The sequence below is a fragment of the Cololabis saira genome, chromosome 6 (assembly GCF_033807715.1).
Source record: "Cololabis saira isolate AMF1-May2022 chromosome 6, fColSai1.1, whole genome shotgun sequence".
Lineage (NCBI taxonomy): Eukaryota > Metazoa > Chordata > Actinopteri > Beloniformes > Belonidae > Cololabis > Cololabis saira.
In genome coordinates this window covers 4,617,630-4,689,718 of record NC_084592.1, presented here as the reverse complement: position 1 = coordinate 4,689,718, position 72,089 = coordinate 4,617,630, and the positions used below count along the sequence as shown (strand labels likewise).

Genomic DNA, 72,089 nt, shown 5'->3' with positions numbered 1-72,089 from the left:
GATTAGCTTGCACAGTTGTCATCCATGACGAAATGCATTTCAATATGTTGATCATTTGGCGGTGACACACGCATTCTGCATTCATTTGACACGTCGTTGTGCACGTACTTCAAAAGAAATGGGAGCCGTACGCGACCTGCAGTTCTAGCATTGGCTGCTAGTGGCGCTAATGCAGGTCAGGCCATCAGCTGACCACAAGTGACATAGGTTGGCTGAGCAGGAGAGCAGTTATCCTCACCGGTGTGGTGTGACATCGCCACCGCACAGTGACAAACATGCATGTCAGAGCAGCTGGTGGTAAATCACCACAGTCCTGGGTGCAGGACATGGAGGATATGGAGACATGCAAACAGAGGTGGAAACCACCCGCATGCTCGTATCCGTGCTTGTAGGAAGATGCAGGGCAACCACGGCGGTAATGGTGATGGCGGGGTGTTTGGTCCACCGATCATCAAACGTCCGAGCTGGATTCAGAGGTTCCTCAGTCATCGCTCGACCGACAAACTTTGCTCCAGATATTTCTGGAGCAAAGTTAATCTCCAGACCAGGGCCGGCCCAGGTCTCCATGGGGCCCTAAGCAAAATCTGATTTTGGGGCCCTCTATTACTGCCAATAATACTGATTATTGATCATTCACACACCCACTATAAACTTATTTCATGTTCTTCCCTGTCATTACAAATACACTTGTAAAACTAGATGTAAGAACTTTTTGTTGTAGTTAAATTGTAATCCACAGTGATTAAGACCATGGAAGCAGACAACCGATTAACAAACAACAACAATTTAATGCAACAACAAAGTACTACAAAAACTAGATCTATAATTAAAGGGGACCTTTTATGATAAACAGGTTTTCTCTTGCTTTAACATATATAAAGTGGTCTACCCTCAGCCTGCCAACTCAGAGAAGGAGGGAAATCAACCAAATTCTGCAGTGTCTGTACAGCCGCCCGGATGATCCATCCAGTGTGATGTGGATCTACGAGCCAATAACATTCTGCTCCCGTCGTTACGGAACCAAAATGCAATTTACATCGGTTGGCCTCCGATGCGTGAAACCACGCCCACAACTAACTCTGGCCGGAACAACAACTAACTCCGCCGGCCGGAGCTTCCTCAATTTTTTTGTAGCGGTGTATCGTGTCATTCAGGCAGCCAATCAGCAGATCAAATCAAATCAAATCAAATCAGATTTATTTATATAGCACATTTCATATGACAAGCATAAACTCAATGTGCTAACACACATAAAAACACATAAAAAGTACAATAAAACACATAAAACACAAAAACATAAAACATGATAAAAGAGATGATGGAAATTAAAAGATATCAAAATTAAAATTATAGTACTGATTCCAACAAACTAGCTAAAAGCTTGTGAAAAAAGATATGTTTTTAATTTACTTTTAAAAGAGGCCAGTGATGAAGCAGAGCGTAGTTCATGTGGTACAGAGTTCCAGAGTGTGGGACCGTAATGACTGAATGAACCATATGCTGATTGAGAATTTATCCTGGGTATGATTAGGAGATCTTTGTTCAGAGATCTAAGGGATCTTTTCGGTACATATAAACTGAGCATGTCAGAGACATAAGAGGGGGCCAGACCATTAAAACATTTATAAACTATAAGAAGAATTTTAAAATCAATTCTTTGTTTTATTGGGAGCCAGTGGAGTTTTGATAAAATAGGAGTGATATGGTCAGATTTCTTGGTTCTGGTCAGTACTCTAGCGGCCGCATTCTGGATGAGCTGTAGCTTATTGAGTGACTGCTTTGGCAGTCCAGCGAATAGCGCGTTACAATAGTCCAGTCTACTAGAAATAAAAGCATGCACTAGTTTCTCGGAATCAGACTGAGATAAAAAACATCTAACCTTTGCAATATTTCTCAAATGATAAAATGCAGTCTTAGAAATATTACAGATGTGTCTGTGGAAACTCAGGTCAGCATCTAAGTGCACACCCAAGTTTTTGACATTTTCACATGGGCAGATGCCTCATTATCATAGCCCCGCCCCCTCAGAATCCCGCATAGATAATGAGGTTAGAGAATGGGAAGATAAAGACATGGCTCAGAGGCTGAATTTCTAATTTATTTAGCAAAAACAATCAAAAGCTTGTTTTTAAGACATTCAAGGCCTGTTTAAAATAGGTATTAGATGCCATAATAGGTCCCCTTTAAAATCACTCAACTTACATAAACAGTACCTCATCAATATTTTCTCCATATAAGAATAAATTCAAATGTACAAAGACACACATTATTAAATAGAATAAACAAATAAAATCAAATGACTACTTAAATAATGATGTAAATGAACAGAGGTACCAGGAACAAGGTAACGAAAATTGTTTAAAAATCAAATATTAAATAATTAGTTCTGAAAACTATGGAAAAATGTGCAAAAGCTTTGGTAAAATTAGGGAGAAAAAATCTAAATAAACTACTATAATACAAACCTTGACTTTTTTATTTGTCCTCAATACTCCACCCTCTCCTTAGAAGCTGTGTTTCCTTGCTTTTCTGGAGGCAAAGTCATTTATGACATCATTATAAGAAATCTGATGGCCAACTTTGTTGGTAATACTAATAACTGCCAGTCCACTCAGTCTTTGGTCACGGGGCCCTAAGCAGCCGCTTAGTTTGCTTATGCCTTGGGCCAGCTCTGCTCCTGACGCAGAGCCGGATTAACGCAAAGGCAGACTAGGCACGTGCCTAGGGCCCGACAGGGGGGGGGCCCAGACAGAGGGACAAAAAATTTTTTTTTTTTTTTTTTTTTTTTTTTTTGTCTGCACACATATTAATGGTTGATAACATGCCGGTAAAAACCTAAGGCATATATATATGTGCATTATTACTATATTTAGTATACATACATATATATATACGCATACATACGCACAGGGCCGCCGCAAGGGATGTGCGAACGCAACCGCACGGGGCCTGGCGCCCCAAGGGGCCTGGCGCCCCAAGGGGCCTGGCGCCCCAAGGGGCCTGGCGCCCCAAGGGGCCTGGCGCTATGGGCCGTTTTTTTTTTTTCCCCAATTTTTTATTTTTTTTTCCTTATAAATATCAACAGTCACGTTCCATTACAGACCTAAATGTGTACTAGTCTGTGCATATCAATAAATATATGTGCAATGATGACGCGTGTCTGTTGTTCAATACAACTGATCAGACCAAGCGCAGACACAAGCTAGTCTGATCCAGACGGGCGGAGTTGGAACAAACTGTCACACAATGTCGAGAGAACGAGACAGATTCAGGAAATTTCCATCAGGGGATGAAAAAAGAAAAAAACAAAAGAAAATGGAAGAGTTTAATGCCTCTCTGAAAGGCACGTTTGATAAATTTGTTACAAAAATCACCGATCCGCCCGGGTCTCAAGCAGCCATGGGGCCCCGCGTCGAGGTAAGCCCAGATGATGATGAGGCAGGGGAAGGTATCCAGTATTTTGCTAATTGGAGAGTTAAAATTGCGCATATAGACACCCGATCCGACCCGAAAAACCCAAAAATTTCGCGCGCGTGAGCGTAGCGAGCGCGCGAGGGCCCCCCTGGCTATTTCACACAGGGCCTCGCAAATCTCTCAAACGGCTGTGCATACGCATACACATACATACATATACACATACAGACATACATACTACAGCACACTTTGTCTTACTGCAAATTGTATTGGTCTTTGTAGATTTGACTTCTTATTTAACTATTCAATTTAATCAACACATTTAATAAGATTTTCTGCAAAATGCTCACAATCGATAAGATAAGGATAATTTAATAGCATTTAATAGAGCATTGTAATAACGTATAAATAATAAAAATCTAAAAATAGTCTGATAGACTGTTTAATATACAACACATGACACTTATTTTGGAATACAAAGAACCAACTTGACTATGACTTTGCTATGTAAAATGTGAATTAAGTTTTATTAGTAACTTTGGTAAGTTTAAGATTTCATAAATAACATCGATGGAGGGGGGCCCAAAAATCACAGTCTGCCTAGTGTAGTCCATTTATTTAATCCGGCTCTGTCCTGACGACATGCACGTGCACGCTCCAAGCTTGTCACTGGCTGCTTAAGCTCTATGGCTCGTCCCTGTTATTTTGCCATATAACGCAGGATGTCACGGACTCACCGTGTTTGGTCTGCTGAATTAGCGGGACAATCCCATGTAACAAGTCGTCAAACGAGGCGGAGGACATGTGGAAACATTGCTGATGTTTCTCATCATCAGTTGCTGCATCGGCAAGACGAACGAGCTCTCCAGTCTCCCGACGGCTCAGGTTAAACCAACCTGATCTCAAAAAAATCTGTGAAATGCCCACGACCTCTCACCACTATTTTCCGTGGCACCAACACGGAAATGGTATAATTCCGTGTGAGCACCACGGATATTGTACTATGCAAAGTCAATGGGATTCGTTGTCGTGATATATACACGGATTATGACATTATTATTATTTATATATTATTCTTTATTATAGTGGCTAATTTATGAGTTTTTGACGCGCAAGTTACTGTTTGTTACTGTCAGTTGTAAAAGCATGTTTTTAACGCTGTTTTAACAGTGTTTTAATGGTGTTTTGACAGTAATACCAGTACCAGGTAATATTATGGAAACAACACACGCTTTCTTTTACAGTCCAGTTTCACTTCAATTAATGGGTAAATATCAGGTAATTATTTCTGTACTTAATGAGGAAGTACCAGGTAATATTATGGAAACAACACACGCTTTCTTTTACAGTCCAGTTTCACTTCAATTAATGGGTAAATATCAGGTAATTATTTCTGTACTTAATGAGGAAGTACCAGGTAATATTATGGAAACAACACACGGTTTCTTTTACAGTCTAGTTTCACTTCAATTACTGAGTAAAAACCAGGTAAAAATGTCTGTACTTATTGGGTAAATACTTAGGAAATAGAATTACTGGGCAAGTAACTACAAGGTAAGTACCTGCCAATTGCCAGGTAAAACATGGTAACTATCAGGTTAATTACAAGGTCAATAGAGTCATTTACACCCCTCTGGGGTACATGCACCAATCCATTGATAATACATAAATCAATAATGAATGGGTAAATACCCGGTAGTTATCCATGAAATGTATAGTAAATACAAGGTAACTACATGGTCATTGAAGTGTAATTAGCTGGTAACTACCTCAAATATAGGTTATAATTTCCTGGTAGTTTGCAGAAAAATACTTAGTAATTACCTGATACTTAGAAATAATTCATGTAATTTCAGAGTAATTACATGGTAAATTGACTGATAGTTACCAATATTAGTACATAGTTCCCATCTAATGTCTTTGTAATTACCTAGTAATGTTTAGTTTAAACAACCAGGTATTTACCATGTTATTACACGGTAAATACATAATTACATGGTACAAGAAAATAATAATTACCTAGTACTTACTGGGTAAATTACCCGGTAGTTACCATATAATTACCTTGTAAATACAAGGTACTACTAGGTAATTACAGTAATTACCATGGTATTACCTGGTTATTACTGTACTGTAAAAGAAAGGGTTACCAGTTTGGTTTAGTAACAATGTGGATACTGAGCATGCTCTATATTCTATTACATTAGAAAGTGAATGATGCAGGACTCAGAGAAAAGGGACCTACTCATAAGCTCCTGTCAACTGACAGCTAATTAAAACGATTTGAAATAATTAAACATTGCTCAAAATAATTAGTTTCCTGGTCTGATTTGTGAGTCCACAAAATTCCTTTTAGCATTTATCAGTGCCACTCGATGAACTCATGTTTCCCAGCTTGAATGATTTTATCTTTCTTTATTTTTCCATTCATCTTAAATTTTCAATGTGACTATAACCCCCTGTCATGTTTGAGTTACCTGTCTGAAATATGTTTTAGCCTCCTTCATGTTCAACCGTTTCAAGTTTTTTTATTTCTTTATTTTTGCCACTAGTATTGCATACGGAGTACTAGGGCCATGCAGGAGAAAAAAGTATTGGAGAGGGGAAGGGGAAGGGGATTTTTTTTTATTGTGCACTTCGAGAAAAAAGTCGAAATGTCGAGAAAAAGGTCAAAATGTCGAGAATAATGTTGAAATACAATTTCAAGAATAAAGTCTAAACATTTCAACTTTATTCACGAAATTTTGACTTTTTTCTCAACATTTCGACTTTTTTCTCGAATTTGTACTTCAACATTAATCTCAACATTTCGATCACCATTCTTTTACCATAGTTTGTCTTTATTTTTGGCAGTGAAAAATTACCTCTGAGAGCACGTCTTGTTCTGTAGCTGTGATTTTCTGAACTGTAACATAATTTTTTGTATAGAACTTGCAGGGTTTTTGATATGGATACATTTCTTACAAATATTAATAAAGAATAAAGTAGTTTTTCTCTTACCATTAACCAGCTTTCTATGCATTTTAAATACATTTGTTCTGAAATCACACCCCAGGACCAAGCGAGCTGCTCTATTTTGTACTCTGAAGTTTGATTATCACGTCTGCTGTGGCGTTTGAACAGACCAATAATCTGATTATGCTAGCAGTGTCCAAGCAGTCATTTGTTTCTTTCAATCATACCGTAATTCAACCAGAACTTAAAACCAGAGAGGCATTGAACTCACAAGTCTTTATACCTCCTTGCATGGAAAGTGCGTCTCGTTGAAGGTTGAAGGACTTTAAAACTTCAGTCATTTTGAAATCCACTCAGAGGTTGTTTTTGACAGCAGGAACCGGCAATCTACTGTATTGGTGTGTCCGAAATGCCGTACTAAACAGTATATACTCAAAAAGTATACTTCAGTTTGGCACACTTTTGAGTAAATATCAGTAGTGTGCATTAATTTGCACAGCACGAAAAGATGAGTTTATGGGAATATGCTGACATAGCATTTAACCGGTAATGTTTGTGTTTGCTGGGTGTATGTGGATGTTATTGGGAATTTACTGGTGAAAGAAGTTTACTGTGAAATACGGCCATTTCTGGGCTGTAATCGGGAGTTTACTGACCCCACTTTTTTGCCACGGGTAGAGGAACAGCAGGGGACCTTTAGGCCTTTGTTCAAAAAATGCAGCCATCGAGAGCCATCAAACGGCCATCAACACTTCTGTGAGTTACCATTCAAACTCCCCCAACCTGTTTATGCCCAATTGGCCAACGTGAATAGCAAATGGAGATAGGGCCTATCACTGGAATGTGTAGACCATCATGAACAGATCACAAACTTGACCTCATTTACTTCAGTGTTCTTTCTACAAAAACACTTTTGCAACACAATCACATTTTTACCAGAAAGCTACATTTGCTGTTCAGGAACACCACACAAAGTCTGACTGCTTAGTTTGAGCAGGCTATGTTTAGTTAATTGTTCAACTAAATGTTGTTTTTTGTTATTGGGAATTTACTGGTGAAAGAAGTTTACTGTGAAATACGGCCATTTCTGAGCTGTAATCGGGAGTTTACTGACCCCACTTTTTACTGTTACAGTCCTGACAGACCAATCACAGCGCATGTTATTGCGGGGGCGTGGCTAAGAATTGATTCAGCAATGTGATTGGTTCCTGTCTCACAGCGTTGAGAGTTGCGGGGGTCTTTAAAGTTTGTCCTAGTTAGTTACTGTTTGTTTTGCTCCCGCCCGGTAGAACTTTTTTTTGCTTTTGAGGAGATACTGCTGCGTTGTTGTAAAACATGTCGCATAAACGGTCCTTGTGCTTTTATCCAAATCAACCTGAAGCAGATGTTACTCCGACCAGACCTGCAGCAGAGCGACGAGGACGGCCAACTCCGTCTTCTTCCCCACGAGAAAGTCCCGGTTCAGGTGTATCTGTTGTTGTTAATGCTTTAAATTCTTTGTCGCGACAAATATTGAAATTCGAAGAAAAAGTGGACAGCAGATTTGAAAAGAGAGCGCAGACTACAGGACATCGACGGCAGATTTGAACTACTGGACGAGGAAGTGAAGAACCTCTGATTGTGTTGAAACTTTCAGCTTCGATTCCACACCCGCAAAACGGATTAAAAGAGCAAAGAACACATGTGTTGCTGTAAGTAAGTTTGCTTATGACTATAAGGACTGTGCACAATTCCTTTTACATTTAACTGCATGTCCACATGAGGCAATAATGCTTAAATACTTTTAGAATCACACTAACTTTGTATTATTAATCTATACAGGAGGCTGTAAGACGTTTACACAATTCTGAAAAAAACGCTATGAAGCTGGATCCAAAACAAAGGTAAATATATGTTTTTTGTTTGTAATCACTGTAATTTACCACAGCAAAATAAAAAATAAATGAATAAACGGCATTAGGAAAGAAATTGTTGAAAAGCCAAACTGATTTAGTAGTGATGGGTCGGTCCATAGACATATATAAACTTTATATATGTCTATGGACTTTATTAAAGGCTAGATGACTCGTCCGCGCTGCTGCCAATGCAGAGCGACGTCGTCACACGGCGGCCATCTTGCCACAGGAGAGCTCGCTCACTCTAACATTGTGTTTAATGGTGCATGTACTGCTTAAACAACCTTAACTTGCTCAATTCTCAAAAGATTTTCAAACAGTTTGGTTTTTTTATCAACGTCAGAGATGTAGTTATGACACTGCATACTTGTGAATAATTATAAACATTGAAAAACGTACTTTTATATGAAAATAACCAGAAACAGATAGCTATGACATGGTATTTATATTAAATCAATATTTCTATAGTATTCTTAGTAACGTGTCACGTGTGCTCAGTGTAGTCACGTGTGATCTAGATCTATTTTCTCCACACAAAAATAAATAAAAGGTTGCTTTGGGGTTTGAGTTTGTTTTTAATCAACTAAGTTGGCTCCTCTCTTTCCCAACAGTATCAATTCTCCACATAACCTTGCAGTTACGACATACATGTTGGAGCAGGTCGGCATTGCTTTTCCTGACACAGACAGCGACGTGATAACAGGTAAAAAGAAAGGCACATCCATCCTTGTTCTTTTAGAATTGCTTTGAATAGATATTGAAACTAATTAAATTCTAATTGTATTTTTGCTTGTGCTTTAGCTGCTTGCAAGACTTATTTTGAGTCTTTGAAAAGGAGCCATCGTCTCGATCAGCCAGAAAATGCTCCCCAGAAAAAGAAATTAAACAATGCAATGAAGACTAGACAACGGAAAACAAGGGTAAGTTACAGCAATATTTGGGTTAGTGAGTTACAGTATATGGAACTGAGATGTTTTTAATTTAGTGTTAATTGAATATTGGTAAAAATTATACACATTTTAATTGCTACTCTATATTTTGCAGTTGCTGGCCTCCAGGGCTAGATGTGTACAGACTCCCGCTGAAATGGCTGCGTGGGCGCGTGCAACCCTTGACCTGATGTCAGAAGAAGAAGATGGCGTCGTAGATGCTGTCTGACGAACTTTTTGGAATACTGTGTTTTAATTTTCTGCAATAAATACATTTACTTGTACTGAGGTGGTTGCTTATTTGATTTCTGAAATGTGCATGTATTTGTAGCCTGGTAAACTGCAGGTAGCTTGCAGTAATCCTCTCGGGTGCAATTTTCTTTTGCACCAGTAGAGGTTGCTGTGCTTGGGGGGGGGGGTTGGGGAGTGAGGCTTGGGGGGGTGGGGCTTGGGGGAGGTTGGGGGGGTGGGGGTTGGGGGAGGTTGGGGGGTGAGGGTTGGGGGGGTGGGGGGTGGGGCTTGGGGGTGGGGGGGGGTGAGGCTTGGGCGGGGTGAAGTTACCCCACCCCCCCACCCCCCTCAAGTCTGGAATGTCACACCTTTGTGTGACAATAGCCAGCATGGCACCCTGCTGAGCTGGCTACTCCAAACACAGCAGGAGGTCCCAGTACAATACGGGTGTTTCCGGACCGGGGAAATTTTTAGTTTTCGGCTGGTTTACCTTACATAAATTCCCGTGCTAGCACCTGAAATACCGGGGGTATACACAGCCGTAAACCCTGTTTTTTTTGCTGTGTTGGACGTACTACTCAGAGCCACACGGCACTTCCTGCCATTGGGAGGAAGTGACGTGTCACAGCAGCAGTAGCAGCTCTGCTCCGCTCTTTCCCGTTTATCCTGGCCCAAACAAGATGAAATAATATAATATTATTATATACAAATATTATAATATTAATATTATATAATAATATTATTATACTTAATATTATACTTATGACATATACGTATCTGCGCAGCACTTAGCAACCAAACACCGCTGCATTGCATTGTGGGAAGTTTCTGCTTAGCTAGTGTCCATCATGGATGTATTATAAAACTGGATGGGACGTCAAAAATGGCCGCCCATTCATTTCAATGCATTCTGCTCAGCCAGCGCATAAACCGAAAAAATCTCTGACTTCCGGGTTTACTTCCGCATACAGCGGCCCATAGAGCATGCGCAGTTGAGTCACCTCCCATGATGCTCTGGGGCCTCCCATCATGCCCCGGGGCAATGACGCGAGTATTAATATAATATGTATTAATATAATATCTTAATTAATGTATATTATTACATGTATAGTATTACATATATTATTAATGTATTAATATAATATAATTACATAATATATATTAATATAAACATCCGTGGAATGCACGGACACGGCTGTGACGTCATCCGTGACATCACGCCCAGAAAGAGACTTTTCTTTGACTTTTCTGGCCGTTATAAAACATTTTTGACAGATATAAAGTCCATGACTTAAAAATATAGAATACAAAGATTAGTAATAGCCGGTGATTACAGCTGGAGGTGTCCTGTGAACAGTTTTAGAGGCTTCTCTTTTACTATTGCAGTCTATGGGAAAAAAGCTTTCTGGGCCACATGGGATTTTCTGTTGCAGTACCGCGGCTGGCCACTGGGAAAAATCGGCGCGCCTTCTGAGTGCCAGACCCGGGGGCTGGTGTCCATCAATCCACACTAATACATTTCCCCAGAATGAGTATGGATAGTACATACTATTGAGTACGTACTAATGTTTCGGATGCACAAAAAAATCTCTCATACTGTTTTTGCTACTCATTAGGGTGGAAGTATGGGATTTCGGACACAGCTTATATGTTTATGTATCGAGCACCTCTTATACACATGAAGTTCTGCTGGATTTGTTTTGATGAGACGGAAAGTTGTCTGGATGTGGAAATAGTCTTATGTCGTAAATTGGGAAGTACCAGCCATTAATTTAAATTTGATTTCAGAAATACCTTTAGAAGGTGATAATGCTTATACAGACAAGTCCCTCATCAGGAAGCCCTTTTCACAATCCTGCTTTTTCATAATGAAAGTAGCGGCCCTCTCTGTTCTCCGTCAAACAGCGTTCCTCTCATTAGACACATTATCCACGTTTGATGCATGCATATGATTGGCCTGGCAGCCCCAGCGACTGAGCGTGGCATCATATGAGGACTGGTGAAGGGGCTCAGTGTTTCTGCTGCCATTGTCATGCAGCAACCAGTGGGTGAAGTAAGGGATTGTGTGATCCAGCGGAGCCTGCTGTTATTGGAGGCTTCAGCCACCGTCATGAAACTGACATCATCGCATTGCCTCATTTTAGAGCTGCACAATGCATTCCAGGTCAGGAAACCACAACTTCTCTGAATATTTCGGAGGCCAACAGTTAATGCTTATTAGACTTTGAATTGCTGAGAATCATATGAAATGACAAAATGAAAAAAACATTGTTTAAAATGTTGCCAAAAAAGCCTTGTTTACATTACAAGACACTGAAGTGAAACTATCCAGAGCAGATCTGACCCCATCTGCACATGAGAGTATTTGAATACCAGGCTGCAATGACATTGATCTAAACATTTTTAAATATAGTTTTCTCTTTTTTTTTTTTTTTTTTTTTTTTTTTTTTTTTTTCTTTTACCTTGTCTGCACACATATTATTGATTGATACCATGACGGTAGAAACCAAAAGTGTATATATGTGCATTATTACTATATGTAATATATACATATATATACGCACACATATGCATACACATACATAAATATACACATACAAACCCAGTGTTTTTTTTTTTTTTTTTTTTTTTTTTTTTTTTTTTTTTTTTTTTTTTTTTGGGGGGGGGGAGGGGGTGGGGGGGGGGGGGGTGACGACATCCACTGCCAATCCAGGAAGCAGGAACACACGGAGACACACGTCAAGCACTGGAAATCTGCAACAAAAAACCACAAACAAAGCACGAAACCGGCACGGAGCCAACCAAAACACGAACAGCAATCGACCTAAATCTTGAGATCTGATCGCAGTCTGAGCTAAGCTATCGCTACCGCTACCTAAGCCCAAAAACTAGAGAGCCAGCATGCAGGTGAACAAGCCAGTGTGTATGTCTATGTGTGTGTGTGTGTATGTATATGATCATGCGTGTGTGTGTGTGTGTGTGTGCATGTGACTAAATGACTATATGTGTGTATGTGTGTGTGTGTGTGTGTGTGTGTGTGTGTGTGTGTGTGTGTGTGTGTGTGTGTGTGTAATAAACCAAACAAAGCTCCACCTGAAGTGTATCTATAGTGGGGGAGGGGGGGGAGCGACCCCGCCACCCGCGAGACCAGAGGCCGACAAGGAAGAGCCCGGAACCCAGGCCACCGGCAAACCCCACAGAGGGGAGAAGCAGGAGGGAGGCAACCCACCGCCTGCGAGGCCCCCCCCCCCGCCCGGCGGCGGCCGAGGGGGCCCGCGGGCGGGGCCCCCACGGCGCGGAAAGAAGCAGCCAGGGATCCCGCGGCGGCGGACCGCGACCCAGGCAATCCCCGGCCACCCGGTCCGGGCCGGACACGCGGCCAGGAGGCCCTCACCCTTCAGGCCAACGACCCCCACCCGGCAGGGGGCCAGCCTGCCCGGAGAGACAGAGCCGCCCCGGCCGCCGACGCGGGCAGGCGCACCCGTCCCCCACGAAAGTGGCCCTCCAAGACCAGAGGGGCGCCCCGCCGTAGAGGCAGCGGGGGGGACCGGAGACGGGCCCGGAGAGAGGGAACCCCCCAACAAGGCGACACCCGCGCAGGCCCGACAACGGAGGGCCCCAGACCCAGGCATCCCATTCATTCATCCATTCACCTATCCGATACCTATACTAATAATAATATAATATACTATACATAATAATAATAATAATAATACTAATAATAATAATAATAATAATAATAATAATAATAACCATCTTTGTATAATATAATATTGATAAATTATTAAGTTTTTGATGTCCTGCCAATGGAGGCTCAAATCCTCCATGGCAGGATCCTTCCATACCGCATTCTCACCGACACAGACATACAATCACGCACCGTTTCCCCCTCCCCGGGGGGGTCCAGCACCGCCAGAAGGCACCCCAGGCTGCACGGCGGGCCCCGCCAGGCCCGGGTAACCCGACCCACCCGTCCGAGGCCCAGGCCGGTGAGGGAACGCGGGTGATGTGGGACCCCCTCCCGCCCCTTGTGTTGAGTGCATGTGATTAATGCCATAAAAACAGGGAGGAGGGAGGGCCAAGTATCGATTGACACCGACCCCCCCCCCTCCCGAACTACGTGTCCTTGTCAAGTGTATTTATAAAGTGTTGAATGTGCAGTGTCTAGTTTGCTGTTAAAACCGTGAGGCGGGGAGTGCCGGGCCACGCGGGACAGTGCCCCCCACGACCCGGACCCCCCGCCTTTCGCCTATGTGCGTATGAATCGTGTAGGGGGGGCAAGAGGGGGAGCGGAGGCCGAAGCCAGGAGGCAGGACCAGCAAAGCTGGCCCTGATAAGACACCCGCGTCCCCCCACCGGCCATCCAGTAGACGGGGGCCGGCCCCCCGAGCCGGGCCAGGGCCCCACCGTACCTCCACGGGCGCCCCCGGAGCCGCCGGAGCCCCCAGACGGAGGGGGAAACGGTCCAACATCCTCCCATTCATACTGACAACATAAGACATAGATACCTGGGAATGGCGCCACCCCCGCCGCCGCGCCCGCCCGTGCGCCCCCCGGTCAGGGGAGGCCCGATCTCCGGACCCGGCCCCACCCCCCCCCGAGGCCACCCCGGCGGACACCCCAAGTGTCGGAGTCCCCACATCCGCAGGGGCACTCGGCCCCCGCCCAGCGACGGAGGACCAAGGCAGCAATGCCCCCCCAGCGCAGACAGCCACCCCCCACCCAGGCAGGACCGAGCCCTCCGGGTGGGACCCCCACGTCCACGGCCCAGCCCCCCCCAGGAGGCCCGGAGACGCCCAAGCCACCGCCCCCCGCCCGAGCCCTCCCCAGCCACCCCCCCCCACCGCCATGAGGCACCCCCCCCCCACAGGCCCCCAAGGCCCCCACCGGCCAGGGACAGGACCCCGCGGCCCCACCCACCGCCCCCCAGGGGCCACCAGAGGCCCGCGCCCCAGACCCCCCAAGCCGACCCCCAACCCCAAGGGCTACGAGATCACCACCCCCCCGCCCCCACTAGGTAACGAAGCCAATAATCGGGGACCACAGAGAGTGCAATTCAGCCGAGTGTTGTTCAGTGGAGGCAGACATTATCTCACTACTAATATGATCTGATAAAAGATTCCTAAAATGGTTAATACATAAACTGGATTTTTGTTTCCAATTTACTAGAATGGTTTTCTTTGCGATACATAAGGCAGTGAGAACCCGGTGTGTCCAATTAGGATCTATTTGAGTGTCTCCCAGGTGACCTAATATACACACCGTGGGGCACACTGGGATTCTGTGGTCGATCCATGTGGATAAATCCTCACAAATCTCCTTCCAGAACCTCTGTACCGGTGTACAGAACCATAAAGCATGCATATAATTATCTGGGGTGTTCTCTGTGCATTGTGAACAGATATTAGAGGTGACAAAGCCCATCTGGAACATCCTTTGTCCAGTATAATGTATTCTATGAAGAACTTTATACTGTATAAGTTGTAAGTTTGGGTTTTTAGTCATAGTAAACGTATTTAAGCATATTTGTGACCAAGAAAGCTGGTCGGTATTCAGAGAGAGATCCGCCTCCCACTTGGAGATCGGGAGAGAGACTGACTCGTCCAGTTTAGACACTAACCTGTAAAGTTTTGATAACAACTTTAAATTGCTTAGATTTAATAAATCTATTATCTTAGCGGGAAGTTGTAAGTCTAATTGTCTAATTTTGTATGTTTTATTTATTATGGCCTTGAGTTGTTGATACTCTAAAAATTTACTCCTGCTAACTCCGTATTGAACCATAAGTGTATTGAAAGGTACAAACTGTCCTCCTACAATTACGTGCTGTAAATACCGTATTCCTTGATCTCTCCATTGAACGAAGTTAACCATCTTTTTATCATTTTTCACGATGTCTGGGTTGTTCCATATGGGTGTACGGTCACATGGAAAAAGTGAAATTTTAGCTACTTTAAGAAATTCCCACCAAGCTAATAAAGTTGTGCTAATATTAATGCTTTTGAAACATTGATGACGTTTGATACTTTGACTAATAAATGGTAACTCTGAGATTTCTAGTTCGTTGCAAAACACTTGCTCTGAGTCCAGCCATTGACTATCTAAAGGATGATCCTTTGACCATTTTACAATATACTGTAATTTATTGGCAAGGAAGTAATACTGAAAATTAGGTAGCTCTAAACCTCCATATTCTTTAGATTTCTGCAATGTCTTTAAACTAATGCGTGGAGTTTTATTTTTCCACAGAAATTTTGAAACACCTGAGTCCAGCGATTTAAACCAGGAAATAGGGGGTTTGAATGGTATCATTGAGAAAAAATAATTTACTTTTGGTAAAACCATCATTTTAATGGTGGCTATTCTACCCATGAGTGAAATGGGGAGAGAGCTCCATCTAGCAAGATCATCTTCTATTTTCTTTATAAGTTGAACATAATTTAATTTTATTAACTCTGACAGCCTAGGGGAGATGTTTATGCCTAAATATCTAATGTTCCCTGATTGTAATTGAGTATTGGATATATTCCTAAAATTGCAGTTCACGCACAAAACGGTGGATTTAGACCAATTAATAGAATAATCAGACAGAGATGAAAATCCCTCTATAAGTGCAATTGTCTGTGATAGTGAAGATCGTGAGTTCTGGAGGAAGAGGAGTACGTCATCCGCATAAAGACTTATTTTGTGCTCTACTATTTTGCATTGTATACCTTTAATATTTTGATTTTGTCTAATAGCTGCTGCTAAAGGTTCGATAAATATTGCAAATAATGAGGGAGATAGAGGGCAACCCTGTCTAGTGCCTCTTTGCAAGGTAAAACTTGTAGAGATTTGATCATTTGTCCTTACACGTGCCTTGGGAGAGCTGTATAATATTTTTACCCAGTCAATGAAAGATTCACCAAATCCAAATTTATGTAAGGTTGCCAATAGAAACTTCCAATTTACCTTATCGAATGCTTTTTCCGCGTCTAAGGATATAATAATAGTTTCCTGTTTATTGATACTGGAATAATCTATAATATTTAATAATCTGCGAATATTAGTAGAGGAATGTCTACCTTTAATAAAGCCTGTTTGATCCGGATGTATAATAGAAGGGGTGACTCTTTTCAGACGTTCAGTAAGGGCCTTGCTAATTATTTTAAGGTCTACATTTATTAATGAAATTGGGCGGTAGCTCGATGGGAGCAAGGGATCTTTATCCGGTTTTAATAAAAGACTAATATTAGCAGAGTTCATATTTAAGGGTAAGCTTTTATTTTCCCTAATATTTAGAATCATTTTATAAAATGTTGGTGCTAATATACTCCAGAATTCCTTATAAAATTCAGCTGGGAAACCGTCTGGGCCCGGAGCTTTATTATTGGGCATATGTTGAAGAGCTTCATGGAGTTCTCCTATTGAGAGTGGTGAATCTAAATTCGTAACCTGTTCCTGATGTAACTTTGGCAGGTTAATTTCTCCAAGAAACTCATTAATGGATTGATCAGATGGTTCAATTTGTGACGAGTATAATTTGTAGTAAAAGTCTCTAAAGATTGAATTTATTAAACAGGGATCATGTGTAACTTCCCCTAACTGGTCCTTAATAGATGTTATGGTTGTTTTTTCTTTGTTTATTTTTAATTGATTGGCTAAATATTTTCCTGATCTGTTAGCATGTGCAAAGTTTTCCAGGCGAAGCCTTTGTACTAGAAACTGCGTTTTTGCGTCAATTATTTTATTTAATTCTATTTTAGTTTTCCTTATTTTGCTAAGGATACGTTCATCTGCAGAAGTCTGGAAGGCCTCCTCTAGCGTCTTTATTTCACCTTCTAATTCTTTTGTTTTTAAGTTGTCTTTTCTTTTTTTATTTGACGAAAAGGAAATTATTTTGCCTCGCATTACTGCTTTCCCAGCTTCCCATAGAACGCTTGCTGATATTTCCGGCTGGTCGTTAATTTGCAAAAAAATGTAAATATAGTTTTCTCAACTGCAAAACATTTAGAACATTAAAGATTTCAATCTAAATCTCAAGCTTGAAAAATAAGTCTTTTGCCTGTTTGGAAAGGCATGTTTTTATACTGCAATAAATAGTTTTTCACCTTTTCAGGGTTTTTCACCGGATTGGAAACAACAGGTTTCTGCTCACTGAATTCCTGCCTTGTCAGTGGGAGTTCACATGAAAATACCTTCCCATTTCAGGTCAGCACTAATGCTCCCTGAAGTGAACTCAAATCTCGCTCTATGTCTCACAACAATAAGATGATGTGCAGTGGATTGTCTGAGCTAAATGACACAAAGAGGAGATAATGTTTCAGCGTTGCAGTTGTTCATGAAGTGGAGCTCTTGCAGCCCCTACTGGCCAAGAGTTTGATACTGTATGTTTTTTCAGACGTTGATAACATCAAACCTTTAAATTCTTGGTGTTACAACAAACTATTATATCCATTAAGAAACCTTTGTGCAGGAACTTTTAGACAGTGAATCGATGCAAAGCAGTTCAGCAAAGGAACATCTATTTTTATCAGTATATTAATGAATATTGGACATGTTGGATCTCATAACCCTTTCTGGTTATCAGTAAAATGGTTTGATCTTATCTGAAAGAAGTGACTAATGGATGGTTCATCTTTCACTTTTGTGAAATTACTTTTGTAATACTGTATTTGACCCGGTTTTGTACGTTGTGACCGTATAGAAACGTAATTCTCATCAGTTGTGTGAAAAAAGGACCAGCAAACAGGCATTGTGGCATAGAATTGTCAAATTGGTTTAATTCACTGTACAAATTGTTACAGATTACTTTTGTAATACTGTATTTGACCCGGTCTTTGTACGTTTTGACCGTATAGAAATGTAATTTTTGCCATTCTAAGAATGAGATGAACCTGCTGTAATCTACTGCCCTTACTTTTTAACTACTTGTGCTTTTATTATTTTACCTCTTTTCTTATCATTTTATTTACTTTTATTTGTTATTTATGTTTTTATTGTGTTTTGCCGCTTTTAATGTTGATGTAAGGCACTTTGAATTACCTTGTGTTGAATTGTGCTATACAAATAAACTTGCCTTCACTGCAAAAACTCAAAATCTTACCAGGAATATTTGTCTTATTTCTAGTTAAAATGTCTCATTTTTAGTCAAAAAAATCTCATTAAACTTAAAACAAGACTCATCACTGGAAAAAACAACAATTTTCACCTGTTTCAAGTATTTTCACTTAAAATAAGTAGAAAAATCTGCCAGTGGATAAATCTTGTCCCACTGGCAGATTTTTCTACTTATTTCAAGTGAAAATTCACTTGGAACAGGTGAAAATTGTCAAATAACAAGTTATGTTTCTGGTAATGACTCTTGTTTTAAGTGTAATGGGATTATTTGACTAAAAATTAGACATTTTAACTAGAAATAAGACAAATATTCCTGGTAAGATTTTGAGTTTTTGCAGTGTTGCCTTGCCTTTAAAGTTTGTATTTCAGACTTCAAGCGCCTGAGAAGCTTCTGAGGATATTATTGATGAGTTATGGAATTAAATGAGCACCAGTGGGTATGGAAATTATTCAGACCCCTTTACATTGTTCCCTCTTTGTTACATTGCAGCCATTTGCTAAAATCAAACAAGTTCATTTTGTTTCTCACACACTCAGCACCCCATCGTGACAGAAAAAAACAGAAACATAGATTTATTTTTTTCAAATTTATTAAAGAAGAAAAACTGAAATATCACATTTGAGTTTTCCACATTCCCAGGTCCAGTCTGATGTTAGTTGACACGCCTCTTTATTCACAACAACACTGTACAAAATGAATCACAGAAAATCATGCAGTACTTTTGAACTTCCCAATAGCACACAGAGAGCTGGTATGATGATTTCTAGCAGAAATAGAGTATATATCGGTTTATTTTGAGGTAAGAGGCAGAAAGGAACCAAGTTTATTGACACTACATTGTCTGTCAGAGCGTGTAGTGGAAACCCTGGCGACTTGGTGTGGAGCCTCTCGCCAGATGTGGTCGGTGCTGCTGTTTTCTTTGTTCTGTGTGTTGTTTGTGAAGTCATGCAGCATTCATTCAGTCCCATGAAGGAGGCCTTTTAGTGGTCGCAGCCGAACAGCTCCAGAGAGACTCTGTGCTGCTCGGGCAGGGCCTTGCTGGCTATGAACAGCATGACGCTCTCAAAGTGGTAGTAGTGGTTCCCCACGATCACCTTCAGGCCGCCGGGGCCGCACATGGCGGCGTCCACCTTCTTGAAGAGGCTGATGGGGCGCTGATTCCCCGCGACGCGAGGAGTGGCTTTCATATCCACGTCGTAGATGTGCTGATCTGGAGGAGAGAAGGCAGGAAGAGCCGTTAGCCGGAACGTATTAGGGTATTAGGACCAAACTAAGACAAAAAAAAATAATTGGAAATTACGATGTCACATAATGTTGCGAGAATAAAGTCGTAATAGAATAAAGTCGTAATATTATGAGAATAAAGTCATAATATTAGGAGAATAAAGTCGTAATATTATGAGAATAAAGTTGTAATATTAGGAGAATAAAGTCGTAATATTATGAGAATAAAGTCGTAACATTACGAGAATAAAGTCATAATTTATGAGAATAAAGTCGTAATATTATGAGAATATAATTTATAAGAACTCTAACAGGAAGAGCATCTTCTCCCTGTGTTAAAATGAGGAATATTGAGCATCTTATGAAGTTATATTTATATATTTATAATATATTTAATATTACGACTTTATTCTCAAAATATTACGACTTTATTCTCGTAATATTACGACTTTATTCTCGTAATTTCCATTTTTTTTGTCTTAGTTTGGCCCTAATACTACTAAAATCATGATGGTACCATGAAGTCATCCATTGTCGATATATAGATTTATAGTAATTTTTATGTATATAATTGGAGGTAAATATATGAACCAGTATATATAGCATATCTACTCTTATATATAGTTATTCAAGTATATTGTTATACCATTGCTGTCTATTGTTCTCTATTATATTGTAGTATTATAGTAAAGTAATGATAATGTAATACTATACATTATAATTACTTCTATTATTACATACATACATAGTAGCACAACTAAATGCTGGGAGTTTGTTTGTTTTCTTTTGTTGCCTTGATTTGTTTTGATTTTGACTATATTTATATATACATATAAATGAGTATTATATCACTGTATTGAACAGTTATTAAAACCTGTCTTATTATATGTAAGAATGTATGTAGATTCAGGGGTAGGACTGGATAAGTGGTTACTTCATTCCTACTCCGTTTCCAGCATGTTTTTTTGGACGCTTTTTTATCATGCATGTTCGAAATAAAATCTTCAAATCAAATACATACAATTACATCCAATCCATTTGTTTGGCTTCATTTGGAAGCTCAGCTCAGTGGATGTGGTTTGTAAGTGTAGACACAACAGTTCCACCAAAGACGACATTCATAACACATTCAGATTCTGATCCTGATCATGTTTCTGATTACACATTCAGATATTTGAACCATAGCCTAACAGTTGGACTGGGACCGTGTTTACCTTTGATGATGTGAGCGATGTCGCTGCCACCACAGGCGAACGCAGCGTCCACGGGTCCTTCGATCCCCAGCACCTCTTTCAGAGGCTTGGGGTATCCGTCCAAGTGCACGTGTGGCTCCCCAACAGTGTAGAGGAATAAATGCTCATCCTGGAGAAGAAACATGAAGTGTGTTTCAGCCTTTAGAGAAGGAGCGATGACGACGGCGTCCACAGGGGTTTGTTGCAGCTTCACTCTACCTTGATCATGTAGAGATGACCGTCGTGAGAGAAGACGGCGTCCACCTCGCTGTGCAGCTCCTTGAAGTCGTTCTCGATGGTGTCGGCCAGCAGCGTGTCGTTGCCTTCGTCTTTATGGATGTAATGGTGGCCTGCAAAATAAAGATGCAACACTGTAAGAACATTGCTTTTTCTTGTTGTTTCTTGGCAAACCCTCCAGATGGGTCTCAGATATCAACAAAAGAATTCAATACTGCTAGATATTACCAGTATAAACCAACAGCTGAGAATCAAAATTATAAGTACTGTACAGTAGTTCAGCAAAGCACTGCTATGAGGACACTGCATGCCAGACTAAGTCTCAGTTATTACTCAAAGACGGAAATGTAAAAACAACCTGTACACTGATCGCTATGCATGCTGGTACTCAGTGGGGAATCTTCAGGGCCTTCTACGCCTTCAGAGAAGGCCTTAACAAATAAGAAATAATAATAAATGTAATAATAATAATAATGGTAATAATAATAATAAAGTTTAATTTTTTAGTTTCTATCTCATTTAATTTTATACAATATATTTAACAGATTTTCTCTCATCTATGTTCTAAAATTAAGTTTCCTGTCAAGTTCATGTCCTGAAAACCTGTTATCCAATCAGAATGGTCTGTCTCTATTAAGGCCCGTTAGCTGCTCATTCATTGGTCAGGACTTCAGGCCCAGCTGTGTGTTCTGGTGTGGAGAGTGACTGGCAAATCCACCAATCACGGTTTGATTTCAAGTTGGCGGGAATAAAACAAAAGATCGTAGGCCTTCATGAAGTCCCAACATCAAATCTCTGCAGAGCGATGAGACACAGTTGAGAGACGGAGTTAAATTACATTTGCACATGATTGCAACTTTAAAAAATAGTCTTTGCATTACCAGCTTTGTAATTTTTTAAATTGTATTTTAGATTGATGATGATGTGAACGTATTTGTGTGAATGATTTCATAGCTGTCCGTGGTGACGACATGACCCTCGGTGTCTGCAGCGTCACATTCTGGGTGACCTCATTTTATATTTCCAGATTTCAGCTTTAGAGTATGTTTATTTAATTTCAACTATGTAGCCTAAATGTTCTCCAGTTTTACAAAGTTAATGGTGAGAATGTTTCTTATTGGCGAGAATGTTATTGACGTTATGGTCTATTTGTTTACATTCTTGTCATCGTTAATTAGGGCCCGAGCACTTACAGTGCGAAGGCCCTATTGTATCTTTAGGAAATGTTTTTATTTTTATTTTTCATCGAACAAAATGAGGGCCTTTTTTCCCCCTAAACGTGCCCCAAAAGTCACCAAATTTTGCACGCAAGCCAGGCCTGGTGAAAAATGTGATATTTAATGGTTTGCATTAATGGGCGTGGCCTAATGGCTCAACAGCGCCCCCTAGAAAACTTTGTGCCTCAAGCCCCACGATACGGTTTGACGTACAAAAATCGGTACACACCTGTATCATGTCGCAACTTAAAGAAAAGTCTCTTGGTGCCATGGCCGAAACCGGTTGTCATCAGACTCGGTTTTGACTCCTTCACCTTAATTGGTGAAAATTAGCCCCGCCCCTTCTTCTGATTGGTCAATATGTGATAGTTATTATTTTCCTGCAATAACTTTTGAATGGTTTCACATAAAGAGTCATGGGTGGTGTCATCGGACTTTGTTTTGAGTCCTTGACCTTTATTGGTGGAAATTGCTTGCGCGAGGGCCGGTTCATCGCTGCTTGCAGCTTTAAATAAATTTACACTTGTTAAACTCTTTCAATTCATTGTACTGTTGCTTTTTTCCGCCGGGATTTCTTGTCTCTGTCGTGGTCGCGGTCGTGCTCACGGTTCACCACTAGCTGGTACTACGCCTAAATAGAGAAATAATGCGGTGAAAAGGCCTGTGTCCCACCTCTGAAGGCGTACAGGTCTCCAGCGTCGTCGGCCGTGATGGCGTCCAGGTGAACGCGGCTGCAGCGCTCCCGCTCCACGTGGTCACTGTTCTCGCCTGGACAGCAAACACACATCAGTCAAAGTTAAAGTTTTATCAACCGTGTCTACCGCGGGGTTAAAACTACTCAATCATGGCCAAAGTGAGGGGGGGTTATTTTATCATCACTAAACCTATTGAATTGAATTGAAATTTTATTTCAATCATTCATGAAACAAAACAATAATAATCAAAAATAAATAAATGTAAATTAGAAAGCAAAATGACAACAATATATATATAAAAACATGCATACACCATAATTAACATGCTTGAAAAGGAGTAGGAAGAAGTAAAAACGTATTAAATCCTACCCCCTATACTATATTTCATTATGATCAAAATTAATTAAATTTCTATACAAAAAGCAAAAGATATCTATATATACACATGTACACATACACACATACATATATACACATACACATGCACTTTTTGGATATGGCATACATACACATACTTACACATATACATATATACACACACATTATATATATATATATATATATATATATATATATACTCAACTCATAACGGCATTATTACTTAACCTTCGGAAAAGGAGTCCAAATAAAAGGTTGCTAGTTGTAGGCTAGGGGAGGATATGAATGATTGAATACTGCAACAGAATATAAGAGTAGAACTTACTGAACGTGGAGCACCTCATGAAGTAGTCCCGGGCCTCTTTGGGGTATCTGCCATGCACCTCACCGGTCTTTGGGTCAAACTTGGAGAAGTGGTGTCCATGGAAGCAGTAGTAGTGGTCCATGAAGCGGAAAGCAGACGTGCAGTTGGGCATGGTCTTGAACTCTTTCTCATCCACAGCCTTGGTCCTCACATTGTAGTGGTAAATATCGTCTCCTACAAATCAAACAAACGTGCATTTAAATGTTAAAATGATGACCACCCCAACTCAGAAACATTCACTCATTTCAAATCACAACTTAAAAAGCATCTGTTCAAAACTGCCTATCTCACTTGTGCTTTATTTATCTGCCTCTTTATGTTGCTTCTTTTTTTTCTTTATTTTTACTGCTGCAGTTTTTAAATGTGTTCTGCTGTTTTTATTTTTTTAATGTGTTGTGTATGGCGACCTTGAGTGCCAAGAAAGGCGCCTTTAAATAAAATCTATTATTATTAGGGCCTGAGCACTGACAGTGCGAAGGCCCTATTGTATCTGTAGGATTTTTTTTTCTCCTTTTTTGTTTTTATTTTTCCGACGAAAGGAGGGCCTTTTTTCCCCCTAAACGTGCCCCAAAAGTCACCAAATTTTGGACGCAAGCCAGGCCTGGTGATAAATGTGATATTTAATGGTTTGCATTAATGGGCGTGCCAAAATGGCTCAACAGCGCCCCCTAGAAAACTTTGTGCCTCAAGCCCCACAATACAGTTTGACGTACATGCACGAAAATCGGTACACACCTGTATCATGTCACAACTTAAAGAAAAGTCTCTTGGCGCCATGGCCGAAACCGAACAGGAAGTCGGCCATTTTTCTTTGGCGGGAACTGTAACGTGCACCCAGGTGTGCACCCATCCTGCGACAACACGCAATACTTTTCTCAGTCAAAAGCGTTACCGTGGCGACGCTAGACGCCAAAAAGCGCGCCCCCCCCTTGATCTGTTTGGTCCATATTTGATAGTTCCTACTTTCTACCATAACTTTCTGCCAGACTCGTGGGTGGTGTCATCGGACTCAGTTTTGACTCCTTCACCTTAATTGGTGCAAATTAGCCCCGCCCCTTTTTCTGATTGGTCGATATGTGATAGTTCCTATTTTCTGCAACAACTTTTGAATGGTTTGAAATAAAGACTTGTTTGATATAGAGATTCGTGGCTGGTTTCATCCGCTAAATGTCCAGGCCTGAAGAATCTACATCAAGTCATACAAGCTTCCACTGCAGCCTGAATGTGCACAAGGGTGGAGGGCCCGTTCATCGCTGCTTGCAGCTTTAATTATTATTATTATTATTACTTGATGTCCTCAGGGCTTTATAGCACTCAGTAATGGTGGACTAGTTTAACACTATATACGCACTTTTTACGATTAAAAAGCCAAAGAGCCAAAGTTTGTACCAAGTTTGAAGTGATTTTAGAAAAACGTCATCCTCACCCTTGAAGAAGATGACAGAGTCTTCCTCACACTCCGGCTTGGGACACTCCACCGCAGCATCCAGGTGGTCTGGGATTCCAGGGAACACTTCGGAGATGTCCTTGGGGTAGCCATCCTCCAGTTTGTGTTGGTAATAGCTGAAAACTTTGTTGTCCTACAGGAATGCATCACCAAAATACCAGATTAAACTGACACTATCAAAGCTAACATGAGGAATTCATGACTCTGGTATCGATCAGTTAGTGGTTTGCATGCCTGGAGATTTTTAAAAAGGAGACAAATTACGCTTTTAATAATAATAATAATCGATTTTATTCATAGAGTGCTTTTTAAAAGATCTCAAAGACGCTTTTCCACTAGCACCTACTCAGCCCGACTCAACTCAGTTTGGTTCTTTTCCACTAGGGGTCTAACGTGCCGAGAAGATACTTTTCTGTATCTATTCTGTCGAGGTTTTAAGCAGCTGAGTCGGCTGTATCTGACATCATCACACTACAGGACACCGATTGGTCGGGGGGTTGGGGTTCATAGCTGCTCACGGCTCCAGCTGACTTTTCAGCAGCGCCGAGACAAAAAAAAAAAGTGTCGCCACTTGAAGCTTCTCTCACTCTCATTTTTTAACTTGGTATCAAACACAAGCCACAGATCCAGCAGCACATCTATCATCTCCTCCATGTTCTACATCTTTAGTGTTGTTGTCTTCTTCATTTAGATCACACAATCAAATATATCACAGCAGCTTCTCTCTAACCTCCTACTTCTGATCTGGGTGTCTAAAAAGTAACGAGGGCAAGGCGAGTCGAGTCGCGCTGAGTAGGTACAAGTGTAAAAGTGCCAAAAAGGGAAAAGCTAGGAAAAGCTTGCAGCACTGTACCAGGAAGAAGAACATGTGGTCATGGTGGGTGGGCTCGTCCTCGTAGTGCATGCGGAAAGCAGCCTCCACATGGCCCAGGTGGTGATGCTCGTCCAGCTCAACGAAGGACTCGTTGGCAAGCTCCGCCTTGCCGTGGAAGCCCTTGAACACATGGTCACCTGGCAGGACATGCAGCACATAGAGGCCACGGTTACATGATGGTTTTTAATTCGGAAGGAATTATTCCGAATTAAATAATTCCGAATTAAACTATTTTCCTTCGAGTTTACATGGAAATAGTAATTCCGAATTGAGGTTTACATGGAAAACACGTTTTATCGGCTTTATCCAATTCCTCTTAGGCCGCGTTCAGACTGCCAGCCAATATCCGATTTTTAGCCCATCAAGATTGAAACTGGATGACTCTTTTGAAGTCTGAACAGTCCCAAACCGCATGAGATTCGATTTTTGCAAACCAGATCGAAACCACCTCCGGGAGGTAGTTTCATATCGCATTTGGGCAGACACTCAGATCGGATATGACTGACCGTTACGTCACTCTACGCGACGCCAGACCAGACCCATGCGCCAAACCACCCGCCCATTTCCAGTTGTGGAGCTACGTTACAGGTATGGAGCAGTCGGAAGATGCTGAAAACAGCAGTCCTGGTGCGCCTGACATGCTCTACCCCCCTACTAGACAGTGCCAGGGCCACTATGCTGATGTGAGCTGGCTCCATCTTGTTATTGTTTTTAATGTCGCAATTACATGACGTCACACAATACACGCACTGGGTGACGCCTCCGCTCCGACGTCGTTGCTACGGCAAAAACAGTGTGGACAGTCAGGCCTGAAAATCGGATATGAGAAGGAATCAGATAATAATCAGATTTCCCTGCAGTCTGAACGCGCCCTTAAGGTCTGGGGGTTTGGAAGGTTCTGATTGGATAGGGGGGCGGACCGGAAGTTACGTCTACTGGAAGAAAAACTAACTTAGCCGTTACAACTTTGAAAAGCTCACAATTTTGATGTTTCCTGTTTCCATCTGTTCTTTTAATTATTTCCAGGTCCTCCAAGCTATTTATTAAATAAATGGTCTCTGCTCTTGACCAGCGTTTACTGCGTGCTGCCATGTTGAAACTTTGTTTGGAAAACAAGCCCAGTGGAATATAAGCGTCATGGAGACAGACGGGCGAGTGAACGAGCAGAAAGAAAGACCAGAATTAATTTAAAGAGGAATGAGTGTTTACATGATCGCAGAATTATTCTATTCAGATTTAAAATTGTAATAAACCAGCCACTTACTTCGGAATTAAGTCTAATTCGGAATGGCCATTTTCATTCAGAATTAGGTGTTTACATGGTAATTTTATTCATTTTAAATCGGGTTTAATTTTAATTCTGAATTAAAGAGGAATTAAACTTCCCATGTAACCGCACTGAATCCTTCAACACAATATTATGCTTGTTTTTCTCTAACATTTTGTGAAGTCGGTTACATGAACACAGTTTTATTTCATAAGGAAGGACTTACCCTTGAAAAAGTACGGGATTCCCTCCTCATTCACAGCAACAGCGTCCATCTCCAGCCCTTTACAACGGTCAAGGACAGCTGCAGAATGCACAAGTTAATTAGTAAGAAAGTTGTGTGTAAAGTGGTAACAAATATGAAGGTGGATTTGCTCCTTGCTGAATACTCACCTGATGCATGCAGATCCCTGTGTGAAGAGAACGGAAAGTGAACATTATGAGGTTAATTCTTGCTCTCCATTTCATTTTACAAACAGTTGTCTAAGTGTTTAAGATTTTAGATGGAGCTCATGAAAGTTAAGCAACAATCCAGTTTGTGAACTGAAAATGTAATTTTTTACAAGAAAAAACTAACTTATAAGATGAACCTTATGTTTTCATTTTCACATTCTCACTAAATGAAATCCTGAAAACAAAAAGGCTGAAAGTTCTCTATTACATTTAATTACATTTTTCAATTTTTTTAGCATCTATTACAACAGAAGTTGTCTCTAGGATCTTTCCAGAAACCCCGAGCAATTATTACATAAACAGTGGCAAGAAAAACTTCCCTTTAGGAGGGAAGAAACCTGGACCAGGACATGGATGATAAGGGTGCATTTAATGCAAAAATAATAAGAATAATAAACATAATCCATATTATTGTAAAAGAAATAATGTGCTGAATATTAATATCAACTTTTTTTTCTCACTGGGGCAAAGAAACTGACTATCACACATCAGGAACAACCTCAAGCCCCCCAGCAACATCAGAGAATGTAGGAAACATGTTCAAAGATCCTAAAAGATCCTGACTGTCCCCTCACTGTAAAACAGTACATCTTAATAACAGAAGTAAGTTTAAATAACTTAAACTTTGGAAAAGGTTGTGGTCACTCATTGCCATCAGTTAAGATAACTCAAAATTGAATTAAATAAATGTTTGAAGCTGGTATAAGATGTCTGTGTTTGTATTGTGTTAAAGCAACTTAAAGTTGAGTTATTTAAGTTATGACAACTAAAATGGTTTAAGGCAAATCGGTTTCCTAAAATGAATTGAGGAGCTAAAAGTTGTGACCACTAGAATGTGATAATCAGTTTACTGAATGAAATGGTACTATCAAATTTAAATAATAATAAATACATAAATATTTGAGTTACTTAAACCTCAATGGAATATTTTTTCACACTTGAACCTTATCAGGTTTTAAGTGTACTTACTCAGCCCAGGCCAGGGCGAGGGCCAGGCAGAGACACGCGAGGGGGGCCAGCAGCTTCATGATGGGCGTCCTCTGGTAAAAACGTACCATGCTGCCGCCACGGCGTCAGTTTATATTCTGGCCCGCTGTGCGTGGGCTGCGTCACGTTGGGTACCAAAGGCAGAGGAGGAGGCGGAGGCGGGGACGATCTTTAAAAGTGATGAGATATTTGATGTTCCCTGTGTTGTGCCCCCAGAGATCTCAACCCCATTCCCGTTTCATCCCAGCGCAGCACAAATTCACAGAACTTAGACGGCTCGCTTGACCATGAAAGTCTAATCAATAGATTTGTATCTTGTGTACCTCAGAGGATAATATATCCAAATACATGCAAACTGTTTTGTAGATATGTTTGAATGTGGGAAAACGTGTCAGGTTTTAAGATATGATCAAAACACTAACATTATTGATCATTACAAAGGATTATATATTAAAATTTATAGTCAGGCCTTTAAAACTAATTAAATCCATTAGACTTTGCTCCTGTCTGGACTGGCAGAATCATTCAGGCAAAATTTGCATTACCTCTGCAGTTTTTTCTTTATTTAAATGTACCCATGCATTTGTATTTGTGAATACTGTTCTTTTTATATTATAAATATTTTTGGTCATAATGAAATCAGCTTTATTGAACTGCTTTGCCTAATCTGTAACAAATATATTCCAGAACGTTCCAGGCGTCTGCCTGAGCTAGATCTGCAGCCCGGACCCGGTCCAACTCTGAGAGGTAACTAACCCAGTGTCCCCCCAAAAAATAAATAAAGACTGCTGACAACTGCACTTTAAAATCCTCGAAACAAGCGTTGTGTAACATGTGGACGGTGAACATTAACAGAGCATTGTGGGTTGGCCTCACTGTGAGAAAAACATCCGTGCGTTCAAACGTCTGCAATTTCCGTGGCCCCTATACGTGCTGCCTTGCATTTGAAATAGGTCTTATACTGTCACATAGCATTTATATCATATGATAAAGATATTTCTTTACGTCTCTTGACAGGCCATTGGAGATCAAAGATGGGGAACTTCCATAATGGCAGCAATCTATGAAAGTGTTGAAAGTTGTTAGTGTTGAGTTTTATTGAGTAAGCCGGCAGTGAGCAGACCTACGCAGAGCGTGTCTGGGTTGGTGTGCTGACCAAGAATGGTTGAAATCATGACTCTTTATACAGTAAGTTCAAACTACAAAAGGCAAGAATCAACAAGCCAAAGGTGAGTTTACAGTCAGATGTGATCTGTGGCCAAATGCCGTTAGTATTAACATATCAGTCAGTCAGGAACATCATATGGCATTCCCGTGGTCCAAGTCTTTGTTGAAGCTAGTTCCAAGGTGTGGCCCCTGCAGGGGGTAGGAAGCTGGAGTTTCACGTCAGCCACGGTGTCACAATGCCTCATCAAAAGCAACAGCATTCTGCCTTTGGTCACATCTGTTTTAAGCTTTCTCACAACTTCATCCTACATGCCTGACATGTTGAAAACCACGTATGTATGGGCAGTTTTTGCCATTCCTATGAAACTAGAAAGTGTCACAATCAGGGTTATACACAGATGCAGGGTATCAGAGTCTTTAATAATAATTCAGGTTTAATTCCAAGGCAGAAAAAAAGGCTGGGTATGAAGTATTATCTATAACGTGCTTTTTCACGAAGAAGCAGCGTTAATCAATACCAAAAATCAAAATCACTCCACATGGAGGAAACAAAAGGCTATGCAAACATTAACTAGAAAATTCAACTAAGATTTAAAACTTACAACCAAAAATCTCTCACTTGGAGGAAACCGGCAATAACTGTGATCCAAAACTGTGAAGACGGCTGGGGTGAAGCACATGAACCAAGACGAACACACTGGACAAGACCAGGGGAGACGCAGACTATATGAACACATGACGGTGATGAGGAGCAGGTGAACACATGAGGGTGATGAGGAGCAGGTGAACACAATCAGGAATCAGAGAAGACAATCAGACCGGTGACACATGAGGAAGGGCAAGTGACCTGAAACGACAGGAGAGTTACTTCTTTCAAAATAAAACAGGAAATGACAAGACAAAAAAGACCCAAGAAAAGACAACCCCACCACGGTGTGACAGAAAGTACATAACTCCTTTTTCAACAACAGTCACACGGACAATAGTGGCTGTATAAAACAGAACAGCTGATGGTAGATGAAATGATGACTTCTCTTTGTTTAAGCTGATTCAATGTTCTGAGAGTCGGATAAAACAATGTTATACTTTTGACGATTCCATTACACAGCGTGATTGTGATGTGTGGGGGCTGTGGTGTCGTGGCTCGAGTCCCAAACCCTGGTGCTGCCCAGACCAGAGACATGGGGAGGGTGTCTCAGTCAGGGAACAGGCAACTGACCTTAAACAACTGCTAGTCAGTATGTGGAACATAATCTGCTACAAAGGGAGAAGCTAAAAGACTATAGATGATAGATGAGAACGACAAGTATTGGTTTCCACAAGGTCTGCTGCTTCAATGTGTTTTGGATCTTTTTGTTAGATGGTACTGTGATACTGGGGAATGATTACAAGCATTTCATAAGTTTCAAAGGCTTTTATCTGCAATTATTGAGTTTATGCGAATAGTCAATATTTGCAGTATTGCCCTCCTTACTCAAGAAGGGTCTCCCCGATTCGTCGTGGCATGCTGTCATTTCACTTCTGAGCCGCATCATTTTTGTTGGCAGCCCGTTCCGTCATAATCAACGTCATGAATGTGTTTGTCCACCCACCACTGGACCAACAGACACTCACCACCCACCGCTTGTCCACCCACTTGATGTTTTGTTCGCCGAGCCCCGTATGGCACTTTTCCACCAGTACCTACTCAGCTCTACTCATCTCAACTCGGCCTGGTTTCTTTTCCATAACAATTCAGTAGGAGGTTGAAGTGAAGCTGCTGTGACGTCTTTGATTGTCTTATCTAAACGAAGAAGACAACAACACTAAAGATGTAGAACCTGGAGGAGATGATAGATGTGCTGCTGGGTCTGTGGCTTGTGTTTGATACCAAGTTAAAAAATGAGAGTGAGAGAAACTTCAAGCAGCAACGCTTTTTTTTTTGTTAGTTTGTCTCTGCGCTGCTGAAAAGTCATCTGGAGCTGTGAGCAGCTATGAAGTGACAGAGCTCCTGGTAGATCTGGTCGTTCCTTATCGCCGTCTAGATCCCTTTTTAATTCTCTCCTCAGCACCAGGTTTATGAACATCTGAACCTCAGAGTTGGATCATGAAACAGACTTTTGTGCTGCCATTGCTGGTCGAATAAAATGAACAAGAACAGAGTCTCTCTTTCACTGATTTCCTCCTCCTGACTCAGACGTCTGACTCCAACCCCCCGACCAATCGTTGGCCTGTAGTGTGATGAAGCAGAAAGGAGGAACCAGACCTCCATGGCAGAGTCCGGAGCTGCCCCACACAGGCCCACCAACCTGGGGGGTCCCCCCTTCTCATATACCTGGTACTGGTGTACAGCTGCTGTGTTGTACCACACAGATTGTATACTAGCATTAAAATATTCAGCTTGATTGTATGGAAACTTAGGGTGCTTTCACACCTGTCCCGTTTGGAGCAGTTGTTCCCATGCAGGGAGCGTTTCCCCCTAAAGATCGATTCGTTTGGTATATGTGAACACAGCAATCGTGCTCGGATGCGGGACAAAACAAGCGAGCCGAGATCCTAGGGGTGCTTTCAGACCTGTGGTCCGTTTGTTTTGTTCCGATACAGGGGCTAATTGGATACAGTTGTTTCGTTTTTCGTTTGTGGCGTTTGTGTTCACAAGGCAACCGTCTGTAGCGGTTCAAAGCTGTTAACAAATGCCATGAACCAACTGTTCTCTCATTGGTCAGAAATGAACGCAGAAGGAGTTTCCTCATCCGCACCCCGGGATAAACAACAAGCCCCTTTCAGAGAGGGATGTTCTCACTACAAATAAACAAAATGAACCGCTCCAGGTCTGGAATGGAAGCGAGCCGAGACCACCTCTCCTAGGATCTCGGCTTGCTTGTTTTGTACCGCATCCGAGCGCGATTGCTGTGTTCACATACACCAAACGAACCGATCTTTAGGGGGAAACGCTCCCTTTTTCGGAACAACTGCTCCAAACGGGACAGGTGTGAAAGCACCCTAGGAGAGGTGGTCTCGGCTCACTTCCTTTCCAGACCTGGAGCGGTTCGTTAGCAGTGAGAACATAATCCACACAGCAACCGACACAACTCCATTCATGTGTATGTGCGACCGCGGCGCAAGGAGAAGAGTCGGCGCAGCCTCCACCTCCTTCTCTCCTATTGGACGTGCCGAGATGTCGTCACAGCGCAGCACGGTGAAATTAAAAAATGTTCAATTCGGGCAGGCACCAACGCCGCGCCTGCACATACACAATGAATGGGAAAGCCGGCGGCGGTCTGCGCTTTGTGCCCTCACTGTGAAAGGGGTAATAGCCATTGTTGTTTTTCCCGGGCTACGGAAGAGGAAACTCCTTCCGCGTTCATTTCTGACCAATGAGAGAACAGTTGGTTCATGGCATTTGTTAACAGCTTTGAACCGCTACAGACGGTTGCCTTGTGAACACAAACGCCACAAACGAGAAACGAAACAACTGTATCGATTTAGCCCCTGAATCGGAACAAAACAAACGGGCCACAGGTGTGAAAGCACCCTTAAAGAGAAATGCTCCATGATGGTCACAGATTGCAGAAGGTCTGTTTTGTGATAAAGTGTAACCGCATGAATTTAAATAAACCTTTTTTTGTACAGTTTATTCCCTGATTCCCTTCCTAACACATTCTGATTTTTCTTTGATTTTTACAGTCTCACTTTTTCTTCATGTAAAGTTTGGCCACTATCTGTTGGAAGTTCAGTACTATTATAGTACATTTTACTGAACATTGGTCCATCTTAATGTTTGCCTGTTTGTTTTTCAATACCGGTAACTGTGACTAATATCATGTGTTGAGAGAGAGGAAACTACACAAACAAGTTACTGTTGTGCAACAACGGTGCATAGAGGTGACTGGCGCTTGGGCCTTAACCTCGACTGATTCATACACGGTTCCAGGGTTGCCCACATGGACGGTTGCCAGCATCTCTAATGGAATTAAAAACCTGCAAAAACGTGTATGTGGAAAAACTGAGACCTTCAGTCCACATGGGAAGTTGAATTCCTCTTTAATTCAGAATTAAAATTAAATCCGATTTAAAATGAGTAAAAATGACCATCTAAAACACCTAATTTCGAATGAAAATGGCCTTTCCGAATTAAACTTAATTCCGAAGTAAGTGGCTGGTTTATTCCTATTTTAAATCTGAATAGAATAATTCTGCGATCATGTAAACACTCATTCCTCTTTAAATTAATTCCGGTCTTTCTTTCTGCTCGTTCCCTCGCCCGTCTGTCTCCATGACGCTTATATTCCACGCTGGGCTGGTTTTCCAAACAAAGTTTCAAGATGGCAGCACGCAGTAAACGCTGGTCAAGAGCAGAGACCATTTATTTAATAAATAGCTTGGAGGACATGGAAATATTAAATAATTAAAAGAACAGATGGAAATAGGAAACATCAAAATTGTGAGCTTTTCAAAGTTGTAGCGGCTAAGTTAGTTTTTCTTCCGGTAGTTTAACTTCCGGTCCCCCCCCTATCCAATCAGAACCTTCCCAACCCCCAGACCTGTAGAGGAATTGGAGAAAGACCATCAAACGTGTTTTCCATCTAAACCTCAGTTCGGAATTACTATTTCCATGTAAACTGGAAGGAAAATAGTTTAATTCGGAATTATTTAATTCAGAATAATTTATTCCGAATTAAAAAACATCATGTAACCGTGGCCCTTGTCAGAATTAGCAGCACACAGAATTTCATCTGAACAAACCACAACTCTCATGACTGGGGGCAATCAAACCCAATGTATAAGTAAAGTCATCATGACATCTGTCAAGCACGGCGGTGGTGGGGTGATGATCTGGGCTGCTTGTTTTTCGGCCCCTTGCAGCCGTTCAGTTCTCCACAGGTTTGTATTCTGGAGTCTCATCATACGTCCAGCCTGCCGGGGGTTGGCTGATAGTCAGTTATCCAAAAGGACAGTGATCCCAAGTTCGGCAGCAAAACCCAGACAGAATGGCTGAAAAGGAAAGAGTGTGTTGCAACAGTGCGGTCAAAGTCCGGACTTCAACTCGGCTAAAATGGTGTAGTGGGACTTTAAGAGAGCTTTGCACAAATAAATGCATGCAAACTTCAATAAAATGGAGCAATTTGGTAAAGGAGAGTGGACCAACATTTCTCCATAATGAGAGACTGTGAACCTCATGCAGAAAGCTATTACTTCAAGTGTACTTTGGTAATAATAATAATTATACACTTTATTTATATAGCACCTTTCTTAACAAAGTTACAAAGTGCTTCCCAAGAACAATAAAATACATCAAGATAAAAAATAGTGCATACACTGCAAAAACTCCAGGAATATTTGTATTATTTCTCGTTAAAATGTCTCAGTTTTAGTTAAAAAATCTCATTACACTTAAAACAAGAGTCATTACCAGAAAAATAACTATAATTTTCACCTGTTTCAAGTAAATTTTCACTTGAAATAAGTAGAAAAATCTGCCAATGGGACAAAATCTTGAAAGATGCAGTGGGGGATTTAGCTGAGCTGATCTCAGCAGGTAAACAGTTCCAACGTTTGGGCCCTGGGAATGATCAGAAGGATCAATAATCAATCACTACTGGCTGATCTGAGGAAGGCCCTGGCAGGTTGGGGGTTAAAAGTTCTTTAAAATAATTAGCTTATTTAGGGCCTTAAAAATCAGCAATAGAATTTTAAAATCAATGCGATATTGAACAGGAAGCCAGTGAAGGGACGACAGAATTGGAGTGATATGTTGAAATGTTTATGAGGCAGTGATCAGACAGCAGCGTTTTGTACCAACTGAAGGCGGTGGAGGGATGACTGAGAAATACCGGTGTAAAGGGGGTTACAGTAATCCAGGCGAGACAGAATAAAAGCATGGAGCTGCTTGAAAGATTCAAAACCACCAGCCGTTTGAAAAACATCCCTCCACAGATCCTGGGAAGCATTAATACTAATACACACTCAGTGCAGTTGTACGATGATAGATGCTAGATCCTCATACACAGAGGCAGAGAGAAAAACATTTGCACAAAAACATTCTTGGGAACAGCTTGTAACAGCATAGCAAGAGTGGAGAATGAGTAGGAGCATTATCCTCTGGACGTTCAAATATTTGTCTCCACAGTACAACAATGATTAATCAGAGCATGAAGAACATCTGAATTCCAGTATCTATGTAATAATATAATGCCATAGCTGTGCATTTTAACATTATTAATGAACTTTTATGTTGCAGGTGTCACTTTTATTGAAATTGAAATTGAAATGGAAATTTATTTCGAACATGAAACAGCAGTGAAAACAAAACCAAACAACAATAATCAATAATAAATAAATATAAATAAGAAAACAAAAAGACAAAAATATAAATAAAAACATGCATCCATCATAATTAACTTGCTCAAAAAGGAGTAGGAAGAAGTAAAAACATATTAAATCCTACTCCCTAAACTCTATTTTATTATAATCAAAATTAATTTAATTTCTATACAAAAAACAAAAGATATCTATATATATATATATATATATATATATATATATATATATATATATATATATATATATATATATATACATACACATATATATACATGTATGTATATATATATATATATACATATATATACATTTACACATACATACACACACAAATTAAAATGTGTTTGTTTTGTATTTTGCAAGCAGAGATGATATAACTTATGGCGGGGAGTTTTTACCTGCCATTGTTTATGTAATAACTGCTCGGGGGTCAAGTTCTGGGTCTCTGGAAAGCGTCTAGAGACAACTTTTGTTGTATTAGACGCTATATAAATAAAATTGATTTGAATTGAATTGAATATTAGATATCATAGAGATTAAATTCCGACTGCATCAAAGCTCAAAGCTTTAACCCGGTGTACGTTTTTATTGGTGTTTGAGCTCCAGGTGAGATGACACCACAACTCACATCTCCCTAGCCCTAACCCCCGGTGTCACTCACATCTTCTTCATGCACATCACTTCTGCCACAAAATGACAGTCAGTTTGAATTTCTATCAGACCTGTGTCAGAGAGGAGCTTAGAAATATAGGCCTGTATAACACCTTTAGTAAGTAAAATGATTATATGAGGTATCTGTGGCAGGGTGGAGGAGCAGCCACTCAGGAGATTGGGTACAGGTGTGTCCAATCAACCTCTCCACCCTGCCTGCCTGGATAAGCAGCAGCTGCACTCCAGAGAGGGGCTGCTGCTGGAGGAAGCTGCTGAGGGAGGCTGCACGTGTGATGGGTGAAATAAAACAATTCCTCCTTGAAACCCTGTGTCCTCTGTCCTGTCGGTCGGCCCCAGTGGCAACGAGGTTGCTACACTATTCTATCTGGGCCAGACATCATCAATAAGAGCAATTGTGTATGATAATGTTACCTCTGCCTTCTCAGCACTTTTATCTGTGCTAACAATCAGTAGTTGGATCTTTTTCATCCTGGAATAAATCAGTTTGATTGATAATGTCGCCCACTCAGGGTAACAAATGTAACTTAACTCCTCTGGGGTCATAATGTCAGACTTTACAGTACATAGGATTTTACATGAGCTACATGAGTATTCATTTATTTGTGTGTGTATGTATGTATGTATGTATATATATATATATATATATATATATATATATATATATATATATATATATATATATACATGTGTATCTGTAAATCTATATAGGTATCTGTAAATCTTATGATACCATCCATTCTCAGTCCAGTTATTTGCTGCACTAGTGATTTTTTGTTGACATCTAACCTGGAATGATCCCAGACCTTGTCCTTCAATGACGCTCATGAGCAAACAGAGCAAACTAACAGCCAGTGTTATCTTTGCTCCTGAAAGTTCATGTTTTGAAGGTAAGAAGAGGCGTATTTAGATATGTTTGTAAGAAAATGATGATATTTGTTTTGAAACATGACAGGATTGAGCAAGAGCTCTTCCATTACTCAGCTGGGTGCTTGTCTCCCCGTAGTCTCTGTGTAGGTGTGTTGGTTAATCATTAGATTTTCTAGCAAAGTCAATAGTCTGCCAAGAGTTCCATGCAGACACATGTTGATTTTAGAGTAAGCTGCACTAACACGCCAGGTAATGAAAGGTTTCAAAGCAGATTTACATTTGGCAATGCAGAGAAAAGTAGAGTGAAAATGAGCTGCTGGTGCTGGAATGAGCATTCACAATCCTCATCTCCATCTTCATATGGAAGGTGGTATAAGCTAAACTTTTGAGACTGCTTGAAAAAAACTCCCCTAACTTTATGACTACAACACGACAGGAGAAAGGAGGTGTCACACCGTGGTGGGTTGTCTTGTCCTGGGTCTTTTTTTGTCTTGTCATTTCCTGTTTTATTTGGAAAGAATTCCTCATGTGTTCACCTGCTCCTCATCACCCTCATGTGTTCACCTGCTCCTCATCACCCTCATGTGTTCACCTGCTGCTCATCACCCTCATGTGTTCACCTGCTCCTCATCACCCTCATGTGTTCACATACTCGAGTTGTAAAAACAAATCATGGGGGATGGTGGATTTTATCATATGGAGACAGATAATTTGTGCTGATTACAAATAATATAATATATTACAAATAATAGCAGTGACCAAAACAGCTGCAGAAATACTGCAGGAATGACATAGCAGCAGTTAAATGCAGCCTTCTGTAAGCTTTAAATATCCACTGGGCTTACATCAAATACATCAAAACACAACAATAAAAAACTGTTTTCTGAACTTATCAATATGACTCTGTCCTTCACAGGATAAGTAACATGGAGCACTGCAAAAACTCAAAATCTTAACAAGAATATTTGTCTTATTTCTAGTTAAAATGTCTCATTTTAGTAAAAAAATCTCATTACACTTAAAACAAGACTCATCACTGGAAAAAAACAACAACAATTTTTCACCTGTTTCAAGTAGATTTTCACTTGTATGTACTTGAAACAGGTGAAAATTGTCAAAGAAGTTATTTTTCTGGTGATGACTCTAAATGTTGAAATAGCAGTAAAACCACATTCATTGATGAAATGACATAAGGGATGGAAAGGAAGGATGGCAGTTTTACAGGGAGGATGATTTTGACCGTTTTTATTTCAGGTGGGAATGCCATCCCCCCTCATCCTCCCTCAACTCCAGTACTGAGTGTTCATCTAGTCTGCGTCTCCCCTGTTCTTGTCCAGTGTGTTCGTCTTGGTTCATGTTCTTCACCCCAGCCCTCTGTAGATCACAGTCATTGCCACAGTTCTTGCCGGTTTCCTCCAAGTGAGAGATTTTTGGTTGTAAGTTTTATATCTTAGTTGAATTTTCTGCCTAATGTTTGCATAGCCTTTTGTTTTCTCCATGAGGAGTGATTTTGAGTTTTGGTATTGATTAACCCTGCTTCTTCATGAAGAAGCATGTTATAGATTATATTTCATAGCCTGCTTTTCTTCTCTGCCTTGGAATTAAACCGGAATTACTATTAAAAATTACACTTTATCTGCGTCCTGTGTGTAAGCCTTTTTGTGGCAGGAGAAGGACAATGAATAAAAGTAAAATATGACTCCAGATACAGCAAATAGTTTATTTAAAAGAAGGGAAATCATTTCTACCAACTATGCAACAGGCGCTGTATAAAAACGTGAGCAGAGCTGATTTTGGTGTGAACAAACCCATGTACATGTACACACCATGTTCTTTTGTTGAAAAATCCAATCATATTTGTTAACACATTCTACAATTTGATTTTACAATGAACTTGTTAGGTACTTTAATCAGACCAGAACTTTGACAATACTCTTCTGGGTTGAGTCATTTTACTAATCTTCATCAGCTGTGCAGTTTGTGACTGATTTGGTTTTAGGAGCAGCTTCTAAACTTTTTGCCCATTTTGACTGAGAAAACCTGCTGATGAAGATCATGTACGGTAAAGATTTTCATCTGTTTGTGAAGGTAAAGAATAGATGTTAAACTACTGAATAAAATACATATTGTGTGATGGTTTAAAATGTATTTGCCGCTTTAAAGTATGTTGTTACCAGATATCCAGTAGAGGGCGCTGTGATTCTATGATTGACATTCATGTCGGTTACTAAATTATTATTTTTTTTTTTCAAAAGTAGGACTGTAGAAACACTTGTAAATTTACACGAGTGAATTTAAGGTTATTGTTTTGATGACAGAAAAAAATGTTTTTTAGCAGCATCAATTCACTTTTAGCAAAAAACAGGAGACATTGTGAGTTAATTATTCTGTGAGTCTATGTTAGAATATAAAACATTTCAGCTTATGGGGTGAAAAGGTCACTTTTCAGTTCACTGTGACCTCGGTCGTGGCCGTGGGACAGACCAGAGGAATTAACTTAAAGGAGGATGACCCGGTTTGGGCCAAACGGATCACACATCCATACAAATCATGACGGGTCATGAAATTGGTTGAATTTAGAGATAATTACACTGTCCCCCACAGTCTTTTTCCTTCCTTCTTTTTCCTCTATATCCTTTATTATTTCCGGGGTCACTGTTTTGGCTCACTCTTTTCCGTATGGATTTTCCTCATATTCCCCATTTCTCTGCTGTTTGTCATCGCTCAAAACACAGTTTGCAAATTATTATCTTATAGTTTTTGTCACATTCATAACTTGGTACATTATATTTCTTTGTTGCTTTTCCTTCAAAGGTTTTTAAACTCTTTAGATCCTCAGCTGCATCTTTGTAATCAGCCAGATGTTTTGCCAAAATGCAGCGCTGTTTAAAAGTCTTAGTTACTATTAGTCTTGTTTTATCAGAATTTATACATCCATATGTGTTTTTCAGTCTATTTAAGATGCAGATAGAAGACATGTTAATGTTAAAGTTAATCAGTTTATTTTATTTTGGATCCCCATTAGCGGCCGCAAATCGCCAGCTAATCTTCCTGGGGTCCATGAAGATTAAAGTATTTACATATATATGTCATATAATACTTTACACTTTAAATATATGAATACATAAATACAATTACATCACTCCATTAACCCCCCCACTAACCCCACCCACATCATTACATTAGCAACGTCACTATAGTGGTAATTATCACAATTTCCAACTACAGTACATGGAGCTGTATATTCCATACACTATACAGTACAAAATGTATATTAAACATTGTGTATGTCTGTACCCAAAATAAACGTTTTTAGTTGCTTTTTAAAACTGTTTGCTTGTTTCTTTAGTAATGGCATAAACCTGTTCCACTGTGAGAGGACCCTGCACATACAAGTTTGTTTCATTGTTCTTGGTAAAAGAATGGAAACAGTTAATCAGCTGTCAGGTTAAAACTGGGCTGGGTTTGGGTTTTTTCTGTCAGTATCTGACCCTAACCCTATGGATGATATTAAAATGTTAATAAAACAACAGGACCACGGGCCACTCGTACACAGTAATGTTAGGTACATGCAAGGAGCTTTGATAACAAAATGATGTATTTTGAATGAACCAAACAGAAAACTCAGTAAAGTCTTAAGTATTCTCCCACCTTGACCTTGTGTGACCGTGTTTGTTGTATGAAGAAAGGAAAAAAAGAAGCTAATGAAATGAAGATTAAAATATAACATTTTTACTCAAAAAAAAAAAAACTAAGCAAAAACTGTGGAAATTGGAAGTATGGACATTTTTTCAACCGTAGTGATCATGCAGGTATTTTTTTTTTTCTCCTCTGGACTAATTTTAATTCAGCAGGAGATGTCATTATTGTGGACTTCAGTCTGAATGCAGTTTGATTTGATTCATAGATTTTATTTCGAATTTTATTTTTAAAAAAGAGTACAAAAAGTAAAAAAGAACAGAATACAAATAAACACTTGTCCTACCCCTGAATCTGACATACATTCTTACATATAACAAGACAAGTTTCAATAAGCTTACTTATAAAACACCCTTACCTACTTTAATAAATGTTCAATACAGTGATATAATACTCAATTATATGTATATATAAATATAGTCAAAATCAAAACAAATCAAGGCAAACAAAACAAACGCCCATCATTTAGTTGTGATATTATGTGTATGTACTAATAGAAGTAATTATAATGTATAATGTGTGTTACATTATCATTACTTTACAATAATACTACAATATTAGTATTGTAGTATACCCACTATGGGAGTTTTTACCTGCCATTGTTTATATAATAATTGCTCGGGGCTTTATGTTTATGTTTATGTTTATGTTCATGTTCTGGATCTCTGGAAAGCATCTAGAGACAACATCTGTTGTATTAGACGCTATATAAATAAAAATTGAATTGAAAATTGAATTGAATATAATAGAGAACAATAGACAGCAATGATATAACAATATACTTGAATAACTGTATAAGAGTAGGCCTACTATACACTGGTTCATACATTTCCTTGTAAACAGTTATTTTTTTCAAACTGACTGTGTAGGAAGCGGAAAACAGAATCCTGAGACATGGCAGGAAAAAAGGGGAAAAAAAGACGTGCTTTGAAAAGCTCGATCCTCCGCAGAAATAAGAAATAAGTGCAGCTTTAATGTGATGGCAGGAGAGTGGACGAGGACGCACTGGGGGAGCAGCGGGTGAAGCCTGAATTATGGTTCTGCGTTAAATCGACGCAGAGCCTACGGCGTAGGTTACGCGTATATTACGCCGTGGGCTCTGCGTTGGTGTAACGCGGAACCATAAATCAACCTAGAGCCGCGGCTGGTGAGCCGAGGCTGCCCGCTGCGGGGACGCGGGGATGGTGGGAGGTGTCTGCAGGTAAGAGAGCACGCTTTCTCCACACCGAACTCAAAGTTAGGGATTTTTTAAATGTATTTTTTGCACAAAATGAACGCTGGCAGTACTGCAGCTCAGTCGGAAACACACGCAGCGACACAAGCTTTTTAACAAAAGCAACAGCGTGATTTCCTCTGCATTTTCACGGACATCATTGTTTCATCAGCCCACGCCTCCAGGAGAAATGATTTGGAGCAGAAGGAGAGACAGCTGGTGGATCCTGGAGATCCTGGAAATCCTGGAGATCCCTAGAGATCCTGGAGATCCAAGGAGATCCCTGGAGATCCTGGAGACCCTGGGGATCCTGGAGATCCCTGGAGAAAAAAGTTGAAATGTTGAGAAAAAAGTCTAAATGTCGAGAATAATGAAGTACAATTTCGAGAAAAAAGTCTGAGTGTCTGAGTGTCAGAAAGACTGAGTGTCATAAAGACTGAGTGGCAGCGTAAACTTTACTCATAGATTTAGCAAAAAATCGGAGTTATCGTTTTACAGACTGCCAAAAAATAAGCTTAAGAGAGACAAATGGATCGCTGCAATTCACAGAAACAACTGGATTCCAGGCACCGAAACGTGGATTTGCGGTTCCCATTTTGTATCAGGTAATGTTGGATTTTTGGGTAGCTAACGTTAAACGGTCAAATCATAAAGTTCGGTGTTTTCATCACTTTAATTTCTACAACAAATCCTGCCTTGAAGTCGGACCAAGCGTCAATACTTTTGTAAGCCTTCAAGCTTTGCTTCGTGTATTTCCCCAGCGTAGAAATTAAGTACACATAAATATCAGGAAACTGGATTCGTGGCCAAATATGAATGTCCATGGACCACTGGTTCTTGGTAACTGTACCAAATATTAATGTCCATGGACCACTGGTTCTTGGTAACTGTACCAAATATTAATGTCCATGGACCACTGGTTCTTGGTAACTGTACCAAATATTAATGTCCATGGACCACTGGTTCTTGGTAACTGTACCAAATATTAATGTCCATGGACCACTGGTTCTTGGGGTAACTGTACCAAATATTAATGTCCATGGACCGCTGGTTCTTGGTAACTGTACCAAATATTAATATCCATGGACCACTGGTTCTTGGTAACTGTACCAAATATTAATGTCCATGGACCACTGGTTCTTGGTAACTGTACCAAATATTAATGTCCATGGACCGCTGGTTATTGGTAACTACCAAATATTAATGTCCATGGACCACTGGTTCTTGGGGTAACTGTACGGGTCACTGTCAAGTCCAACTGCCTTAAATTTAAGCCGATAATCGGCTGTTATCCCGTCTTCTCCACTAGTTGCAGCCATTTTTGCTGATGTTTTACCACTCAGTGAGAGCAAGGAGGTGTGACGTCAATGCATACCCTTTAGGTATCTATGATTGATGTAAGACGGCCGTATCCCATTCGGCTTCCCCGCCCTGGCTGTTCCACCCACTTGCAACATGGTGCCGTGCAGTACGAGGAAGAGGACGCTTCAATGCTGCTCTTCAGAAAACCTGTGGGTGACATCATTCCTGCTACGCTCAGCTAGCCCGTCCTTGGGTCTGGGATCATGTCATCAGGGTGCGTTGGGCTGGTACATCCGCAGTAGAGGGTAGTTCCATGTTGCTGTGTCCGTTTATCTCTTTTCTTCCATTTATGTAGTGTTGTATACATTGGTTATGTAACTATGATCAGATTCTGTTCTCTTGTGCATGAATAATGTTATATGAAGGATCTCTGGACCAGGAACCTTTTCAATGGTTCTACACCTACTGGTGAAGGTTCCTCATTGCATACATGGGGGAAGATTTGCTCTCGATGTCGGCCGGGCCTGTACAGGACTGACGTGCAGGGATTACCGAGTTTATGTGCAACAGAGACATTAGGCATTTCGTGGTTTGGCAGGAATTTGGGGTTTTAGGTATCTCTCAAAAAGACATTGCATTTCTGCTGGTTGCCTAGCAACCATAATTCCTTTATTGGCACTGTACAGTAGAGTCCACATCGTGTTGTTGCTGAAGCATCTTTTGGTTGTTAAACCAGATTTGTGTGATCAGGGTTGAAGGTTGGACAAAGCTGGTTTTTCAGGTAGCTATCTTCTGCTCCTTAACCAGATATTAACCAGGTTATTTCTTGGCACATTTGCTATTTTTGCACACGTGTTTTACAAAAATGTGTCAGAGGAGAAAAATAGGGTTTTCAGCAGCCAGTTTAACAGTGAATCATCTTTAATCAGAAAGACTTATCATTTCTAAACTTAGCAAAGTTCCTTCTGTTTTTCTGTAGTGCCTATAATGACAACTCTGACAGAGGTCTCTATACCAGCGCCGATCCAGCCTGATCGCAAGGCTTGGGAACTTTGTAAATACCACAAGTAAAGACAAAAATGTTGACAACTTCCCAGCTCTGTGTGAGTTATCCTCAGTACTGGTATCAGTTCTCTGCTAGAACGCATCTCTTCAGTCAGTCGACAGTGAAAGTGTACAACATACACACGTTATACATTTCTGGGTATTCTTGGTCTTAGTAACTGCTGCTTTTAGCTCTCGCACCACTGAGAGCAATCCTTACACCATGTGTATCAACTGTAATTGACAATGTCATGTTATAGCTTATATTCACTCACCGGCCACTTTAATAGTTATACAGCTGGTGTACTTGTATATGTGTGCATGTATAGACTCAGCGTTTTTGTAGATGTACATGGTGCACCCAATAAAGTGGCCATTGAGCGAACATGGCAGTGAGTTTCTCCCGCTCAGATCTGCCAAGTGTGAAATGATGGTTGTATTCTGTAGTCAGTTTAGTTCTGCTGATGTTTGATGTTTGAGTCACTGACTTGAAATGAGGGACAGTGTGCACCGGAGTCACCACGTGGTTGCTGTCACAAAAGGCTTCTACATTCGTTTAATGAATTCTTGCTTTGTTAAATCCCAGCCTTGTTGCCTACAGGCTTTTATTACACCCTCTCAGGTGGAACCTGGTCTATCATGTTGTATCATGCACACAAAAGTGCACTGAAGTTTTGCGAGCTGTGAATGAAGTTCATGCCAGAGTAAAAATTATGTAATTACTGTAATTCTTGAAAGAAATTTGCCTCCAGTTTGCTTATAATGGCAGAGGCTCTTTAAAATTCAGATTCCTACTCCAAAGGATTCGGGAACTTTAATTTCCAGGAATTTTCTCAAAGGCTACAATTGTCTGCAGTGTTGTCAACAGAGAAATTGCACAGTGAAACAACTTTGTGGGGTTGTTGAAGTGGCATCTAAACTCAAGGTTGACAGCGACGGTCGTGCCGTAGAGGAGGAGGGCTGGAGCGGTCAGAGACTGCCCTGTAACTCCAACAACTCACAACAACCAATGCCCCGCAAACAGCTTAAAAACCTGGAACTCCACATCAGTCTTTTCAGATTGAGGGAACTTTGTACTAGTTTCTTTTATTAAAACTCTTAGAATGAACAGGATCTGGATGAGTGACAGTCTCTGCCAGTACACCATGTTTAAATAACACAAAGCTGCAGTGGGTGGTTGCAAGTGAAAACAATGAAAGAGTGAAGCCGTTCGATGTTTTAATATCGCCTGTGCAGGGTTTGCAAAGCTGCCAAGATGTATTCACATACAAGTTATCCATGAAAATGTGCTTTAAATTATTATTATATTATTATTATTATATACTATCATATAAATGTATTATTATAAATCCTGGTCAGGATTTCAGTTGTGATTGTAAAGGACGTTTAAGGAACAAATGAAACAAAGCAGACTAACCCTCCTTTTTTATTCTTTAACCAAATACGTGTCAACCGTATCACCAACAGAACGGACTTAACTCCCAAGTCTCGTAGCCTAGGCCACGTCTGCCGGCTGGACAAATGTCATCACACAAACACAGTCACAAATAGAGTTCTAGGAGCACGTAAGAGATGTTGGAGCTAGCTAGAGTACTGGTTGAATGTCCAATCTTTTGTGTTCAAATTAATCTATTGGCGCTTTTCCACTAGTACCTACTCAGCCCGACTCGACTCTTGCCCTCGTTTCTTTTCAATATCCAGATCCGAAGTAGGAGGTTGGAGTGAAGCTGCTGTGACGTATTTGATTGTGTATCTAAAAGAAGAAGACAACAACACTAAAGATGTAGAACCTGGAGGAGATGATAGATGTGCTGCTGGGTCTGTGGCTTGTGTTTGATATCAAGTTAAAAAATGAGAGTGAGAGAAACTTCAAGCGGCAACGCTTTTAAAAAAAAAAGTCAGCTGGAGCCGCGAGCAGCTATGAAGAGACAGAGCTCCTGGTAGATCTGGTCGTTCCTTATCTCCGTCTAGATCTTTTTGTAATTCTCTCCTCAGCACCAGGTTTATGAACATCTGACCCTCAGAGTTGGATCATGAAACAGACTTTTGCTGCCGTTGCTGGTTGAATAAAATGAACAAGAATCCGTCAGAGTCTCTTTCTCTGATTTCCTCCTCCTGACTCAGACGTCTGACTCCAACCCCCCGACCAATCGGTGGCCTGTAGTGTGATGATGTCAGATGCAGCCGACTCAGCAGCTTAGAAACTCGGCAGAATAGTTACAGAAAAGTATCTACTCAGCACGTTAGACCCCTAGTGGGAAAGAACCAAACCGAGTGGAGGAGAGTCGGGCTGAGTAGGTACTAGTGGAAAAGCACCATTATGTTTACAAGGGTTTTGTAATAATAGCAGGTTTTTGTTCAGGTCAAGACCCATCACAGTGCAGCTTCCCCTCATGCAAAAAGCTGACTAACTAGATAACTAGTTAACTAATCAACCAACTGAATAAATAAAAGAAAGAAAGGTTTTTTTTAATTAAAGCTGGCACCAATACACACCTTTGCCTGTGTCGGGTGAGGAGGCACATTAAAGCCGACAAGATCAAAATGCTTTTGAGATGCTTTGGCCAGAATTCTCCAGGGATACGGTACAGAAGCCCCCTCTTCAGCCATGTCTCTACAGCACAGTTTTAGGGGGTGGAGTCAGATCTTTAACTCTGTGTGTTAAAGGAGCATGAGGCAGGATTGAGGCAGGATTTATGAAAAAAATTCATATACGTTTTAAGTTTTCTAGTAATAATGTCAGATGAAGCGTTCCAAACCAGAAAGAATGAACCCTCTAGTGTATCTCTCCGTTGCCTTGAACAGGCTGTGTGCTGCAAAATGTGTTGCAAAATGACATGCATGCACGTTCTCCCCGTTCTCCCGTGCCGGCTTCACTGTTGGCTGCAGTACCCCCAACGGCCGTCGTGGTGAAGGGTGGCGCTAGAGAGTCTCATTTCTTAAAAGGAGCCTCATGCTCCTTTAACTATGTGCCGGCCCTTCTGGGATACAGCAGATCCACAAAGATGTGGAAACTGGTAGATGTAAAGATGGGCATGCTGTAAAATTCTTCTCTGGTCTGGGTTTGTGATGTCACAATACCCTGAAAATCTGAACAGCTAGTTAGAATTAGAAATGATCAGATATAAACACAGAAAAAAAATGCTCTCAAGTGCATTAAAATGTCACCTGCTTACACTTTTGATTGATACCATAAGTATATATAAAGAAATGAAGCAGAAGTGTCAAAGTTAGGAAGCTTGATGAACAAATCATTAACCCTTGTACTGTCTTTGGGTCAAAATGACCTCATTCTCCTGTTCCTTCTTTCCTCCTGCTCTCTCCTTCCTTCTCCCTTCCTCTTTTTTCACGTCCTTCCTTCCTTCCTTCCTTCCTTCCTTCCTCTTTTCTCCCTTCCATCTTCCTTCTTTCCTTCCTTCCTTCCTTCCTTCCTTCCTTCCTTCCTTCTTTTTTCCCTTACTTCCTTCTTTCCTCCTGCTCTCTCCTTTCTTTCTTCCTTCCTTCCTTCCTTCCTTCCTTCCTTCCTTCCTTCCTTCCTTCCTTCCTTCCTTCCTTCCTTCCTTCCTTCCTTCCTTCCTTCCTCCTTTCCTCCCTTCCTTCTTTTCTCCCTTCCTTTTCTCCCATCCTCCCATCCTTATGTTCTCCCTTACTTCCATCTTTCTTTTCTCCCTTCCTTCTTTCTTTCCTTCCTTCCTTCCTTCCTTCTTTCCTTCCTTCCTTCCTTCCTTCCTTTCTTCCTTCTTTTTTCCCTTACTTCATTCTTTCCTCCTGCTCTCTCCTTCCTTCCTTCCTTCCTTCCTTCCTTCCTTCCTTCCTTCCTTCCTTCCTTCCTTCCTTCCTTATTTTCTCCCTTCCTTTTCTCCTATCCTCCCATCCTTATTTTCTCCCTTACTTCCATCTTTCTTTTCTCCCTTCCTTCTTTCTTTCCTTCTTTTCATTCTTCTTTCCTTCTTTTCATTCTTCCTTCCTTCCTTCTTTCTTTCTTTCTTTCTTTCTTTCTTTCTTTCTTTCTTTCTTTCTTTCTTTCTTTCTTTCTTTCTTTCTTTCTTTCTTTCTTTCTTTCTTTCTTTCTTTCTTTCTTTCTTTCTTTCTTTCTTTCTTTCTTTCTTTCTTTCTTTCTTTCTTTCCTTCCTTCCTTCCTTCCTTCCTTCCTTCCTTCCTTCCTTCCTTCCTTCCTTCCTTCCTTCCTTCCTTCCTTCCTTCCTTCCTTCCTTCCTTCCTTCCTTCCTTCCTTCCTTCCTTCCTTCCTTCTTTCCTCCCTTCCTTCCTTCTTTCCTCCCTTCCTTCCTTCCTTCCTTCTTTCCTCCCTTCTTCTCTTCCTCCTTCCTTGACCCGAAGACAGCACAAGGGTTAAATAATGAATCATGTTGCAGTGAGATTGGAGCAAGTAATAATGTCAGTGGTCATTGCATTGATGATAACTGCAGCTTGAAGTCTAAAAACTATCTTTCTAAGACCAAATAGTGTTAGTGAGAGGTAGAGGTAGAGGTAGAGGTGTTGTCCCGTGGCTGAACCTTGACCTCAGGTAACTCCTCCCATCTGTCAGCTGCAGGAGTCCTGCCTCTCTCCTCCTCTCTCCCCCGGCTCACTGATCTCCCGTGCATGTCTCGACATGCCGACAAACACCAGGAGAGGGTGGAGACACAGAAAAAAACCAAACAAGAAAAACCGGAGTGCATGACAGACGGAGAGAGAGAGAAGGAGCTATGAACAGAGGAAGGAGGAAGAGCCGAGGCTGTGAGAAAGTAAAAGGGAATCTCACGCTGCAGCTGAAGTTGAGGGCAGATCCTCGATTCAAAACAGGGAGGACAGAAACCGAAAGAGAGGAGAGAAGGCTGTGGTTGTCATAGGAGAATAGAGGGAGGACTGTGGCAACGGAGGGGTGAGATATCATTTCTGCTGGGAGAAATGTGCTGACAAGCTCTGCTTTTAACTCCGTCCTCTCTGATTTCTACCTGAACAGCTCGTGGATTCCCTGAAGAGCCGTGGTAACTGCTGGTAACTAGGGCATCCGTATTCCACAAACAGATCCAAATGCAGGAAAGAGATGCTGAAAAGAGGCTCCTTTAGCTGACTTCACATTTCCTAGAGCCTGACGTTTCTGGAAGGAACAGCACGTGGACGGTCACGATAACGACCATCTGATGTAGCGCTTAAGGAACTTGCCCAAAGCTGTCAAAGATCAGCTACAGCAGGAATAAAAGCCCCGGAGGAGCATGGGATGTAAAGCCGAGAGCACCGACTCGTCCTCCGGATGCCTCCACCCCGAGAACCAATGAGCGTTGGCGGTGGATGGGGCCACAGCTCCAGTCTGCTCCGGGGCCGGCGTTTCCACTGCCGGGAATGGGCCCTGGAGAAGCTGCGGCGCTGCCTGGACTCGTGCTCGGCGCCGGGCCAGGCCGGGGGGCTGCTGCTGACGGGGGGCCCCGGGGCCGGGAAGAGCGCCCTGTGCACGGAGCTGGTGTGGCCCACGGCCAGGGCCGGGCCGGCCCCGGGGCTGGCCCGCCGCTGCCTGGCCTCACACTTCTGCCTGAGGGAGGACCAGGCCAGCCTGGTCCCCTGGAGGTTCGTGCTGGGGCTGGTGGAGCAGCTCCGGGCCTCGCCGCTGCTCCCCCCCGGGTACCAGGAGATGCTCTGCAGGGATGCTGTTGCTGGTACCGTGGAGCCGGGACACTGTCAGAGAGACCCAGACGACACCTTCAAGAGGTTGGTGTCACGTCTTGTTTCGTATCTCTTTACAGACTAATATTACCGTATTTTCTGGACTATAAGCCGCTACTTTTTTCATAAGTTTTCAACCATGCAGCTTATACAAAGGTGCGTCTATTCTGTGGATTTTTCTTTCACCGCTTCAACCGGAATTAAAATCAAAACTAAGACAAAATAAATGCAAAGAAGAATACACTACTTCTTCTTTAGCAGATAGAAGTAGAAGCAGATTTCAAACAGATAAATAGATAAATAAATAGCGGTTATTTTCTCTTGGTTCTGTCCCGTTTTAATCAGCAAAGTTGCTGCCGTGTTAAAAGACACTGTTAGGAAAGATCTATTTAGGTACAAACATGTACATCATTTACAGTTCAAAATCCTTCTGTACACGTAGTAAATATCTAATCTAACATAAATATCTGCGGCTTGCATATCTTTTTTTTTTTTAAATAGAGCGGATGCGGCTTGTATGCAGGTGCGGCTTATAGTCCAGAAAATACGGTACTTCAGAAAATAACAACAAAAAAGGATTCATTGTAAGGCTTAAATGGCTGCGTTTACATGGGAAGTTTAATTCCTCTTTAATTCAGAATTTAAATTAAATCTGATTTAAAATGAGTAAAAATGACCATGTAAACACCTAATTCCGAATGAAAATGGCCATTCTGAATTAAACTTAATTCCGAAGTAAGTGGCTGGTTTTTTGATTTTGATTTTGATTTTGATTTTTTATTTCAGTTCATTTGGATACAACATAATACAACATAAAAATAGTCCAATATTTTAAATGGCACCGAAAAGGTATAGGCTGAAGCCAAGGCTTATTATGCTTACCCTTTTATGAACCTCCACTCAGTAGGTTTTATACAAAACAAAACTAACAATTTGGATTCAAACATTGAAAAAGAATGGATATATTGCACAAGTAACAGAGGTATCTAGACAAGAAGCAAAGACAAAAAAACTAAGACAAAAACGAAACAAAAACTACTATAAATTGCAAGGAGTGATGAATTTAATGGTTTTTGGCTAGAGACTGTACAGCGTGGAGAGCAGAGGTTATGAGTAGGGTGTGTAAAAAGAATTTAACATACCGAGTGGCTTACAGGCTGGAGGAAGTGTCTAGGGTGAGGGGAGTGTGGGTTTATTCCAATTTTAAATCCGAATAGAATAATTCCAGAGCATGTAAACACTCATTCCTTTTTAAATTAATTCCGGTCTTTCTTTCTGCTCGTTCCCTCGCCCGTCTGTCTCCATGACGCTTATATTCCACGCTGGGCTGGTTTTCCAAACAAAGTTTCTAGATGCAGCAGCAGTAAACGCTGGTCAAGAGCAGAGACCATTTATTTAAGAAATAGCTTGGAGGACCCGGAAATAATTAAAAGACCAGATGGAAACAGGAAAAATTGTGATCTTTTCAAAGTTGTAGCGGCTAAGTTTGTTTTTCTTCCGGTAGTTTAACTTCCAGTCCCCCCCCCTATCCAATCAGAACCTTCCCAACCCCCAGACCTGTAGAGGAATTGGAGAAAGACCATCAAACGTGTTTTCCATGTAAACCTCAATTCAGAATTAATATTTCCATGTAAACTCGAAGGAAAATAGTTTAATTCTGAATTATTTAATTCTGAATAATTATTTCCGAATTAAAAAACATGTAACCTTGGCCAGTGTCACATGGTTGAAAAGAAGCAGGCAACAAGTTGATGAATCAGAATTTAGGGAAAATTCCCCTTTACAGAGATGAATGTTGCCGGTGCTGCAACAGGCATGAAATCCATCCACAACTTAAGCATGTGTGTGCATGTTGAAATGTGTCTTATTTCCATGTCAGCCAGCCGAGTTATAAGTGATATCAGACTCGTACGTGTCATTGCTCACTGAAGCCTGCATGTTATCAGGAAGAATGGCTAATCACACTCAAGCATCAATGAGACAGCCAGGCCAAACCTGCTCCACAGCTGTGTTTAGTTGTGTAAATAGTCTTTATTTCACACTCAGTTGTTTTTACCAAAAACTTTGAAACCCCTTGTCCACAATGATGTCATCCTATCTGCTGAAAACACACAAGTCCCTGAGAACAGACGACTCGTTTTAGTGTTTTTTTACACTTCATTTCTTAATTCTAGGCCTGTGTTGAAAAAATCGCTTTTCCGATTCTAAATCGATTCTCATATTAATTCCGAAAAATATATTCTAAAAAACAAATTCTCAAAAATTAAAAACCCGAAAAAAACACTGAAAATGGGAAACATAAAACTGATTTCATCCGTCTCTGTTTCCTCCCTGGATCTGTTTGATAATTCTGCTCCACGATGTTTCTGTTTGCAGTTCTATCAGCATTCTGGGAGCTGATTGGTCCTTACAGCATCATTAGCTGCAATACTTGCTGTTGAATCTCAATATAATACTAGTAATATTTTGCATAACTACACAGTCATATAATTCATGCAACAGCTGAAAAAACAGTTTTAATAACACTAACCCAAATCAATATCGGAATCGAATCGACACTATCAAGATCGATTTTTTCGTTTCTAAATCGATTCTCATATTAATTCCTAAAAATCAATTTGTATGTCTAAAGATCGATTTTTTTTTTCATCATTACATTACAACTTTTGGTATTTTTTTGTTAATGCCCAAAGAAGGATGCTTTGTTGGACATGATGTTTTTGCCTTTAAATATGTTTAAAGGTATGAAAAAATTAACGTTTTCTGTTATAATTGCATAAATTGTCTATATTTCATTACCCTATATACTGTCTTGGGGTACATTTGCATAAAATGCTAAAAACCAAATTCTCAAAAATTAAAAACCCGAAAAACACTGGAAATGGAAAACATAAAACTCCTACGTCCTCTGTTTCCTCCCTGGATCTGTTTGGTAATTCTGCCCCATGATGTTTCTGTTTGCAGTTCTATCAGCATTCTGGGAGGTGATTGGTCCTTACAGCATCATTAGCTGCAATACTTGCTGTTGAAATTCAATATAATAATAGTATTAATATGTTGCAGAACTACAGTCATATAATTCATGCAACAGCTCAAAAAACAGTTTTATTAACACTAACCCAAATCAATATCGGAATCGAATCGGATCGAATCAAATCTCGATAATCGATTCTGAATCTTAAGAATCGGAATCTAACCGGTTCTTGACATTTGAATCGATCGAGGTATGAGATATCTAAAAATAATCAGAATATTGCCATTTTGAAGGCCGTCTTTAATAAAAGACCAATGAGACATGTTTCAAAAACCTCCCGAGTTCGCCTAAATAAATATGAGCTTCCGCAGATTTTTTGACCATCAGCAAACCAAAACTGTCTCACATCTTCTAATGATCAAATCTCCTGACCATCAGCGAATGCAAATAGAAGCGAGGAAAGCCGCAGGAAAAAGATTACAGCACCATTCTCCCTCGTCTTGTATTTATTCCTCCTCTCATAATGCCGCCCATTCACTGTACACACAATGGGCCTCTGGTGTGAATGAATGCTACAGTGTTATTTACAACACGACATCCTTTCAAAAGGGGGGAAAAAAGAACAAAGAAGTGAAAAATGCCTCTGCGCCCCTGTGACCGTCTCAGCAGCAGTCAGCGAGGTCACCCTCCTCTCCAGGACTCTGAAACTCTCTCCCGGTGTGTTTACTCTATAATGAGTCCCAGGTCTTTTTACGCTCCTGCCGTGTTTGCTCTCCTCTGGTGTGAAGTACCAAAAGTGGATTCCACATTCCGCTCAGACTGGCTCAGCGCCAGCAGCCGCTCGGTGTTTGGGGAGCGAGAGAAAGTGCTGCGGGCAGAACTCCACCATGTGAGAACAGACATTGACAAACTGATGAAACATGGGCTGGATCTTGCAGAGAGCACATGGGACGTGAGCCTGAAGCAGCCGGTGGCAACACTGCAAAAACTCACAATCTTAACAAGAATATTTGACTTATTTCTAGTTATTTCTAGTTAAAATGTCTTGATTTTTAGTCAAAAAAATCTCATTACACATAAAACAAGAGTCATCAACAGAAAAATAACTTATTTGACAATTTTCACCTGTTTCAAGTAAATTTCACTTGAAATAAGTAGAAAAATCTAGATTTTTTTGCTTGTAATCAGAAGATAAATCTTGTTCCACTGGCAGATTTTTCTACTTATTTCAAGTGAAAATTTACTTGAAACAGGTGAAAAGTTATGGCAGAGAAAAGTTTTCTAGGGAGTGTTGTTGAGCCATCTTGCCACGCCCATTCATGCAAACCATGAAATATCAAATTTATCACCAGGCCTGGCTTTCATGCAAAATTTGGTGACTTTTGGTGACTATCAAATATGGACCAATCAGATGAAGGGTGGGCGCGCTTTTTGGCGTTTAGCGTCGCCGCGGTAACGCTTTTGAAAGAGAAAAGTAATGCGCGTCGTTGCAGGATGGAGACGCACATTTTGATGTATAACACACCTGGGGGCACGTTACGGTTCGGGCCGTATTAATTGCCGAAAGAATGGCATAAATTGCGAAAACATTACACGATTAATTCAAAATGGTCGACTTCCTGTTTGGTTTCGGCCATGGCTCCAAGAGACTTTTCTTTAAGTTGTGCCATGATACAGGTGTGTACCGATTTTCGTGCATGTACGTCACACCGTATTCTGGGGCTTGAGGCACAAAGTTTTCTAGGGGGCGCTGTTGAGCCGTTAGACCACGCCCATTAATGCAAACCATTAAATATAACATTTTTCACCAGGCCTGGCTTGCGTGCAAAATTTGGTGACTTTTGGGGCACGTTTAGGGGGGCAAAAAGGACCTCCTTTCGTCAGAAGGATAAAGGATAAAGAATAAAGAATTCCTACAGATACAATAGGGCCTTTGCACTGTAAGTGCTCGGGCCCTAATAAGACAGATATTCTTGTTAAGATTTTGAGTTTTTGCAGTGCATTAACGCTTACCTGACTGCATATGCCCCGCTGCTAGAGCTGCTAGAGCTGCTTCCGCTGCCCAACACAGTCCCAGCTACAGTTCATTGAGTTCATCTCCTTCCGTCGGTTTAGGGCATAGCTGCAGGACGTGGGACTGCTTTTGGGTTCGGGAGCAAACGTTCATCTCTGGTTCACTTCAGTTTCCTTTGTGCCTCTCTCCATTAAGGCTCTGAACGCTGCAGAGAAGAGGAGGTAACTGTGGCACTGTGGTTTAGAACTGATATAATACATAGTACAGTATATAAGCTGACTATCTTTTAGTCTATCTTTTATTCTCTCTCTTTTGCACTTTAATGGATAGTCTATATCTTTTACACCTGCTGTGTAGGCTACTGCGTGTCTGCTGACAAGTGGTCTATCTTTTTGATTCCTCGTCTTGCAATGTAAATTGTGCTAGTGTTGTGCTGCTACTGTATTCATGCTGATCGATAGTCTCCCTTTTTATTGTTTCTCCCTCCTTTGTGTTCTGTGGGCTGTGAGCTTGATACATCTGATGTAGTTTTTCTCTGTCTGTATGATGAATGTGTGCTGAATGTTTATATCTGCTGCAAACCTAATCACTCCTCAAGGGAGGAATTAATAAAGTGAAGTGAAGTTCACGTCTGTCCCGTTTACCTAAGTGTTAAAACAAGCGAACGTTTCATGCCATGTCATACAGTTGTCTTCATGCTGCAGTTTACCAGGCATTACTGCTTACAGATATTATTTATAAAATAGAAAAACATCTACTGCAGCAGCGTGTGCTGAAATGCTGTTGCAGGAACGGTCGCTGTGTTGCCAAGTTACCAGATTATATGTAATATTTATATGCAGACTCACTGTACAGGATCTGGGTGTATATGCAGCCTGTGGGAAACTGATCAAATACTGTAGTTTTGGAATAAATCCTAACATTCTCTGACAGCAACACTGAGCTGAAGTGTGCAGGTCGTAAATGAAAAACTAAATACATCCTCCGCCCTTCAAATGCACTTAATAAATGGATCAGGTGTGCCGGGGAAGAAGCTGTGCCAGTTTACTGGTCTGGACAGATAGCAGATGTTATCTTTGGCAATTATTGCCCTTAATCTGGCAAGGGTTTCAAGGCCATTTCAAAACAAAGGAGGATTATTCACTAGGGGTGGATGTCCCGGTAAACTGTCAAAGAACATCTACAGAATTTAGTGTAGGTATTAAAGTTAATTTGCTTGTAAGAACTGCTAGTGGCTAACGTTTACTTGTTTTTATGTATTTCATATACAAAGGAACTGTAGACAGGAACGCGGTGCATGGAGTGCTGCTTGGGTATTTGCAAAAATAGTATCCCTCAGGTGCTCTTCAGTCGGGGAGATCCATAAATTGTTGTAGACAGAGAACTGAGGCACTCATGAGGGTAAGATTAATAAAATGCCTTTATTATTGCATGGCTAATCTATTAAAAGCGTGTCTACGCGTTTCAGCCAAACTGGACTCCGTCAGGACAAAAGTGAAATGTCATTTCACTTTTGTCCTGACGAAGGAACTGTATTTAATCAACACAGATAGCATAAGAATTCCGATTAAGTTATAAGGAAGGAAGAAACACACGTACACAAGCGTGTGGCTCGAAGGCTTTTGAGACTTTGTCCTGTTCGATGCCACGATCATGATCTGTTTCCCTTCTCTAAACATGTTTATGTACCATCTTACCCACAAATCCAGCTTAGTTTTCTCCTCAGACCAGGCTAAAAGACACAAACGCCTACAGGGATTGTTAATGGCCACACAGACACCCCTCGGTGCCAGTCAGGGCTTCGCCTGGACCACCTGACCGGATATAAACTCTCACCCACCTCCCAAAGTCAACATTAAAGACATTAGAAATGTTTGTGCAAGACATGTAGCTCTTCTGTGGGTAAAAGTAGGGATGTCTGGTCAGAATACACACAATACACAGAGTTTTGAATTGTCAAGCACGGCAGTGGAGGTGTGATAATGTGTCAGGAACTGGTTCATCAGTCTTTCTGGACGTTTTCTGGAGTCAAGAGTGACGCCATCAGTCCAGCTTCTGCAGCTCGGCTGAAAATAGGACGCACAACAGATCGATAACCAAGTATAAGACCGCATGTACTGCACTAATGTTTTAATTTAAAAAAATAAAAAAGTATCCAAAAAATACAGCAATAACATGAACAAATGCACATGGAAACCAAACGGCATCTGTACATAGACTCCATCAGGCAAACATTTGCAGTTTGGTTATCAGGTACCGAAGGCATTCCCACCAAAGGTATTCTGGTTCTAATTACATTTATGGCGCTTTTCCACCAGTACCTACTCATCTCAGCTCTACTCATCTCAACTCGGCCTGGTTTCTTTTCCACTACAATCCAGCACCAGATCAGAAGTAGGAGGTTGTAGAAGCTGCTGTGACGTATTTGATTGTGTATCTAAACTAAGAAGACAACAACACTAAAGATGTAGAACCTGGAGGAGATGATAGATGTGCTGCTGGGTCTGTGGCTTGTGTTTGATATCAAGTTAAAAATGAAAGGGAGAGAAGCTTCAAGCGGCAATGCTTTTTAATTTTTTTAGTTTGTCTCGGTGCTGCTGAAAAGTCAGCTGGAGCCGTGAGCAGCTATGAAGAGACAGAGCTCCTGGTAGATCTGGTTGTTCCTTATCTCCGTCTAGATCTTTTTAATTCTCTCCTCAGCACCAGGTTTATGAACATCTGACCCTCAGAGTTGGATCACCAGACAGACTTTTGTGCTGCCATTGCTTTCTCTGATTTCCTCCTCCTGACCCAGACGTCTAATTTCAACTGGATTATTTATTAAGGAGTCATAAACACAAGTAAAGCGATTCAAACACTGATTAAATGCTCTAATTACTGCAGGTGTCACTGTGACACACTTCCTTCGGCAAGTCACCCAATCAAAGGTCACCCAGGGACACGTGTCCAGCACTGTGCGACCTGAATGAGGCGGCAGAAATAGACGCAACAATAAAAGGTTAATAGCACTTCCTCCTCCGCGCGCGTGTGTGGTGACGGGAGCGCTGCTGGAATCAGATGACCAGGGCACATGATTAACTTGTTTGAACTTAGAAGTAGAGCCGCCATCTAGGGCAGGGTTTAACTATCTACTTTTAACAGCAGGATATGAGCAATAATAAAAGGAGTAATGAGCCTGGTCAGACCCATTAATATAATAAATATTTTAAGACACTTTCCTGGAGACACTTGCATTATTCAGAAAAATCGCTTGAATAGACAACAGGCATGATACATTTCATGAAGCTTTTGCCACCAAAAATGACCAATAAGTTCCTGCTTCCGGCCAGCGATATCATTTGTTTATGGCAGCCCAGATTATTATTATTATATTAAGATGATTGTGATAACCATGTTTTAAAAATATAAAATAATCAGCATTCTTATAAGAATAATCATGATGAGTTGCATACACATACACATACATATATGTATATATATATATATATATATATATATATATATATATATATATATATGTGTATGTATATATATATATATATATATATATATATTAGGGCTGGGACTTTATCGCGTTAATTACGATTAATTAACGCATTTAATCGCAATTTACTTTTGCACTCCAAACAGTACAGAACATTTCTCATTGCACGAGTTCCCGGTATAAGTTACCCATAATACTGATGCACAGAACTCAACACGAGAAACAACAATGGAAACCCAAACCGATGGTCGTTGCTGGTTCGGTGGGTGGAAATTTTAGTTTTAAAAAACTACTGAGTGGAAACCTGGATAAAAGCACAGTTGTGTGCAAATTGTGCAAGAAAGAATTGGAGCTCTTCCAGCCTCCACTACCACCTCAATTCCAAACATGTTGCATCTGGCTAAGTTAAATTTACTGTAAGTTTGTGCCTTGTGGACAATGCAATCATGTTCCTATTATTCATATTGCACTTTATGATAACACTCAGTTATCAAAATAAACACAATTTTGTTGTTTAAGCTCATTTATTTGTCAATTCAATGATTCATTCATATACCAAAATCAATTTAAATTTAAAAATGTTGCTTCTCGTGTCAAATATTGATATGCGATTAATTAATTACAAAGCCTCTAATTAATTATATTCATTTTTTTCGAGTCCCACCACTACTCTGCCTGTCCACGGTGTATTTTTGGCCTCCAGCAGACCCCTGGGACCCTGACAAGGAGTTCAGAGAATATGCTAACGGATGGTTGTGTGGATGAACCGGTGGGTTTTGTTACTGTGAGGCACCAGAGCAGCCTCCCCACGTACAAGGGGATCAGGCAAACTGGACCTGGGTGATGAGGTGTAAAGGAGAAACCCTGCAGAGCGTGGAATGCCAAAAAAATAAGGCTTTTTATTGTGTGCAAAAAAGCACAAACACATACAGGCGAAGGCAAAATCAGTATTCTAAAAAGTGGCACATTGAGCATAGCCTCTCAGCAAGCTACCTCCACTCAGCAGCCCCCTTTCTGGTATTCAGCCACTGGTTATGAAGCCAGGCAGGGTGGGGAGGTTGATTGGGCACAGGTGTGCCCAATCAGCAGAACCAGGTACACCTGTGTGCTGCTCCCCTGCAGACCACGCCCAATCCTCCACCCTGCCACACACATTAAAAAAGTCCGGTGACAATAAAGGTGAGATAAAGGCGTTGCACTTGGTGACTGTGAAGGAGTTGGAGATGTCACTGGGTTTGAGAAGTTTGTTGATTGTGGCGAAGAGAGCCTTGGGGTTGGAGGAGTCAGAATGGATGATGTTGGAGAAGTAGGTGGAGTGAGTTGAGTTGAGGGCATCCTTGTATTGGTGGAGGTGATCAGTGTAGGCGAGTTGATGAACGGTTAAACCAGATTTCTTGCAGAGTTGTTCAAGTTGACGTTTACAGGATTTCATTTTGTGGAGTTCAGGGGTGTACCAGGGTGTAACAGAGAATAGTGGGAACCAAAATTCTTGAAAAAGATGGCCAAGTTTATATTTTTCCAAAGTTAGTTTTTCTAAGGGTAGAAATGCTGTGAGTTGATCTATGAAAGTCTTATAAGATGGAAGGGAATCATTCTTCCAAAATAAAAGTATACATTTCTTTGCAAAGTAAGTGATCAAAATTAATATCCTGCATTTTTTTGTTATCTATATGTAAATGATATGTGTCATTTAATAAATATAAACTACTGCTTAAATCAAATTTTTTTTGTCCAGGACTAATTTTGTAAGGGAATGAATTGAATTCCAATAACTTTGTAAACGGTTGCATTCCCAGAACATATGCATGAATGTCTTTTTACATCTAGGACACTTTGACGAAATATCCTTTGATATTTTATGCATTTTTATTGGAGTTAAGTAGAATTTCTGGATGAATTTAAAATTAGCGTCCTTCATTTTATTACTTGTAAATGGAAAATGTTCCTCTTTCACAGATATTTAACCAGGCTTTTTTTTCTAAGGGTCTGCCTAATTCCTTCTCCCAAATCTTTTTTAACAACTGAAAAGTGGATCGGCCCTCTCCTGATAGGATGTTGTACTAATCTTTTCTTTTACTTTGACTGTTTTGGTTGTGATGGGAGCCAGCTGATCAAGACAGGAGGAGAGTGTATGGTTGTAGTAGTAAACGAGGTCTGAGGGGTCGTCAGGTGATGGGGACATCTGAGTGGCAAGAGAGGCTGAGAGGGCAGAGGGGGAGATGGATTTGATGTTGCAGAAGGATATTTTGCGTGATTTCCCCTCAATTAACACATTTGTTGCCAAGCTAGCTTTCAACAAGTGCATATACTAACAAAAGACAGATCTAAAGATGTCTCCCTGAGATCTGGTCACTTCTGGTTGTTGTTTTTTTTTCTTCTTTCGGTTTATTGAAAATCAAAATGATGAAAGTGATGTAATTTAATGATGAAACGATAAAGGTAAAACAGAAAAGACAGAAAATAATAACACAACTGCCTCTGTTTGTAAGAGCAGATATTACCCAGTTATACAAATCTTATTTTTTATTATTGAAAATGTCTAACACGTGATGATTAGTGTGTAGATGAAATCTGAACATGGATCTTTACGGCCGACCAGTGACTGATGTCTATGATCGCACTCACTCTTCACACAGAGACACTGAGGTTAATGATTTCATTTTATCCACATAATTTAACCTTACCTCTATTAGTTGCTCATTCGGGTTCTCTCGAGTCATTATTAAACTTCTAAATACCTTCTGTTGGTTGTTAACATCTTGGACTCTCAGTGATTAGTGAACAGTTATTTAATGTTAGAAAGACGGCTCTTTTAGTTGATAAGCACAGAAGAATTAAGGTGTTTTTGAACTTGAATATACAGGGCTGTCTCAGAAAATTTGAATATTGTGATAAAGTCCTTTTTTATTTTCTGTAATGCAATTTAAAAAAAAAAAAAAAAAAAAAAAAAAGTCATACATTCTGGATTCATTACAAATCAACTAAATTATTGCAAGCCTTTTATTATTTTAATATTGCTGATCATGGCTTACAGCTTAAGAAAACTCAAATATCCTATCTAAAAAAATTAGAATATTCTGGGAATATTAATCTTAAACTGTAAACCATAATCAGCAATATTAAAATAATAAAAGGCTTGCAATATTTCAGTTGATTTGTAATGAATCCAGAATGGATGACATTTTTCCATTACAGAAAATAAAGGACTTTATCACAATATTCAAATTTCTGTCCTGTAAAGAAATACATAATACTGCATAATAGTTTGAGGTTGGGGAAAAAAAATACTTTTATTACTGTGTGTCTTTAAAATCAGGTCCAAAGAGAATGGTTTTGATGACTAAAGGCGAGTGGACCTTGTGGTCATCCTTAAACATAGACATTAGCAATAATAACAGCACGCACACAAACACACACCCTGTATTTGCTGCAGGATAAATGGCCTGAGTTTAGCCTCGGTGTGACCCATCCATACCAGGCTGGAGTCACAAGGTAATTACTAATTGTTACCTTTCAAACCAGGGTAGATTCTGGGCCTACCTGCATGGCTTTGTCTGCTCAGGAATCTGCCCTGTTCAACATTTCAAATCAAAGAGGTGGATTGATCCACATGTCTGCTTTCTTATGAAACGTTAAATCTCAAAAGTTTATGGTTGATCGGCTAAAAGATGTCTTCATTGTTATAGTCAACTTGGATATGTCACTTTTATCCTCGAGAACCCCTGTCTCTTTCATTTAAATTGCATTTCAATTTGCATATTTTCATTTTGCAGCAGACTGCCTGCCCGACTTCATTCACCTCAGATAACCTCAACTTTTCAAGGTCAGAACAGAAGTGTCCAAAAAAGGCGTTTTCATTTAATACTAGCGCTTCTCCGTGTGTCTGATGTGCTCGGTTCCTGCTGTGATTATTATTATCAGGTGAAAATAAATGGAAATGTAATTCCCAGCTCAAAACTGTGACACAGAAAAGGCTTCAGCTTCACGGGTCAGGAGTTTTATGCAGACAAGGAAGTAGAAAAGATTTAAAGTGTCTTCAGTGTGCGTGTGTGCGTGTGTGCGTGTGTGCGTGTGTGCGTGCGTGCGTGCGTGCGTGCGTGCGTGCGTGCGCGCGCGCGTGCGTGCGTGTGTGTGAGCGTGTCCAGGGTGCAGCCTGAAGAATTCAGGAGTTCCACTCACCTGAGTCACCGGCACATCAAAGCTGGGTGTGGGCGTTGACCGGGCTCTTTAAACGACTGTTACACTGCACTTTTGGTTTTTGCCAAGTTGTGGATTGTTTTACTGTTTTATGGTGTGATACACTGTTCAATCACCACACAAGACGATACAGGTTGTTAGCTTTTAATCATAGAAATCAGAGTTCCATATTAGGTGTTGAATGCAGCTCAAGGCTGCCGTATGAAGTCAGAGATTGTTGAACTCCTTCAGCGTCTCTGTTCTTCAAATAAACTGTGTTCCTTGTGATGCTTACTGTTCAAACTATAAGTTTTTAAGCCCAAGGGCTGTTGCAAGATGGTGTTTCATGTGAGATGAGAAATAAACAAACTCTACATGAACTTAAGTTGCGTGAAGTCGCGCCGAAGAAAGCTGAATATTGATCCAAACTATTTCATTTAGAGTGTCTGTTTGGAGGCCTGACCTAGTTTGCCAGTAAGAATAAAAGAAAATCCTCACATTGCTGCTTTCAACTTCCTCATCCACCCACGATTCCTGTGGTTTTACATCGCCGTCTTAAAAGTTAATTTCCTCCTCTAAAGTTTTTAATCATTTAAAAGTAGACAAAATGTTTCAAAATAACTTTTAAATACAACAATATTATTTCAATATCACTAACAATACCTAGTTACACAAAAGAGGAAAAAGAAGACCAAAAAAAAAAAATTCCTTAAAACTTTTTTTTAATTTAATCAATTTTCCTGCTTTAAAACATTTAAAAAATATATATTTTGCCTTAAAAACACTTAAAAAGAAACTCAAAAAAATTATAAAGTCATATTTTTTAAGGACTTTTGATTTTTGGTTGTATTAATATTGTTTATATTGCTGTTTGTGTCTCTCTTTACTACTTACAAGACTGTCTCAGAAAATTAGAATATTGTGATAAAGTTCTTTATTTTCTGTAATGCAATTAAAAAAACTAAAATGTCATACATTCTGGATTCATTACAAAACAACTGAAATATTGCAAGCCTTTTATTATTTTAATATTGCTGATTACGTCTTACAGTTTAAGATTAAGATTCCCAGAATATTCTAATTTTTTGAGATAGGATATTTGAGTTTTCTTAAGATGTAAGCCATGATCAGCAAAATTAAAATAATAAAAGGCTTGCAGTATTTCAGTTGATTTGTAATGAATCCAGGATGTATGACATCTTTGTTTTTGTAATTGCATTACAGAAAATCACAGTATTCTAATTTTCTGAGACAGTCCTGTGTATGTTTTTAAGCCCAGGGACTGTGGCAAGATGGTGTTTCAAGTGAGATGAGAAATAAACAAACTCTACATGAACTTAAGTTGCGTGAAGTCGCCCCAAGAAAGTATGAATATTGATCCAAACTAATTCATTTAGAGTGTCTGTTTGGAGACCTGACCTAGTTTGCCAGTAAGAATAAAAGAAAAATCCTCACATTGCTGCTTTCAACTTCCTCATCCACCCACGATTCCTGTAGTTTTTACATCGCCATCTTAAAAGTTAATTTCCTCCTGTCTGTGCCTGCATCTTCCTCCCATAGGGCGGTGTTGGAGCCCCTGCTGGCCCTCCCTCCTCCTGCCCACACCCTGATGCTCGTCGTGGACGGCCTGGATGCTAAATGCAGACCAGGCGAAGGACCTGGCAGGAGTGGATCCATTCCAGAGCTCTTGGCTGCCAATCTGCACCTGCTGCCCAGCTGGCTGCTGCTGGTCTGCTCCGTCCGCCGCCATGACAAAGCTGTGTGCAAGATGTTCTCAGGTATGCACATACTGCTGGAACCAAGGCCATAACATATTATTATGTTGGATATTTTGGGGCCCAGATATGAGCACTGATGACCTTGTGGGGATTGGATATTAGGATGCCATGTAATAGTCCAGATCAACTAATGCTGCTTTAGCTCTACTTATTGATATATAATACATGTAGGAGGGATCTGATTTCTTGTAAAACAGGGGTCGGCAACCCAAAATGTTTTAGATCCATATTGGACCAAAAACACAAAAAACAAATATGTCTGGAGCCGCAAAAGATGAAAAGTCTTGTATCAGCCTTAGAATGAAGGCAACACATGCTGCATGTTTCTATATTAATTAGAACTGGGGGAAGATTTTTTTTTCTCATTATGCACGAGAAAAAAGTCGAAATTTCGAGAAAAAAGTCGAAATGTCAAGATTAATGTTGAAGTACAATCTTGAGAAAAAAGTCAAAATGTCGAGAAAAAAGTCAAAATGTCGAGAAAAAAGTCAAAATTTCGAGAAAAAAGTCGAAATGTTGAGATTAATGTTGAAGTACAATCTCGAGAAAAAAGTCGAAATGTTGAGAAAAAAGTTGAAATGGGGAGAAAAAAGTAAAAATTTCTAAAGTCTAAAAGTCTAAAAGTCGAGATTGAAAAGGAAAGGAATAAAGAAAAAAAGAGAAAAAAAGGAAAAAAATAAGAAAAAATAAAAAAAGGAAAAAAAGAGAAAAAAGAAGAAAAAAAGAGAAAAAAAGAAGAAAAAAAAGAGAAAAAAAAGGTCAAACATTTTTGAAAAAGCTCCAGGAGCCACCAGGGTGGCGCTAAAGAGCCGCATGCGGCTCTAGAGCCGCGGGTTGCCGACCCCTTTTGTAGAACTAGTTATCAAAGTGCAGAGTGCAGTGCGTGCCTCCTTTCCTTAGAGTTCTTAAATGAAGACTTGGAGGAGTTTTTGTATATTCTTTTCTCTTTATACATGTTACCACTTGGGTCTATTATAGCCAGGCACAGCCTATCTTTTCACTGTTATGCGGATGATCTGCAAATGTATCTGCCATTGAAGCCCAGAGATACCGATGCACAAAGTTTCCTGCTTGCATGTTTTGCTGACATCAAGCAGTGATCGGCCCAGAACTTGCTGCACTTAAACGAGGACATACAGAGTGCGTTGTGTTTGGGGAAACTGTGACGAAAAGCTTTGGCGCCTTATCCTCTTCTTTCAGTCCTTATGTCAGAAATCTGGGTGTGATATTTGATAGTATTTTCAAATTTGACAAACAAGTTGATAATGTTGTTAGGACAAGTTTTTATCAGTTACGCCTCCTAGCGAAAGTGAAATCTTTTTTTAAATCGTCACGACCTTGAAAAAGCTGTTGACGCTCTAATCAGCTCCAGATTAGACTATTGTAATGCAGTAAATGTTGGCATCTCCAAGTCCTCTATTAGCTTTCAACTAGTGCAGAATGCAGCTGCCCGTCTCTTAACTAACACTAAAAGACGTGAGCACATGACTCCAGTCCTCTATTCACTCCATTGGGTTCCTGTCCATTTTAGAATTGATTTTAAATGTTTAATGTTTGTTTTTACAGCCCTCAACGGCCTTGCCCCGCCCTTTTTATCAGAGCTTTTAACGATGTGTGAGCATGGCAGGACTGAGATTCTCAAACCAACTGGTGTTGGAGGAGCTCAAGCGCTGGGGTGACTGAGCCTTTTCAAACCCCACCCGGCTCTGGAACAAGCTCCCCTGACCTGGGCCGTTTTAAATCAAGGCTTAAAACCTATTTATTTAGAATGGCTTTTAATACCCAATAATGTGGTGACACTTTTTATTCTTTTTGTATTCTATTTATTCTTTTTTGCTCTGCCTTATGATGTATTTCTGTATGTTTTATTCTGTAAAGCACTTTGGCTCAGCTAGTGGTGGCTGTAAAGAGCTATATAAATAAAGTACATTTACATTTATAGTTTATTTTTTCCGTAAAAAGTAGTCGTGAATTGATTATTTGAATGTTCCAAAAAAAGCCCTCTGTTATGTGTTTTAGGTTTTCGTAAGATCTGCCTGGATGACCTGAGGAAGCCACCAGCAGTTCGTGATGTGCAGCAGTACATCCTCTGTCGACTGGATGAAGAAGCAGCTCTGCGCCGTCAGCTCACCCTCGACACGGCTGACATGCTGAATCTGCTGCACATCAAGAGCGGCGGTTGCGTTCTCTTTCTTGAGCGCGTTCTGGATGGCGTGGCAGCTTCACTTGTGGGGCTGCGGGAGATCCGGGACATCCCCGGCACCCTCAACGGTCTGTACTTGTGGCTCTGCCAGAGGTTGTTTCCCCGGGGACTCTTCGTCTACGTCAGGCCTCTCCTCAATGTTCTCTTGGCTGCTCCAAGACCCCTCACACCCCAGCAGCTATTCACAGCAGTCTGGACTCAGGACACCCTGATGAATATCCACGACTTTCAGAAGAAGCTCCAAACACTTTCCCCTCTCTTGATTGATGGCCCTGGATCGACCAAATTACTCTTTCATGCCAGTTTTGCAGAATGGCTGACTGACGTTAAGTACTGCACACAGAAGTACCTGTGCAGCAGGACAGAGGGCCACAGCATGCTTGCTATGGCTCTGACTCTACAAGGACCACATTTGGACAATGATGGTACTTGTCAGCTAGCCACACACTTACTGTGCTCAGGGCACCATGAGGCGAAACCCTCATTACTGGCTCTGTGGATGCTGTGGGCAGGTGTGCCCGCCCTTACTTCAAACTCCGGTCAAACCCTCACAACATCTTTAGCTCAGCTTCCCAGTCTGGTCAGTCACGATGTCCCTCGGCTATTAATGTTAGCTGGACTCATCTTACCTGACGGGCTTTCAGCTGCAGACACAGGTGTTGAAATGCATTCTGTTGGTGAAGATCGAACTAATTTACAGGAGGCATTTGATAGAGAACCCTCGATAAAGAAGCTGCTGGATAGCGGGCTGTCCGTGAACAAGCTTGGTTCTTCAGATGGACAGACCTTGCTTGCAAGAGCAGCTCATGAAGGTTCTGCAAATATAGCTGAAATTCTCCTGAAACATGGGTCTGATCCATTAATCAGTGATCATCAAGGTCAGACACCACTGACTTTGGTTGCCAAACAGGGTCATGTCAAAGTGCTGTCCCTCCTCCTTGAATGGGCCAAAAGGCAAAACCCAGAGACTGCGACACAGATGATGGAGCATGTTGACAATGAAGGCTGGACAGCACTGCGCTCTGCAGCTTGGGGAGGACACAGTGAGGCTGTCCGATTACTTCTAGGTGCAGGGGCCAATGTAAATGGATGTGACAGCGAGGGACGGACTGCCCTCCGAGCTGCTGCATGGGGAGGTCATGAAGAAATTGTCCTCACTCTGCTGGACAATGGAGCACATGTTGACAAAGCTGATAGCCAGGGTCGCACACCCCTTATTGTCGCTGCCTACATGGGACATCATGAAATTGTGGAGATATTGCTGGACCACAATTCAAACGTTGACCTAGTAGACGGAGATGGACGCACTGCTCTGTCAGTTGCTGCCCTCTGTGTCTCTACCGCCACGGGAATCAAAGGTTTTGGTGAGGTAGCAAGTCTGTTACTGGAGCATGGAGCAGATCCAGGGCACAGAGACCACGATGGAATGACGCCACTGCTTTTAGCTGCCTATGAAGGCCATGAAGATGTTGTTGAGCTTTTGTTAGAAGCCGGTGCCGATGTGGACGAAACTGCTGGTCCGGCTGGGAGTGTCTCTGCTGCGGCTGCCGTCACTCCTCTGTTGGCAGCTGCAGCAATGGGGCACATGAAGACAGTATCACTGCTGCTCTTCTGGGGCGCTGCTGTGGATGCCATCGATTGTGAGGGGCGGACAGCACTCTGCCTAGCAGCAGCAAGAGGCAGCTTGGAGGTGGTACGAGCCTTGCTGGACCGAGGCCTGGATGAAAATCATAAAGACGACCTTGGCTGGACTCCACTACATTCTGCTGCCTGTGAAGGCCACCGGGCTGTTTGTGCTGCTTTGACAGAGCGGGGCAGCATGGCACGTGTTGGGGAGATGGATATCGAAGGGCGCACCCCGCTTATATTGGCTGCCCAAGAAGGTCATTGGAGTACTGTCAAACTACTGCTAGACAGGCGTTCTCCTATTGACCACAGAGCATATGATGGACATTCTGCCCTGAGTGCAGCTCTCCTGGAGACCCACACGGATGTTGCAGAGCTGCTCATGAAGCGAGGGGCTGATACCGATGTCCGGGATGCAGAGGGACGGGCTCTGCTCTACCTCCTGGTGCTGGAGGCTCGCCTCGATATGGCAACTCTTCTCATTGAGAAAGGAGGTGTGCCATTGGAGTCTCGAGACTCTGATGGGCGCACTGCACTTCATGTGGCTTGCTGGCAGGGATGTGTGGAGATTGTAGATTTACTTTTAAAACACGGGGCGAACCCCAATGCACGAGATAGCCAAGGGAGACCACCATTACATTCGGTGGCTTGGACAGGACATACTAAAGTAGGACATCATCTCCTACAAGCCAGCGGTGTAAATATAAACCTTGCTTGTCATCAGGGGGCAACAGCTCTGAGTATTGCTGCCCAAGAGGGGCATGTCAATATTGTGAAAATACTTCTAGAGAGTGGTGCAAATCCAAATCACACGGACAAATATGGCCGTGGTCCAGTCAAAGTGGCTGGAAAAAATGGGCACTTTCACATTGTCGGGCTCCTAGAGAGCTACGGAGCCAAGCCACATCCAGGCCCTTTGCCTAACTCTAGTACTGCATCTCCTGCAAAACAGAACAAAACACTCCCCCCAGGCATGTCGGAGAGTAGCGGCGGTGAAGTCAACGCTGCCACTTTCTCCTCCTCAGTATCTTCTCCTGGCTCCACCACAGAACGATTCCACTCAATGGAGAGCTCCCAAACCTCCTCTACCTTCCACTCACTTGCTACGGTGCAGACGGTGCCAGCTGACAGCATCAGCTTCATACAACAGATCCAGCAGCATTCTCTGCCTCGTAGTCGCAGCCGCCCATCCACCCTCCCTCCCCCAGGAAGCATGGGCAGCCTCCAGGGGAGTAGCCAGAGACAACCCAAAGGCATCCCCCCTCCTACCGTTTGCACAGTCACAGCCATGGTGCACAACTGCGAACCGCCTCAGAAAACTTTGTCATCTGCACTTGAATATCATGACAAAACGAAAAAACAAAGCTCAAAGTTGATTCAGGCGGACAGGACTGCTTACACTGGTGGTAAATGGCACTCAGTCATGGCCTCTCTTGGGATAACGCCAGGTCAAGACAGCCCCCTGGCTGCTAAAAACAGAGAGAGCTCTCCTTTGGACTACCCCAGTAGGCTACAGAGCCCTCCTCCAGGAGAAGCCTGGGATTCTCCAACCCAGAAGAACATTTTGTCACCCATTTGCTACAATTTCACCCCCACCCCACCTTGCAGTGCCTTGCCAGAGGATATTATGATCACTATGACGACTACAGACCCAAAGCTTAATCTCAAACAAGCCATCAAACTACAGTTTGAAGGTCCTACCAATGCTGCCTTCTGTAAAAGAGAGACCCCCCTGTAACTGCCACTTTGTTGTACTTTGTTTTTTTTTCTTTTCCACAAACGTTTTTCTTATACTTTTGTTATACTATGTGGGCTAGTGCTGAAATGTTTGGTTTCATATCGCTGCAATGCATACAGTACATAAAAATGTTGTTTGATTTGGGTAAAGTGGAACATTTTTGCAAGTCAAGGAGAGAGCATCAAGACTGTTCAGATGAAAGTGGAAGGGAAGGGAGTGTCTTCCTCCACTCCCTTCAGAAAACCTCAGAAATACCAACTGAACTAAAGTACATTACAGCTGACATTCCTGCTGCAGGTGCTAGGTTAAGTCACGATGATCTGAAAAACAATAACATAACTACAAGTGGATTTGTTCAAAGTGAAACTTTAGTGAGATTCAACCTAAATATTTAAGTTTTGCCATTTTATTTAAATGTATTTGACCCCAAAGAAGCAAATTTAAAACTACACAACTCTTTTTAGCTTTAAAGAAGAAATGTTTCGTTTGATTTTCGTTTGATTTTCATATTCTTTGAAAGAGAAGATCCAGTCAACAATCAGGTTTATGCTTGAACTTTGATGTTTGCTACAAACTAGCCAATATCTCCCATAACCGCTCCATAACTTCCAACCAAATCTGTCGCCGTATGGAAAACAAAGTCAGACCCTATGCAGGTTTATGTATTTATCTGTAAAAGATGTCCAACCTTACTGGACAGCTTTAGCTTGGGTTGTCTGTGGTCATGCAGGAAATATCATTTAAATTAGACAGTTAAAAATGCGGGTGGATGTGTTTGTGGGGGTTAATTTTTTTTTTTTAAAGTGTGTTGCCTAAAGAAAATTCTGTGTTTTGATCATTCATTCATTAAAATGGTGCTATAAAGTTTCTACCTCTGCTCTGTGTGCTTATTTTTCAGTGTTCTCGTGTGCGCGGCACCTGTGTTGTACGTAAAAACTAAATGTCACAGGGGGTTTGTGAAGTGGCTGCATCACGCAGGGATGAAAGTCCAGCAGCAGCAGATGGCAGCCACCTGGGGAAATAAAACACTTTTGAGCAAATGTTACACCGGGGAGGAGAGCTCAGCAGACACACCCACAACTTATGACTCTTGTGTTGAAGTGTCGTACCTGTAGTCGTTTTTTGGGTTGGTTTTTTTTGTTGTTTTTTTGTTTGTTTTTTTAACATTCTTTTTATTATACATTTTTAAAATTATACACGTCCAGTGCAGTGTAAGGGATAATTACGGTGGCCGAGACCCGCCATTGCTGAAAATAAAAGTAACGCTGC

General features: G+C 41.0%; 2 protein-coding genes and 1 long non-coding RNA gene across 5 annotated transcripts; 2 read left to right on the top strand and 1 right to left on the bottom strand.

Moving 5' to 3' along the window:
* The first annotated feature begins 8,873 nt into the window (after window positions 1-8,873).
* Window positions 8,874-9,363, top strand: LOC133446324 (uncharacterized). Its single transcript, XR_009782827.1, has 3 exons — window positions 8,874-8,967; window positions 9,066-9,184; window positions 9,309-9,363. It is a non-coding gene; the product is annotated as an uncharacterized LOC133446324 (long non-coding RNA).
* A 9,732-nt stretch (window positions 9,364-19,095) lies between these two features.
* hpxa (hemopexin a) lies at window positions 19,096-28,990 on the bottom strand. The gene is made up of 10 exons (XM_061723063.1): window positions 28,882-28,990; window positions 27,853-27,869; window positions 27,686-27,763; window positions 26,172-26,329; window positions 25,298-25,451; window positions 23,833-24,045; window positions 23,107-23,202; window positions 21,200-21,330; window positions 20,963-21,110; window positions 19,096-19,734 (listed from the first exon to the last, which is right to left on the bottom strand). Exons 1-10 carry the CDS (start codon window positions 28,968-28,970, stop codon window positions 19,505-19,507), a joined length of 1,314 nt encoding a protein of 437 aa, XP_061579047.1. The 5' UTR covers window positions 28,971-28,990; the 3' UTR covers window positions 19,096-19,504.
* A 13,800-nt stretch (window positions 28,991-42,790) lies between these two features.
* On the top strand, window positions 42,791-71,671 carry ankrd50l (ankyrin repeat domain 50-like). Of its 3 annotated transcripts, none has more exons than XM_061723062.1 (4): window positions 42,791-42,808; window positions 50,130-50,872; window positions 65,036-65,253; window positions 67,273-71,671. In XM_061723062.1, the coding sequence occupies exons 2-4, from the start codon at window positions 50,421-50,423 to the stop codon at window positions 70,818-70,820; spliced, it is 4,218 nt and encodes a 1,405-aa protein (XP_061579046.1). In that variant the 5' UTR covers window positions 42,791-42,808; window positions 50,130-50,420; the 3' UTR covers window positions 70,821-71,671. The 3 variants fall into 3 exon arrangements, with proteins under 3 accessions (XP_061579046.1, XP_061579045.1, XP_061579044.1); XM_061723061.1 differs by lacking the exon at window positions 42,791-42,808 and adding an exon at window positions 49,723-50,048; XM_061723060.1 differs by lacking the exon at window positions 42,791-42,808 and having other exon boundaries at window positions 49,723-50,872.
* The last annotated feature ends 418 nt before the right edge of the window (window positions 71,672-72,089 follow it).

Excerpts from the sequence above, each read along its gene's own strand:
- ankrd50l (XM_061723062.1), top strand. The coding sequence starts at position 50,421 with ATGCCTCCACCCCGAGAACCAATGAGCGTTGGCGGTGGATGGGGCCAC. Across the intron at positions 50,873-65,035 it reads CCAGACGACACCTTCAAGAG|GGCGGTGTTGGAGCCCCTGC; the intron begins GTTGGTGTCACG and ends TTCCTCCCATAG. Across the intron at positions 65,254-67,272 it reads TGTGTGCAAGATGTTCTCAG|GTTTTCGTAAGATCTGCCTG; the intron begins GTATGCACATAC and ends TATGTGTTTTAG.
- hpxa (XM_061723063.1), bottom strand. The coding sequence starts at position 28,970 with ATGGTACGTTTTTACCAGAGGACGCCCATCATGAAGCTGCTGGCCCCC. Across the intron at positions 23,203-23,832 it reads CATGAGGTGCTCCACGTTCA|GCGAGAACAGTGACCACGTG; the intron begins GTAAGTTCTACT and ends TTTGCTGTCCAG. Across the intron at positions 21,111-21,199 it reads GTCATCTCTACATGATCAAG|GATGAGCATTTATTCCTCTA; the intron begins GTAGAGTGAAGC and ends TTTCTTCTCCAG.